Genomic DNA, 71141 nt, shown 5'->3' with positions numbered 1-71141 from the left:
ATCACTAGGCTTTATAATAACTAAGTGCACCTGAAGGTACGAAGGTGCTAAGTTATGGACGCATTTATATATCATCATAACGCGGCTGAAATCAAAACGTTTGTCTAGTGTTATCCATTTAAGACTTTTGAATAAATCAGCCGACGGTGTGTCATATGTTTTGTCCAAAATTATTCTTGCTGCCCTCTTTTGATTTTTTTTCTACACATAGCTTAGTTGTATGGGATTGAAATCTGTTTGACCAAACAACAGAACAGTAATCAAATTGTGGTAAGACTAGACTATTATAAAGTAATTTTAGGGATTGTTTGGGCAAAAAGGCCTTCGCTCTCTTTATCATGCAGACACTTTTTTGGGTACGTTTACATACATTTTCGATTTGTTTAGACCATTTCAGTTCTTCATCTATCAAAACACCTAAACATGTAGTGAACTGAACTCTTTTAATCCGACTACCAACTAATGAAATACTGAAATTTTCAATTTTCCCGAGATTAGCACGGGAGCTGATAATCATGAGAGAAGTTTTGTCAGTGTGAAGGACGAGCCGATTTTTCTTAATCCACCCCATTACTTTATTTAGTGCAACAGTTATCTTTTCTTCTAAAACTGTTGCGTCATTAGCACTGACAGTGAGGGTCGTATCGTCAGCGTACATATCTATAACACCTTCTGAAGTACACTCGGGTAGACTGTTGACATAAATTGAAAATAAAAGGGGACCAAGAATTGACCCCTGAGGTACACCCAATTTAATAGTTGAAGGGTGGGACTTGGCTCCTTTGAATTGCGTCACTTGCTGTCTGTCACTTAAATAGGATTTGAACCAATCTATGTACAGTCGTCTTGCTACACCCTATACACTTTAATTTATGTAAAAGTAGGTCATGATCTACAGTGTCAAATACCTTCCGAAGATCTATGAAGGCAACTCCAGAAATTTGATTATTATCTATATTCAAAGACCACTGATTCACAAGTTTTGCAAGAGCAGTTGATGCGGAATGAAATGGTCTAAAACCAGATTGATTAGGGTGTAGTAAATCATTCGCATTCATGAATTCGCTCAGTTGTTGATGTACGGTCCTTTTGATAATTTGACTCACTGTTGGTAAGATTGAGATGGGGCGGTAGTTATTCAACTGCTTTAAATATTGGTACTACCCGAGCCTTTTTCCATTCACGTGGAACAACTCCCGTAGACAGGGATTTGTTGATAATATCGCAAAGAGATTCTGCAATAACATTCTTTGTCATCTTCACAATGTGTGATGACAGTTTCATATAACTGGCAAAATATTGATATGACAGGCTTGTCAGAAATGTCTTCAATGTTCACTTTCCTCAAACTGGGTTTGCTATAATTGTCTAAGAGTGCAGATACATATATTTGTCGAATTGAGGATTTTTACTTGACTTCTGACCGACCCTGTTATAAGTTTATGCATTGAGTAATTTTCAAGGTATGAAGAAAGAGTGTAATTACAGTACTGAAAATAGATTTTTTTTCATTTAAACCTGACCTTTGATCCTTAACCTTTGACCTTTGACCTTCTGGCTGGAAATTTCCCAGAGAATATACAAAGTTAGGTAATACATGTTTATATTAAGTTTTAAAACTAATAATGCAAGCATTGCATATATATACTAGTATATGAGGGAAACAGTAAAATTTTGAGGAGTTGACCTTGACCTTTGACCCTTTGACCCATGACCCCTAAATTCCTTGGATAATCCCTGCCAGTCAGTACATGCATATGTACCTAGTTCCATGAAGATATATTGAACCATTTGCGAGAAAAGTGAAATTGCAACATATTCACCTAACCTTTGACCTTTTGACCTTTGACCTAATGACATAAAACTCTCTCTGGAGTATCTTTACACAGTAATACATGTCTACATTTAGTTTCAATAAAATACCTTCGGGCATTGCATTGATATGAGGGAAATAGCAACATTTTTAGCATTTGACCTTGACCTTTTGACCTTTGATCTCTTGCCAACGTCACTAAAATCTCCTCAACTAATTGCCCATCATACATCATCCTTGGACCAAGTTTGGTCGTATGGTAGCCCCCTCCCATCCCCGCCTCATCAACTTCAAGAGCAGTGGCCCGTTGCATAAAAGCAATACTATTATGGTAACTTTGCTATTCAATGGTATAACTTCCATGGAATTCTTGATTTTGATTGGCTGTTGAGTATTGTTGCCATGGTAGTTACCATTGGCTATAATAGTAACTTTTATGCAACGGGCTACTGATTCACATTTAGTGAATTTTTTTTTCTATACTTAAAAAAAAAAATTCACCAAAAGTATGCACCAGACCGCTGAATTTCAAGTGTGAAAATTCAAAATCTCCCTCGTGTGGGAGGGGGATAGCCGCTACCACACGATCACCCTTAAAGTCCCCTTCCATGAACCTATACAAAGTGAAGACCCGCACACGGATCAATAGATAACAGATGCTACGTTCAACAACATTTGATCCATGAACATAGTCCATGAGTATTCACTTTTCTTTCTACATATTCTGTTTTGATTGAAGAATTTCAAAATTTACCACATGAAGTATGTTGAATTTCACGAAAAATGCAAAAGTTTCCTTGAGTGGTAGAGGGCTTTCTCATCCTCGTTCAATGCCCCATCCCCTCCCTACACCTCCCCCTGTCCCCCCCCCCCGAAATTGTCGACAGTGCTTGTATGGCCGATGCACCCCCCCAAAAAAAAAAACAACCAAAAAAACCAAAAAAACAAAACCAAAACAAAACAAAACAAAACAAAACAAATAAAAAAAAACAAAAGACAAAAAAAAAAAAAACACTGAAACGCTGCTAATATGGTCCGGCAAGCGAACGGGTGGGTCAGGGGTTCAGCACTCCTGTGAAAAAAAGTTACTCCCAGGGGACAGTACATAAGATGAAAGCATCGGATCTATGGTGGTATGGCAAACCTAATTTCTTTTGGGTCATCATGAATGTCACGAATTCCAAAAACGGCTTGCTCTACCAGTACGCAGCATGATTATGGCACAGTGTGGGAGCCGGGAAATGTGCAAACGTCTTGCCGGGAAATGTGCAAATCTCTAAATTTCATCAACGGGAAATGTGCAAACGTGACGCCGGAAATGTGCAAATGTTCAGTTTTGCCGGGAAATGTGCAAAAGCCTCCGGGAAATGTGCAAACCATTCATTTTACCTATATTATGTATACTCATAGATGGAAGAGAAACTCTCAATCAAAGCTGCGCATGAACCATTATTATCTTTACCGCCTGTCTTAGCGACAATTTTTTTTTCTTTTTTTCACATTTTCGACATTTTCTTGTAAACCCCACAAGGAAATTTCACCAGATTTGGCATATAACATCTTAATGGTGATATGATCGTAATTTGTTAAAATGAGCCCCGTCCCCCCCCCCCCCCACCACCACCACCACCAAGGAGATGGGAGGAAGGAGTTGAAGCCTCAGAGTCCCTAAACGCTTGATGTTTTTTTTTCTTCATATGTCGAACCGAAAAAGATAGAGTTAAGTTAGTGCTATGAAGACATAAATGACTGAAATTTCATGTTTGACGATGGCGGACCCAGGGGTGCCCTGATCGGGGGGTAAGGGGGAGGGGATTTTCCACATTTTCAGCATATTCTCGAAAAATCTAGGAAGGATTTTCACCCAACTTGGCAGATCAGTCACATTTATGGTAATGACATGATCTTGATTTGTTAGAATGAGCCCCCCCCCCCGCCCCATCGCCGAAGGGGGGGGGGTTAAAGCCTCAGCGTTCCTAAAATCCTGATTTTGTCGAGCCCACCGGAGTTGTGGGTAGACACCTGCGGCGTCTGTCCGTCCGTCGTCCGTCCGTCCGTCGTCTGTCCGTAACGCTACAAAAACTTGAATAACTCTCTACTGAGGATTTCAATTTCAATCAAACTTGGAGGAAAGAGTGGTTATACTAATTACACATTTTACCAAACATGAAGGGCACCTCAAGGTCAAAGGTCACAGAGGTCAATGAACTTTAGGGTCCAATGTTAAGTTTTTAGGGCGCGTTTCGTTTATGGCTCGTAACTTTTGATGTATCCGTCTGTTTGTGACCAAACGTAATACACGCAATGTACACATTTCTAATACTGTCTAAACGGTATAATTGTTATTACAATTATATTAAGTCATATTGTATTGCCAGAGACAATGGTTTATCCGCCTACAGCATGTGGCTTTTCCGACCTCTAACCTGCATTAGAGAAGAATTTGCTATATAACTGTATAATTGTACTCTTTTATTTTGTTTTTCTCTTATGTTCCGGTCATTGTTGTACCCGTGCTCCCCTTCTCAATCTTAAACTCGATTTTAACTGGGACCTACGCTCAACAAGGTCGCTTTTAAGTAGGTTCATTCATATTTCTTTAGCATTCATTCACAGATTCCAAACTTAACTGATCGACCACTATTATGTTTTATATATTTGCAATATTCTATGTATGTCATATTCATCATTTAATTTTGTTATATTTGATGTAATTTTTCATCGAGAAATATGAAAATAGATTGAAATTGAAATTGAAATTGAAACATAGATGGTAGATGTCCCTTGGGAACTTGAAGGTGACCACAAGGTCAAAGGTCACAGACAGGGGTCAACGAACTTTTAAGGCCCAATGTTAAGTTTTTATGGCGCGTTTCGATTGTGGCTCATAACATTTGATCCCTAAGTCCGTTTGTGACCTAACTTGGGACGGTAGATGTCCTTTGGGGAATTAAAGGTCATCACAAGGTCAAAGTTCACAGAAATGGGTCAACAAATTTTTAGGGCCCATTATCATGGCGCGTTTCGATTATGGCTCATAACTTTTGATCCCTTTGTCCGTTTGTGACCAAACTTGGATGGTAAATGTCCCTTGGGGAGTTGAAGGTCACCACAAGGTCAAAGGTCATAGGCAGGTCAATGAACTTCTGGGAGTTAGAAAAATATTAATTTCTTGTACGCGAATGGGCGAGACACAATTTGGCACTTGCCTTGTTTTAAAAATCTTCTTTTGTCAAACCGAAAAAGATAGAGCTAAGTTAGTGCAATGAATACATTTATGAATGAGATGCCATGTTTCATTTTGTAAGATTTGTAAGATTTTATTGACTCTATCGACCCCCTCTCGGGCTATGAGAGTACAAACATATTTACAATATATGAATACAAAAATATAAGTGATAATGTACATGTACATGTGAACATAACTGATATAAATCATCACAAAACAAGGCGTAAAGGACTATGCTACCACTACATGTACAAACATTCACATCTACTTTACTTTCTACAAAACTACTGTCTTTCTTCTTTGGCATTGAAGAGAACTGAAACATAGTAATTCTGACAAATTTGGCTAGTTTTTTTCAAATGGCGAGCATTAGTTGAATTGAATAATTTGGCCATGTAATGCACTTGGTCTACTGGCCGTCAAGCTACTTGGTATTTACAATAATCTCTCTTTGTTGAAAAAGGGACAAACAAAAACATAATGAAATTCATCTCCTATATCGTCGGATGAACAATAATTATAGTACAATGCAATTCATCTGTCAGGCTTGCATCAAACCTGCCCTTATTAACAGGTAATCCATTAGATCTATATCTAAATTTACTTAATGTAATATAATCTTTCTTACACAAGACCTCTAAATACTTCTCTAACATCAAATTATCCTTAAACATTCTATAATTAGTACAGATTCTATTTGACCATGTTGCTGCTAATTTGTTCAAATGAGCCCCCCCCCCCCCCCCCACACACACACACACCGCCGAAGGGGGGGGGGGTTGAAGCTTCAGCGTCCATAAACTCTGATATTTCTTTAATCTTCTTCTGTCAAAACGAAAAAGATAGAGCTAAGTTAGTGCTATGAAGACACAGCGTTAATGAATGAAATTTCATGTTTGGTTATGGCGGATCAAGGGGTCTCCAGATCGAGGGGGGGGGGGGGAGGTAAGGGCAAGGAGGGGAATTTTCCACATTTTCAGCATCTTCTTGAAATATCTACGACGGATTTTCACAAAACTTGGCAAATTGCATCTTTATGGTGATATGCTCTTAATTTGTTAAAATGAGCCCCCTCCCATACCAAACACAAACACACACACACACACACACACACACACACACACACACACACATACACACACACACACACACACACCTCCGAAGGGGGGGGGGGGCGGAGAATCCTAAGAGTCCCTAAACTCTGGAATTTTTATTTTCTTCTGTCAAACCGGAAAAGATAGAGGTTAGTTAGTGCAAGGAGGTACTGCCTATAGTACCTCCTTGGTTAGTGCTGTGAAGACATTAATGCCATGAAATTTTATTTCACGTTTGATTGTGGCGAATAGAGGGGTGTTCTATTAAGGGGGGGGGTGAGTGAGGGGGAGGGGGATTTTCACATATTCTGCATCCTCTTGAGAAATCTTTGACGGATTTTCACCAAACGTGGGAGGTAGCATCTCTAGGGTAATAGAATCCCACTTTGTTCGAAGGGGCAACAAGTCCAATTTGTTACCCTTCCCCAAAGCGGGGGATAAGACCAAGGTATCCCCCACGTCATAAGCGGACGTGAAATTTCATCAAAGTATACGTCTACCTTCTAAAAATGTGATAAAATTGTGTTCAATTTACTCTTGTTGTAAAGATAATTTCTTCAAGTATGTATTCCTATTTTCATATATGTAGGATTTTCCAGAAAATTCTGAATTCCACGCGAACGACCCCACTCCCCTCGTCTTGTTCAAGGGGGGGGGGAGATGGTGGGGAGGGGGAGCTCCATCTCCTCCCTTCTTATGGGTTGGGGCAGTGCTCATTTAAACAAACTGAGGTCATATCACCAGATAAATACGCTACGCTTCGTGCCAAGCTTGGCGAATATCTAAGGGTTTTAAGAAGAAGCTGAATATGTGAAAAATCTGCCTCCCCCGCCTTTGAAATTAATTCATGAATTTACTATAACAGCACTCTAATACTCAGTAGCTCCATCACTTTTGTACAGAAGGTTTTTTTTTTTTTTTTAAGCTGAAATGGAATTTATTACCCGAGGGATGCGTCTTGAGTTTTCAAGAAAAAGACGAAAATGTGAAAAATTACTCTCTAACAAAAAATCGACTGAAAATATTCACTCCTGAAAGAGTGAATACAAAAAAGAGTGAATTTTGAGTGAATGTGTTCATTTTCACTCGTTTTAGAGTGACCTCAGGGATCACTCCAAAATCTTCGAGTGATCCCTGCGGTCACTCCAAAATGAGTGAAAATGAACATTTTCACTCAAAATTCACTCCAATTTCACTCTAAATTCACTCTTTTTAGCTCACCTGAGCCAAAGGCTCAAGTGAGCTATTGCGACCGCCCTTCGTCCGGCGTCCGTCGTGCGTCGTGCGTAAACTTTTTACATTTTCATCTTCTTCTTGAAAACCCCAAGACCTATTTCCATCAAACTTGGCAGGTAGCATCCCTAGGGGGTTAGGAACTCAATTTGTTAAAATGGGCACCATGCCCCACCCAGGGGGCCCTCAGGGGGGCCCAAACCCCCCAAAATTAAGGAATCTGTAAAAATCTTCTTCTCTAGAACCAGAAGTGATAGAGGTAAGTTAATACTATGAGTTAGTACATTGATGACTGTAGTTTCAAGTTTGTTCATGGCAGAATCAGGGGTGCCCCCCCCCCCCCCCTTGGGACCCAGGGGAGGGGGTGAGGAGGGGTCCTAATGGGGCCTAAATTGTACATTTTTATCTTCTTCTTGAGAACCCCATAACCCATTTTCACCAAACTTGGCAGGTAGCATCCCTAGGGGGCTAGGAACTCAATTTGTTAAAATGGGCACCATGCCCCACCCAGGGGGCCCCCAGGGGGCCCAAACCCCCCAAAATTAAGGAATCCGCAAAAATCTTCTTCTCTAGAACCAGAAGTGATAGAGCTAAGTTAATACTATGAGTTAGTACATTGATGACTGTAGTTTCAGGTTTGTTCATGGCAGAATCAGGGATGCCCCCCTTGGGACCCAGGGGGGGGGGGGGGGGTGAGGAGGGGTCCTAATGGGGCCTAAATTGTACATTTTTATCTTCTTCTTGAGAACCCCATGACCCATTTTCACCAAACTTGGCAGGTAGCATCCCTAGGGGGTTAGGATCTCAATTTGTTAAAATGGGCACCATGCCCCACCCAGGGGGCCCCCAGGGGGGCCCAAACCCCCAAAATGAAGGAATCTTTAAAGATATTCTCTAGAATCAGAAGTTAGAGCTGAGATAATAGTATGAGTGAGTACATTAATGACTGTAGTTTCAAGTTTGTTCATAGGAGATCCAGGGGTGCCCCTCTTGGGGGCAGGGGGGGGGGGGGTCAAACTTGGCAGGTAGCATCCCTAGGGGGTCAGGATCTCAATTTATCAAAATGGGCACCATGCCCCACCCAGAGGGCCCCAGGGGGCCCCAATCCCCCCAAATTAAGTAATCTTAAAAAAATTGGGCCCTTATTGTACATTTTCATCTTCTACTTGAGAATGCCTGGTCAAATTTTGGTAGAGCTGTAAATAATTTAGATTAGTGACTGCGTGAAAGGTGAACTTGCGATACTCAGGTGAGCGCTAGACCCGCGGGTCTCTTGTTTGTATTCACTCTTTTAGGAGTGAATATTTTCACTCGATCTTTTTTAGAGAGTAAGCCTCCTTAATACCCCCTCTCCTTTTTGGGCATCCCTTAGTGAACCTACTCCATGCATTAACTGTACTTACTAAAAAAAAAAACATAAAAAAAAACGCGGTACTATCTTTATATCTCTCTTACGTATGGTGAGAGAGATATTTATATACTCTCAATCCCTTAGGTTTGAGCCTTCGTCTCACCCCAGTCACGACCGTCCCCCCCCCCCCCCCCCCCGCGGTTTGTTGCCCCTTAGTGAGATTCTATTACACTAGTGATGCTACCTCCCACGTTTGCTGAAAATCTGTCATAGATTTGTTTAAGGAGATGCTGAAAATTCATTCTTCATCAGCCATCCCGCAACACCCCTTATCCCCCCCCCCCCCCCCGCCCCCATCAGGGCACCCTGGATCCGGTATAATTAGGCATGAAAGTCTTCACAACACTAACTTAGCTCTATCTTCTTCTTTTATTTTCGGTTCGACAGATCAGAAAAATCCAGAGTTTAGCAAATGGGAGACTTCAACTCCCCCCCCCCCCCTTATCCCCAACCTCAATCTTCGGCTGAGGGGGGGGGGGGGGAGGACTCTTTTTAACAAATTAAGATCGTATCACCATAAGGATGCTATCTGCCAAGTTTGGTGAAAATTCTTCATAGAGTTTTCAAGAAGATGGAGAACATTTTGAAAATCGCCCTCCTCCCCTTCACCCCCCACCTACCCCTGACCAGAGCACCCCATGACCCGCTATAATCAAACATGATATCTCTGTCATTAATGTCTTTATCGCACGAACTTTTTCGGTTCGACAGAAGTAAAAAAAAAAAAAAAAAAAAAAAAAAAAAAAAAAAAAAAAAAAAAAAAAAAAAAAATCAAGAGTATATGGACTCGGAGGGTTCAATCCCACCCCCCTCCCTTCAGCGGTTTGGGGGGGGGGGGGGGGGGGGGTCATTTTAACAAATTAAGATCGAATAACCATAAATATACTATCTGCCAAGTTTGGTGAAAATCCGTCATAGATTTTACAAGACTATGCAGAAAATGTGGAAAATCCCCCTCCTCCCCCTCACCAGCCTTATCAGGGCACTCCTGGACCATTCATAATCAAACCTGAAATTTTAATAACTTATCTTCATATAACATAGTTCTATATTCTTCGGTTCGACAGAAGATTACAAATTCCAGAGTTTAGGGACCTGAAGCTTCAACTCCTCCCCCCCCCCCCCCCCGGCGGTGGGAGGGGGTGGGGCTCATTTTAACAAAATTTAATAAATATCATAATTATTATCACCGTAAAGATGCTATCTGCCAAGTTTGGTGAAAATCCTTCTTGAGATTTATCAAGAAGATGCAGTAAATGTGGACAATCCCCCTCCTCTCCATCACTCCCCCCCCCCCCTCAAAATCAAGGCACCCCTGGATCCGCCATAATCAAACATAAGATTTCAGTCATTATAATGTCTTCAAGGCACTAACTTTAGGGCACTTTATCTTTTTTGTTCGACAGAAGAAGATTTAAAAATCCAGAGTTTAGGGACTCTGAGGCTTCAACCCCCACCCCCCTTCGACCGGGGGGGGGGGGGTTTACTTGGGGGCTAATTTCAACTTATAAAGATCATATCACCGTAAAGAGGCTATCTGACAAGTTTGGTGAAAATCTGTCGTAGACTTTTCAAGAAGATACTGAAAATGTAGAAAATCCCTCTCCTCCCCATCACCCCAACCCCCCCCCCCCCCCCCCCCCGCGATCCGGGCACCCCTGAATCCGTCGTAATCAAACGTGCAATTTCAGTCATTAATGTCTTCATAGCACTAGTTTAGGGACTCTGAGGCTTCAATTTGAAGCCTCCTCCCTACTTATGGCCGGTACCGGTGCCCATGCATCCCTGGATCTGCCATTAAATTTGAACTACTGTCATCAATGTCTTTATAGAACCAATTAACCTAGCTCATTCATATTTGGTTAGAGAATATAAGAAGAATTTCGATAAAACCGTGGGACTTTGAGGCCCCCCTCCCCTTTTTTCGGGGGGGGGGGGGTGGCTACATAAACAAATCGAGATCCCATTGCCATAATCGTGCTACCTGCCACTTTTGTTGAAAATCTGTCAAGGATTTCATTAAGAAAATATAAATGGTGGAAGTTCATGGGCAGTTTTGATATGGAGTGTATCTACTATCTTTATACACAATATCGCTAAAGTATATGATTTGCACATTTCCCGTTGATGAAATTTGCACATTTCCCGGCGAGACGTTTGCACATCCCGGCGTTTGCACATTTCCCGGCTCCACACACACACCCCTGGATATGGGCCTGCTGTTCTACTCTCCAACGCGCGCACGCTTTATGTAATACAGTCGGTAGCTCAATTCTTTAGCGCTCACGTGCGTGCGTAAACTGTGCGTGTACGTACGTGTACAGCATGCAGGAGAGCTACGTGTATCAGGCATCAGATGAAATTTTAGTCTAATGTTTGTGGAGAGTAGCTCATTTCTTTACAAAACGGATCCTGCTCCAATAGCAATATGGCTGCGCTTATGCTGAAGAGAGTTAGCAGGCAAATTCTACACGTCAGACGTCCACTCTTGGCAAGATTTAGCTCGAGTTTGCTGATTGAAGATCCCAAGTATGGATGGTTGAAGGAGCTAGGTCTGTCATCGGACAACGACGGGGCGTACACGGGAACGCAGTGGGGCGGTAGTGGAGAGGTACGTGATACACTAAAAGGCCTGCCCTGTCACAATTTTTGTGTTTTGCGTAGTCTGCAGAGCTGACGTTAGTCGTAGGCCAGCTGCAGCACAAGCAGGTAGGCCTACTGTCAATCATACCTTGCACCGTATTCAAATTATATTTTCCCTTTTCTCCGCTAAATTTGCCTTCTTAGTTCCGTGTCTATGACTCTGTTGCTACATCAATTTGTATACGCTGGCTCGCTGCCCTAGCTCTCGCTGTAACTACTATACACACAACACAGCCACAGGCGTCAATCTGACCGATTGGGCTAATGAATCTACCCGTATAATAGGGAGCTTTAGATTTTAGACGCGCGGATGTTCAAAGGAAAAGGCAAAAATCATGTTCTGAGCTAGACAGAAAGATCCGTCTGTCCGGAGGACTCTTATATATTTTGTCATTAACGCTGTCCTCCGTAGACAGACGGAAGGTTGCAGTACCCATTGCTGTGTGGATGTTCTTAACCACTGTCTCTATGGAAAATTGGGTGAGGTACCTCACCCTTCTCGATTGCGTCTAATTCACGGCCCTAGGTCGGCAAATTTAAGCTTGCATGGTGAAATTATTTTCTTAAGAATACGTTACACTCACCAGATTAATGAATAATCCAACATTTCAGGAGAATTTTCAACGTAAAACACAGCCTGTCGCGTCGTCACATTCAAACTGCAGAAACATACACTATGAATCTATTAGCCAATCACATGCGAGGTAGTTTCTACGTGTTTGTGTTACTAAAACACGTACCTCGCATGTGATTGGCTTAGCAATTGTTACAGATTCAAAATGGCGACTTACTGCTCGCGAACGGCGATGTTGCGATATCGATAAAATTTCTGCATTATAACCGAGGTTATGTGAGTATTTCGATTGCACAATGTGAGAAATTTATCCCAAATATTGCTGCATAATGTGTCATGTCATACTTGTTTGAATGTAAAAAAGCTGTCTGAAATTTGGTTTATCGTAACGTTTGATCTGTGCGCGACTGCTCCACACAGGAGCCGCAATCATTGACTTCGGTCTGTATACGGAGGGGATCCGTGAAGCCAGACACAGTCTCCGCGGAACATTCCCCGACAGACAGATACAGACCGATCTTTCGGTCAAGTTCTGAGCGTGCGCAGTAGCGCGCGCGTAAAGTCAGTCTATTTTTAGCTTGCGTCGCCTGAGTTTTTCACTACACGTAAAATTTACTGGGCTGTTTTCACGTCCGCACAGTTTGCGAGGTAGAGAGCTTCTTCATGCACTGATCATATGGGGGCGCTGTTATGTTCTACGGATAGTCCAGATTACAAATCAGTCATTTTAGGAGGCAAATCTTGAGAACAATAGGCAGCATGGTTACTGCTATTTATTGTGTTGATGAACTGCAGCATAACTCATGATGCTCATGAGCGCATGAAATATAACACCAATGAACCTAATGGTATCATGCTGCAACCCCCTTTCTTTCTAAAAAAAAAGGAATGTTCATTCTGACAACACTTGCTAAAGTGTGGCTATGCTTTCCAAACAGACATATTGTGACATAAACCTTGATTCAAAATACGTTTGAAATACGTTTCCTGTCATCTTATGTATTGACTACTTTTGTATTCTTATCCGAAATTAATTAACACTGAGCATACCCATACAGTGCATACATCATCTGATACCATCTTATCCTTAAAAGAAAACAACAACCTATATTCATCATACGCTGCACACTTCTTGCTGTTCACTAACTACTTCTTAACACTATTTCATCTACTTTGATGTTAAGGTATTATATACATTTCACGCAGAGTCACGGTATCTTTCTGGTTTGTGAACTTGGCGTCCATACCGTGTAATGTACTGAGTGTTGGTGTCTGTGTTGTCCTCGTGTTTTGGTTTGTCTGCATTTGTGTTTTGCCTATGAGAAGTGCTATACTCATACTTGTCTGCGTCTGAGTATGGTTGGGGTTGTTTGTAGGTCTCTCGAGTTTGACGGATATGTCGTCAGTTTCTGCGGAGGACGTGACCACTATGGGTATCTACATCATATGATCTAGGCTCAGACCGCTTGTGGACGATGCGGCCTTCTTCCCACTTCCCGGTTTCTTGGTTCTGAACACGGACACTTTGTCCCGTGGAAAGTGGAGGGAGTGGTTTGGTATTTTTGTCAAAGTCTGCTTTCTGCCTCTCCTGTCTCTCCATCAAGCGTTGTTTCACTTCATCTCTCCTGGGGTCCTGATTACGAATGTGGACGGGTAAGTTTGTACGAATTTTTCTGCCAAACATCAGCTCAGCAGGTGATGGTAGGTGTGCATCTATTAGGGTTGCTCTAAGGCACTGGAGGGCTATGTTTGGGTCCACATGCCCGTCCTTTGCCTTTTTCATGGCAGCTTTCACAGTCTGTACCTGGCGTTCTATGTACCCGTTGGATTGGGGGTACCTAGGGCTTGACGTCACATGAATAAAGCTCCATTCATGCTTAAACGTCTGGAACTGTGCGCTGCTAAACTGAGGGCCGTTGTCGCTAACGAGCTTTTCAGGGGTTCCTTGTTCCGAGAACACCTCTTTCAGGGCATTGATGACAGCTGTGCTTGTTGGATGGTTTGGCATCTTCCGTACTACAGGGTACTTGGAGTACATGTCTGCTATCAGCAGGTATTCTGTTCCTTCAAGCATGAAGATGTCGGTTGCAACAACTTGCCAAGGCCTTGACGGTATCTCCTGAGGCCTGAGGGGTTCAGCTGGTTGTGCGTTGCCGTATTTCTGGCAGATCGGACACTTGCCAACTAGTTCTTCGATGTCCTTGTTGATTCCATTCCAGAAAATGCAGGATTTTGCCCGCAGCTGACACTTGGTGACTCCTTGATGGGCCTCGTGTATTTTGGTCAGGTATTCTGCTCTCAATCCTGCCGGGATGATCAATCTCGATCCCTTGAGTAGTACACCATTTTCGACGGATAATTCGTCTCTATATGGCCAGTACTTTCGAAGGTTCTGACTCAATTCACGTCTTTCATCAGGCCATCCTTGGATGATTTCGTCTCGGAGAGCACAAAGCTCTGGATCTTGCGATGTGGCTTGACGTATCTCTGTCAACTTCTGGTCTGAGAACATAACAAAGTTGACCTGGAGTGGCTCTTCTGTTCTTTCGTCTGGAAGTGGATGTACTCTGGACATAGCGTCAGAGAGGAGCATGTCCTTGCCTGGCTTGTACCTGACTACCATATCGTATCCTTGCAGTCGGAGGAGTAATCTCTGCAGCCTTGGGGGTGCTGCTCCGAGATTCTTCAGTGTTATCATCTCAAGAGGTTTATGGTCGGAAAGAACGGTGAAACGTCTTCCACATATGTAGCTGTGAAACTTTTCACAAGCGTAGACCACCGCCAACATCTCTCTTTCTATGTTTGCATAGCGTTGTTCTGTGTCTGTCAGTGACTTGGATGCAAATGCTATAGGTCGGCCTTGCTGCGTGAGTGCTGCTCCAAGACCTCTTGAAGAAGCATCGACCTCGAGCACTACTTCCTTCGTTGGGTCGAAGTATGCTAAGGTGACATCTTGGCATATTGCAGCCTTGGTCTTCTCGAATACCATCTGGTGCGAAGGTGACCATGCAAATGTTGTGTCCTTCTTTAGCAGGTCTCGTAGCGGTGCTGTCAAACTTGACAGGTTAGGAATGAAGGGCGACATGTAGGTCACTATTCCTAGGAACTCTTGTAGCTCTCGCTGAGATGTAGGAGCTTGGATAGCTTGAACTGCTTCTACTCTCTGAGGGTCGGGGTGAGCGCCGTGTTTGTCGAACACTAAGCCGTAGAAGCGAATGCTCTCCTGCTTGATCCTACACTTGTTCCAGTTGAACACAAGTCCATGTTTACTGGCGACTCGCATCAAGTTGTGTAGGTTGGCATCATGCTCTTCTACAGTTTTTCCTACCACAGCAATGTCATCTGCCATGCAGATTACTCCTGAGCACCCTTCTAGGATTTGGTTCATCTTCGTCTGGAATACATCCTGGGATGTGCAGAGTCCAAAAGGGAGTCTCTTGAACCGATATCTCCCAAAGGGGCTGTTGAACGTTGTGAGTCGGCTTGATTCTTCGTCAAGTTTGACTGACCAATACCCATGTTTAGCATCCAAGGTGGAGAACACTGTTGCTCCTTCGAACCTATGTCTGGTTTCATCGATGGTTGGCATTGAGGTGTGGCTTCTCTTTATTGCCTTGTTCAAATCTCTTGGATCCAGACAAATCCGCCACTTTCCGTTAGGCTTTTGGACATACACGAGACTTGACACCCAATCGGTCGGTTCCTGTACCTGTGTAATCACGCCTAGCTCAACCATCTGGTCAATCTCAGTCTGGATGTCGTCTTTGATGTTAATGGGGCACCGTCTCGGAGGGTGGATGACTGGGGGTGCCTCCTTATCGATGACTATGTGATGCTCGCCTTTGAAGTTACCGATTCCTTCAAACCGGTCTGGGTACAAACTTCTCAAGTGCTCCTCGTTCTGGATGGGACAACTCAGCTGTTGCTCCATTCCACAGTTTATGATTATAAGTTGGAGCTCAGTACACAAGGGCAAGCCAAGGATTGCAGGGCCGTCAGTGTCGACAACGTAAAAGTCGGAAGCTGCTTCCCGATCTCTGTACCGACAGTTCATCGTGTGTACACCTAGATGAGGGATAACATTCTTGTTATATCCGGTGATAATGGTCTGACACTTTTTCAGTGTGTCCTTGACTGGGTTCCCTTTTGCGTCGATGTTGTTTGGGTGCATCTGTCTGTATATTCGTAGGGGTAAAATGTTGCCTTGGGCTCCGGTGTCTGCCTTAGCCTTCAATGTCCCCCTTTCTGTTTCCGAGATCCACCTTGATCTCAGCAAACATTTCATTGTTCTTGACATAGTCGATAGTGATGGTCTCAAACTTCAGGTTTTCAAAACTCGTCAACAGGTGCTGTTTTCCTCTTGCAGTTCGTGCACTGCATTCTTGTGAGCTTTACTTGTGTAGGAGCCTCCTCTCTTGGCTTTCTGCTTTTGTCCACTTTGCTTCGATCTGCAACAGGCTTCCCAGTGATTGAGTTTGCCGCAGCGTTTGCATTTGGTTTCCATATGCTGGACACTTCCTCGGTGGATGTGACAGTCCACAAAAATGGCACTTCTTTTTTTCTGGTGTCGGTCCATTTTGTCTTTGGAAGTGGCCTTTTTTCCTCACGACATCAAGGTTGAGAGATTTCTCATTCAGTGACTTCATATCCAAACGAGTAGCTTCCTGAGTTTCTTGCAACGTCAAGAGCTGCATCTAGTGTGAGCGTATCATCTTTGCCCCAGTAGTATCTCTTTGTACTTTCCTGTTGCTTGCCCCAATGATGAGTTGCTCAATCAATCTATCGTCAATTTTCCCCTTCCTTGAACTGACATCTCTGTGCCAATGTGCGACATCTAGCCAGAAAATTGTCAATGCTTTCATCTGGCTCCTGTTTCAGCTTCTGCAACTGGAATCTGGCCAACCGGAAGTTGCTCTTTGGTTCGAAATGCTTTGAGAATGCCTCAAAACAGCTCGTTCGGTTTTTTTTCATTTCTTTGCTCCATGACTTGTAGATTCCGATACCTTCTTGTCCAAGCCAGAGAAGGATGTATGTGATTTTCTCTTGGTCTGTCTTTTTGTTCAAGGGTCCTTGAAATATCAGCTCGCAGTAATGTCTGAAAACTGCGAAACGCGTTTGGGAGGATCTTTTTGTCTCCCAATCCATGGAGGGTGGTGTGATACCTGACATTTCTCCCGTACTGAATGTGCGCGTGTGTGTGTGTATACAGTTTTAGCAATCACTGCAATATGTGCATGCAATTCAAGTGTTTACAATTCTTAGCTACACATACATAACAAGCAATTATCACTGTGTAATCTCTGTACACTATCACTGTAACACAAAGGAGTAAGACCACTGTCTTATCCTAATTCAAGTATCGTGTGCGTTTACTACTCATACACAAAGGAGTAAGACTACTGTCTTATCCTTATTCAAATTTCGTGCAAGTCTACTAGTACTACTCATACACAAAGGAGTAAGACTACCGTCTTATCCTTATTCAAATTTCGTGCAAGTCTACTAGTACTACTCATACACAAAGGAGTAAGACTACCGTCTTATCGTGAATTCAAATTTTGTGGAAGTCTACTTTCTTTCATGCTGCAAAGCGTTCATTTAGTTCAAGCATTTATTTCCAGCTTTGTATTTTCTAGCGTCCGACTTGAGTGGCTATCGTTACCACTGCCAATGACTGGCAATGTACCTCAGAGCTTCTATGATCTAGGTCTACAAGGTGTGTCGTAAATCACTCTGGAGAGCGTCCTTTAAAATATTGACAAATTGCTTCCAATCTATCGAGTTATTCAATCACATTCCACGGAAATCTTACATTGAAATCATCAAATGGTCAGCGAGGCCAGCGATGTCGGTGATAACGTCTCTGTGTTTCACCCGTCGTCGCCCAACGGTTGATGGTACCGATCTCGGTCCGTCTCAGGTAGCGATGTAAAACGGCTGCGTGTACGCGTTTTTCCCGTCGTATACTCGCAGGCTCTGCTGGTCTCCGTCCGCTCCACTCAGCGCTGACATCAGGCAATTGCACGATGAGCAATGGCAAACTGGACCGAAGCATTTGTGTTGACCACAGTCAAATTCGCTATTCTGTGTTCCGTGAGCTGCGGAATCGTCGGTCAGCAGCGTGGAGAGCAGTCGGATGTATCGCTGACAGTCACAAGGGTTTGGTCTGGTCCGAGCCGAAAGTCAGTTCGGAGAAATCGTACGTGGAATTTACCCGTCTAAGGTGCTGCCTGTTGACTCGTAATCTTGCATAGGCCTATAGCTAGGCCCGTTGTGTAGCGAGCGGAAACGATGTCACGTATGTACGCCAATGGGCAGTTCGTTTGCGCGTACGTGATCTACTGATGTTCATGTGTGTATCACTGATGTTCATGTGTGTATCAATCCGCGACTGGTCACAGTCAATCCCGTCTATGTCGCGTCGTCAGGCAAAGCTCCGCGTAGCTTTGGCTTCATGAACTCAGTCTTTTGCGTGTGACCAATATAGCACAGTTTTTCCCCGAGCGGCGGTCCGTCCGGTCCAACTAGGCCTGGCGCACAGCATAAAACTTTGTTGAAAATAACTCAGATAGACATGAACTTATCCGATTTCAGTCTTGTGGCGTCCATGCTTCCCGCTTGCCACCATGTTATGTTTCTACGGATAGTCCCAGATTACAAATCAGTCATTTTTAGGAGGCAAATCTTGAGAACAATAGGCAGCATGGTTTACTGCTATTTATTGTGTTGATGAACTGCAACATAACCCATGATGCTCATGAGCGCATGAAAATATAACACCAATGAACCTAATGGTATCATGCTACAGGCGCGATTTTATTTTTTTATACGTTGCGTCCCAGCGTAATCTAAAGCTACTTTTCCACACGAGGCAGGGAGAGGAGAACGTCCAGCGCAAGCGTCGGCTGAAAACGTCCGCGCGTCAAAATCTAAAGCTCCCTAATTATAACCCCGAGGCGTGTGCGCGCCGCTCCGTAACACAGTTTTCGGGCTGGTCGCGGTTAATGAATATACTGATCAGTGTGGCAGAGTAACTAGTATAAGTTAGTACCATTTTGCTAGATATCTAAGTTGTACTAAAATCTTGTTAGACCATTCAAACTAATTAATCAAGTTCCACCAATTCTGCAGAGGCATTGCCATTTATTACAGTCCAGGAAACCTGCTTATAGGGAGCTTCTTGATCCTGCTGCTCATGATCATCCTCATTCGTCATACTGTATACGCTATAATTTTCGCGTACATAAATTTTTCGCGAATTGCCGCTGTCACACATTTTCGCGAGAGGTTAAATTCGTGATTGGGGGACCAGAGAAAATATGAAGTGGCAAAGAAAGTGTGAATTTTCAACTTACTAGCAAATAAGAATGATACTAGTTATACACTGCATGAAAAATACTTTACCAAACTCTGCGAACTAGTAAGTTAGAATTCAATATTTTTGAAGTGGTTAAGTCCATCGCGCTAGATTTCTGACGAGTGGTCCCCTTGCGATAATGGATTGGCTCTCTACAGTATTCGTAAGTAGACGTGGACGTGCTATATGTACGTAAACAAGCTTAGCCAACATGGTCTGTTTTGGTAAGCTATGACATGGTAAACTAGTACTGAAATGTTTCGCATCATCAAGGCAAGGGATTCATTTTGGAAGGTAATATTTTCACGTGTTGTTGATTTCGCGAATAGCTCCCGACTCGCGAAATTCGCGAAAATAAAACCCCCGCGAAATATATAGCGTATACAGTAATATTCATATAATGCAAGTCTGAAGGCCAGAATCCCTCCTCCACATGAGCCATGCTCATGAGGCCCTCGCCCCAAGATGCTCATGATGCCTGCTGTTCACTTTTCATCCATTCACATCTGACATTGTCGCAGTTGGCACAGTAAATTTTTGGTTTCAACACACACACATGTCCACTCTCCATGATGAAAAGAAAAAAAATTTCTCATTGACTCTGTGCTTTTTAACAAAAATCGAGTTTTAATCAGCCGGTGTGCAGTGACTCACCAAAGTACAGGTGCAAGCGGATTTGCTAAATGCAGGGATGCTGCACATGTCAGCCTGATCCAACTTGAAATTTTCTGTGCTTTTTTTCTGTGGCTCTAACCTGTCCATGCAAGAATCGGCCCCATATGAAACTGAAGAGTGAAGGCTAACATCATTTTACAAATATAAATAAAAAAATAAAATCAGAACTAACCATTGTAGTAACCTGATCTTGTGCATGTTCCAAATTGTTATTCCACACTGATAGAGTACACACTAGGTGCGCAATCCCACAGCTTTGCATGGCTTGCGTGCTGTCTGCACTGGATGCCATGGATGCTTGCACAAAAACAGCACCCAAAGAGGCTAGTAGATGGCGGAATTCACAATTGACAAATTGGCGGAATTCACAACTGACAAATTCCAGTACCCACCTACATGTACATGTACTCTCAGTTGTATGCAATACAACATTACAAGTACAAGCACATTTCTTGGCTGAGGAGAAAGATACAGGATACCATTGTCTGCTATGTGTTTGTATGATGGTGATGTATAATGAAGAATCTTTTGAAATGACTATTTTGACTTTAGCATTCTGTGTTTTGAGATGGTGACCTAGTTGTTGTTGTTGTTGGTGCTTAAAGGTGCCTCATTCAATACTGAATATATTTACGCCTTATCTTATGTAAAAAGAAATTCACACTCAAATATTTTTTTTTTTCAAAGATGGAAAAAATAAATATTCCATTGTTTAACATCTAAAATAATGATTGTGATAGTAATTTGGAACGGGGAGCAATCTGCACGCATGTAAAGTTGAGATAGAGAAGAGCACCTCGTACAAGGCTCGCAAAATCTAGTCAGTCCTGCTCGGTAATGTTGAGCAGGCTTCTTGGTCGATCACGCATGGCCTAGACCACTCATTTGCAAAGAGGGCGCTCCACCCAACACATTATTTTGTGAGGCAGTTTCCTGATTGTGTATCGTGATACACCAGAACAAAACTACAGGCTACTATAATTCTAAACACATAATACAAACAGACAAGCCCAATAGTGGGTAAGTGCAGTGCAATGCAGTGCATCACCATACAATTCTTCTATCTTCCCACTAGATAGAAATAAGAGAATAAAGGAGAGGGAGAAGAGGAGGAGATGATGTGAGACTTTACACAGTCCCCGATAAGTATTTTTATATTTCTTTGGTGATAAAATCATATTCTGGCATATATGCCGTGGACTTCAAGAAGAATAAAGCACATTCCTGGCGGAGCTCATCATTTTTAAACAAATTTTGTAATGTGAGAACATTAGATATTATCTTTAAGCGTTTGCATAGAAGGATTTGTTCTTTGGAGTATTTTTTACAAAACAACCAGAACATGAGAGATGGTTTCTTAGGCCGACCTATGGCTCATTTGTTATGCCAGTTGCATTCAAAAAGCCATAGTTGTACTGCAAGTGACATGTTTCTTGTGTTGTTTGTCCTTTTTTTTTTTCCTGCTGCAGGTCATATCATCCATATGTCCAGCAAATGGAAAACCAATTGCCAGAGTCAGGCAGGTAAGAAATGTGGAGGTCTCCATGATGTACATTGTGCACTGAAAAAAAAAATAACTCAACATAAAATAGCTTGCCTACACTGTACAGGAATGTATGAAGTCTCATAGAACAGCAACAGCAAAAGAAGCATGATGTGTATTGAAAGGAACTCAATGTAAGAGAAACACACAAGATACACCACGTACAACAATTGTTAGTAGCCAATGATCCTGATGACTCTGTAGTTGCCACAATTAAAACAAGATAATCATGTAGTTTGTTTTATACATGTACATTCTATAGATTGTCAGTCAGTAAATGCTGGCACAGCACTGATTCTTTCTTCTTCTTTTTTTTTGACACAGCTTTACCATCATCAATGTAAACACCTGTTCTATACTGTCACCGTACTATAGCAACATCTGTCATTTCCATGTTGTAACTTTTATAGTTAAAAAGATAAGTGTGAGTGAAATTAGGCATAATTGGTTAAAGTGATGGAGAAACGAGTCCCTTAGTTCAAAGAGAGTTAAAGATAACTCCCACAAATACTTGGTCTCTTTAGATCAATTACTTGTGTCTTGAAGGGATTATACGAAGTGGCAGAGAGTGATTGGATGAGAAGATGGAGGTATTTGGGTTAACTGTGCACTGCAGTCAGATTGCTCTAATTTTGTTTGGGTTTTGTTTGGCCTTTTATCTCATCTGCCAGGCCTCAATGGAGGATTATGAGGTTGCCATCGCTGCTTCCCAGGAAGCTTACAGTGTGTGGTCTGAGGTGAGTTTTGACTTTTTCTGCATCATTTACAATGACAGATTTTGTTTCAGATTCACATATAGCTTAGAGAAGACAATAAAGAATGGAAAAAATGCAAAATTGACATTTTCACTTTTTGAAGGCATCCACTCGCCATGGCATCTTTTGGCAAATGACTACATGTATAATTCAACTTCAGCATCATACAATGTACATCACACCTGCTCACATACATGTATGCATGTAATTATAAAAATTGTGTAAGTTAATCAGCAATAACACTTTGCTTGCGTCGAAGCACTTTTTTTGTCCCGAGGACTTCAACTCAAGGGAACTTTAGTGTATGACTGTCATACACCAAACACTTATTACTGATCTTTAGATTGCGAATAGCACATAAATACATTACATGATTTGTGATTGATCTTGTACTGGTAATATTTATATCATTGGTAATATTCATTGTTTTTTTCTTAGTGTGCTCACAGTTACCTAGTATAACTGTACCTGGTATAAATGAATTGTCGGAGATGAAATGATTCACTGTTATGTAGTATTGCCAATGCATACTCTGTCATGGACTTTTTAAGACAATATATGCACTTTAAATAACATGTACTGGTATAAAGTAGTTTGTGTGCAACTTCATTTCACCAAGGCGAGAACAACACTACTCTGGAACTGATGAAACATTTTTTTTTTCCACATTATACATCACACACTATATGTGACCGGCGACAACGGTTTCAGGCAAAAGTCGGGAATTTTGAAAATTCATTTTTTCACTGAATCACATTGCCCATTTCCTAAGCTTTTCATTGATATAAAACACTTGTATTCCTTGGCACCATAAGTGGGCATAGAAAGAGAAATAAAATGCACTTTTTAAGTTGTTAGCCTGACAAAATTGCGAGAAAACAGGCTTTGAAGATTCACCTCTTTCTCAAAGACAATGTCCGAGCGGCGATGCGAGGGGGAGAATCACCCATCCGTACGATGGTGCCAATCGATGTTAAGCTCCGCCTCTAGCAACCACGTCACCTTCTGATTGGCTCACTGAGAGAGTCAAATTTCCCGGGCACCTTCCTCGGAGCTCAGCGTATGGAGCCGAAAAACAATGCATTTCCCTCGGGTTTGTTTACCAGTACGTCTTTCAAGATGGCGAATACGATAATTGCACGTATGGTGTACATGTACAATTTGTACATGTGTATGGTGCACGCCGCAATGGCATCCACATGCCATGACCGTGTGCATGTAACAGATTCATGAAGCGGTGGCGAATCCACACATTTACAAATCACGTTTTCATTGTGGTTGATTTGTCTTTATCATTGGCAACCCTTTTGAAGGCAGAAAATTGCTAGTGCTGGCAAGGGTCACGCTTCCTGTTTGTTTTGCTTTTACAAGACATGCATATGCTGCTTTGTTCGGTGGTGCTAATTAAGTTTAAAACAAACAAACATGACTCGTTAGTTTGGTGCGATCTTGACGTGTAGTATTTGAATATAATTGGTCACATGTGACCGCTCCTTTCCTCTCATCTACCTTCCATTGAGTCAGTCTGCTGTCATAATTTTTACTACATGTACAAGTAGACAAATTTGAGAATATTAAGTTTTCTTTTCATACGATTATGTCATGCTACACGATTTTTGTTTCACTTCCGTTGTCGAACATTGAGGTAGAATAGTTTGGATAGAAAGCCAAACGAAGAGCACGCACTACAGAGCGAGCGTATATAAGCCACTATAGCAAGAACAATGGAGCATGTAATCGTGCACGCGTGGACAAAGCATTCCCCAAACGCTGCAACTGGCGTCTCCGAAAGCTGAATTATGTAAATGTATGCGACGCACCAGCCAATCGCATGCGAGACCCTGCGCCGTAGCAACGCTGGGGATATTGGCGCGGCGTTCGAAAGAAGCTCGAAACTGACGAGTGCGATCCTACATAGGGTGCTTAAAATTCCATTTTCGATAGGAAAAACTTAGTCGTATGCTATGAAATTTAGTGCAGATGTAGAAAACATATCAAAGATTCGATTTCTGCAAAAAAAACCTAAATCGACGAAAATAATGTCAAAATCTTTGTAACCCGCCTAGGAGGGAATTTGCTCCTGCGACTTTTGCCTGAAACCGTTGTCGCGGGTCACATATGTGCATTTGAAATCATGAACTACATGTACATTGTATCTGTATTGTATACATGTAGATGTAGACAGTCATCCATGAGACCATGATGACTTGTCATTTACTGCATGGTATGATGCCAGCCTTGGTGAGTGATCCTATTTGATCTCTGCCCAGTGTTTATGATGCAAATGTCAGGCAAGTTCAGATTAAACTACGATATTGATGTACCACAATAAGTGTCGCAGACCCTCTGTCCCAATGCAATGGGCTTAAATTCTTTTATACGTGCATGTTATACCAAGTAGTGATACTCTTATCATATTGATGTTTACCGTGTATAAAGGATGAAATGTATTTATCACTGTTTCCAATTATTATTTCTGAATATTTAGAGTAAATCAATTCACATGGCATGTCGAGGACAATTTACATTGTACTTCAGTATGCCTATCTTCTTGTGTAGTGACAAGGATAGGCATGTTTGCTGAAATGTCTTAGACCATTTCTACCAGTTAACATGGATGTTGAATTACATTAGAAAGGTGGAACATCTTATCTTATTTTGCACATTTGAAACACAGAATTCATCATGTTTGTGTATTAAATTCCATTTATCAAAACATCTGTGGACTACCTTGTGTTGGTAGTGAACACTTGCAAGCATTGCTGCCCCATGATTCTTGTTATTCTGTAATCATCATACACTGACCCCTTGGAGAGAGAGAGAAATAGAAATATGATTTAAGTTTGTATATGGCAGTGTGCATGTGATAAGAATTTTATACTATGTCTCAAGTGTCTTTTACTGAGTAACTTATTTCACAGATAATTACTATTAACATGTTAAGAAAAATAGAAGGGTTACAACAAGGGACTGTTCAAATACACAAGTGCATTTTATCTCAGCCAAATTCGTATTAATGTGTTTGCCCTGTCATCTTTTACACAGACGGCAAAAAGAAACCAAAGTTTACCCCATATTAGCAAATTTACAGTGCTATAAACTTTGGTCAAATTGTCATGTGACAAGACACAAGTTGCTGATACAAGTGCATTTTTGATGAGCAGCAATCTAGTCAATGTCATACATTGTATCTTGCAGCTGAGATGCCAATGAACAGTAAAACAGAAAAGTAACAACCTGTCTTTGCCGTCCTTAGCCTAGTGATTAAAAAAATCTCAACAAAACTATCAGCCTTGATGGAGACTAGTAGTACAAAGTGTAGGTTTCGTATAATACCTTTGCCATCATGATCATGTTGTGATGCCAGAGAAAACGAGATCAGACTCAAAGAGATATTTGATGAAATATTGTTTGAGTACATATTGTAGGCTGCTGGCACAAGCAATATTCAAACATTCTTTTGAGATAGCTGTGCACTGACTACAATTTGTCCATCAAAAGACATGGTCATATTCTTAGGCAGTACTTCACATAAAATAAAAATAGATGCTGCAATGGAAATTTGCTACCAAATAAGAAGGAATCGTAATGAATGTAGGACTTGACACCATTGAAAGTTGGATTGAAATCACCAAATGAATGGATATCATTAACATGGTATCTTCTTAGCATCCGTAAATGGTTGCCATGGTAGCAATGCAGTGGCATCACCTCTTCCATTTTGCATGTGAACTCTCATACCAATGTCAGTTTGCTGACACACATACTCTCTAAACGACTCTGTATGATTTTTTGTTGAGAATGCATTACTTCCACACATTCCACAAGAGTCAGTTGCATGATTTCATTGCCTTTACAGGTATCAGATTTTGACAGTAAAAGCTGCAGAAGTGTTCCACACATTTCATTATGGCTGGCATCTGGTAAAAAGGGACAAAGGACATTAAAAAACCCCAAATAAAACATCACCAGATTAAAAGAAAAAGGGGTTAACTGAGGGAATACAATTTTTGAGAGACAAACAGATAATTGTTTTTGAATGGAATCTGTGTTTTTCTGGTACTGATAATATTTGTACTGTTTAAGTTTTTTTTTTATATACATCACATTTTTTATTGTTTGTTTGCTTGTTTGTTTGTCCTAGATGCCTGCCCCCAACAGAGGAGAGATTGTAAGGCAGATTGGAGAAGCACTCAGAAAGAAGAAGCAGGCTCTTGGCAATCTGGTATGTGTTAAATATATATGAGCACCACCCTACTACAGTGATACATACATTGAAACAATATATGATACCATGTGAATAGTTGGGCTGTCAATAGTTATGATTGCACACACATTGGATAGAGGGTAAAGTTAAGCTGTAAAAGTGTATTATATGTGTCCACTAGTCGGAAGTGATCATGATTTTGTGTTTTGAATTTTTATGTGAATTTAGTGTTTGTTTGTTTGTTTGTTTGTTTGTTTAATTCAAAGGGACTTGTACATCTGTAGCAATGTAGACTTTACGAAATTAAAAAACCCGTCTGTGAATATGTACAAAGTGCTAACTTGCGTGATACCCTTTATGTAAAGTGCTTCAAAAAAATAAACAGCCAAAATGAAATGATAGCAATGATGGCACTATTTTCAACCTTAGAAACTTGTACTTCATCTGTCTTAATCTTGTTCATTCTGTTGACAAACTGCACCCTCTCTTATCCCATCCAGATCAGTCTGGAAGTTGGCAAGATTGCATCAGAAGGTCTGGGTGAGGTGCAAGAGTTCATTGACATGCTCGACTTCTCTACTGGTCTCTCAAGGATGTTTTCTGGCAACGTTTTCCCTTCTGAGCGTCAGTACCTTCTGTTTATTTTTTTACTGTTGGAAAATATCCGTTAACAGATTTCTGCATGTTGTGAAGAATCGTGCAACCTGTCTCCATCTTGCCTTGATCATGATGCAATTATTTGAATATTAATTATTATTATTAATTAGATATTAAATATTAATAATATGTAAATTGTTCAAGTGTATACTTTGATTTTCAAGCTAGATTTGTTGAAATTTCCAGTCAAGTGTGAAGAGTGTTGTGAAATTTGAAGGTTTCCCTATGTATGCAACTACAGTGTTTTGACCTGCAAGTATAATACTTGAATGCTGTATCCCCTGCTTGCTGAACAGCATCTAAATGTAAACGCTGTTTTTCACTGAACTATTCATCTGGATTGTGGCTTTCTTACCATTTCCATAGAATATGTTTCCAAACTATAATGTGTAACAAATCATATGTGACCTGCTACAAGAAAGGGGTCAAAGATTGTGATTGGCCGATTCTCTGATAACTTGACATTATTTCCCTATTTCTCTGCTTTGATTTGATACAACACATGATTCCTAAAAGAAATCTTGTGAAGACATATTGAGGGTCTAGGGAAAGCATGTAGAGTGTTCCTTGAAATTATTGTTTCATTGAACGAGGATAATGTATTCATCTCCATTGACTTGTTTTGCCGCAGCTAAACCCCACTTTCCTATTATACACTATATGTCTTTATCTGCCAATTTCAATTTTCTGATTGAGCTCAGTATGTCCAGTTTTCACTCCCTTTGATATTTTTAGAACATAATAACCAAGAAGGATTAAATAAAGTTACAAGACAGTGTGTTGCTCAAAAACACAAACATAACACTTTGAATGCATCTAATGTCTTTTACTTTCTTCCATTTGTTCCGAAAAAGCTGCATCATTTGACAGCAAAGGAATGAAACTCTTCAGCCGCCCATAGATCTAATGCCACAAAATTTGGTATTCTCCCCTCCAAGCAAAAATCCTGTAATACTTGATTTGAATGGACTATCCAAGCGTGAGTGCATTACAGTATCTGTTGGGTACCATTGACACGAAAATAACTCTTCTCTTTCTCCCCCACACATTGTACACCCCTTCTTGCTAAGCATAATACCTAAACCCAGTTTGAAGGTCTGTGCAATTATGTTTACAACTGCAAAGATCCCTATTATTGGCCAGATGGGTGGACATATAATCTTATTTCAGTTTCCCAATTGTTGCTCTATCCATTGTAGTTTGCTTCACTGAGGGGCTTTACAAATTATAGGAGTCGCTTTGTGTAGTTGTATGACAGTGTAATCAGGATAATAAGGTGTTTGCTTACTACAGGAGACAATCAACAATGTAAGACACAAATATCTTGTTTGAAATGCTTTGGATTTGTTTTCGGTGGAATGTACAGATTGGTTTAAAAGATGCAAAAGGTTGCCTTACATAGCAAATGTTTTATGATGGGTGAAAGATTGATTGCGGTCAGATAATAGAATTTAAAAAATAAGAATGTATGTTTGTAAACCTTTTTGTTGCTCAACAAACCACATGTGTATCTAACTCCTTGCCTTTGTAACCCTCATTGCTAATTGTTTGTTAATCCTAGGCCCGGGTCATGCTCTGCTGGAGCAATGGAATCCACTGGGTCCTGTTGGCATTATCACAGCATTCAACTTTCCCAATGCTGTCTTTGGATGGAATGCATCACTTTCACTTGTCTGTGGAAACTCCATCATGTGGTAAATTTCCCAAATATGTTTTCATTGCTCCCAACATTTCGCTGTGGGAGGCACTATGTTGTTGAGTTGTCTGTCTGTAATCAATTCTGTGGATGACGAAACTTAAAGGCATTACAGTGTATTTACCATTTGCAGATAAAACACAAACCCAGCTTTAGTGCTTCAAAATAAATCTAAAATGTGAGTTGGAGGTAGAAACAACCAATGTAAAAATGGTAATCAATATTATCAGAGTGAAGTACTGTTAACCCGTTCCGTACGGGAACCTGGTGGCATGCGTATTAAGTCTATGGGCATTTCAGAATTCAGTATGGAACGGGTTAAATATACAGATTGTGAACAACAGTTATGCAATGTAATATAATTGTTTCTAGACTAAACTTCTACAGTTATGGTTTATTAAAAAATAAATAGTGATATCTCCTTTTATTTCAGGCTTCATTGCAAATTTTTTATATGGTCGGAAGTTTTGTGGTACAACTGTCCTACACGTGTATATGCATCAAATGTGACAACTCAAACGCTTCTAAAATCACTGCTCCAATGGTAAACAACACCTTGAAGAACTGTTTGAGCTATCTATAATGAATGTGGCATATGTATTGTATGAGTGAACAAAGCTGTGCCTATCAACTTGTGGGCACACATGCTCAAGCTCAAAGAGGACCACTGCATTTAGCTGTCATTAACCTGTAAATCATGGATTTCACTGGTGAGCAGAGAGTTAAGGTAATTAAACAGCTGATGCTGCCATGCTCTGTGATGTGCCAGTGTGGATGTGCAATGCATATTGTGGCACACAGAACACTGTGGAATGTATCACCATGGAGATGGGTGTGGTCTTATGTTCTGCCCAGAGTGAGTCTCCGCCTAGGAGGCTCCCTATAATATCCAGTGTCCCGAAAGATGCAGACAACAGTGACCAGGAGATGCTGGGCTTAAGAGAATGAGTTAATGAGATGTGAGGGTTGGGACATTGACATGACATCTGAACATGACAGTGTGGTGAAATATCAAAATTCGAACGAGATAAATAGTTGCGCAGAGACTATGACTCCGTTTACAGTGAAGGGCTGAGCAAAGCCCGGGCTGAGCCCAGGCTGAGCCCGGCCTCAAGTGCAGTACTCTGCCCCGCAATTCTGTCCGTTTACAGTGGAGGGCTCAGCCCGGGCTTTTAATTTAAACCTTTCAATATTTTGTCGTAGTGGCGCTCTGCTTGTAAACAAACGACTATTATTGGGAGCGCGACAGTCGCTATTTGGTACCACTTTTGGCCCAGTTTGCGTTTACAATGAGAAAAGGCCAGGCTGAGCCCGGGCTGAACCCAGGCCGAGACTACCTCCAGAGCTTGGCCAAATGCGCAGCCGTTTCTGGTACTGTATTTGGCCTTTTGAGCGTTTACAGTGAAAGGAAGGCCAGGCTGAGCCGGCCTTTTCACTCACTGTAAACGGGGTCTTTGACACAAGCGCAATAACTACAGTGTCTTATGCATCATGTTTATATAATATTGGATGGCCTTGTGGTTAATACAAGGAAATATTGGAAGAGCTATGCACAAATATTGGACGAGTCGAAGACGAGTCCAATATTTTGCTTAGCGAGTCCAATATTTCCTTGCATTGGCCAAAATAGGACACCCAATATTATCATTATTATCCTGCAGAGGATTTTAGCAGAGAATATTTCCACTTACCCTTTCTGTCTCTGAGTGCTGTATGGTCTCCTACTGTACTTGATCCTGACATGGGGTATGGTACACTCTTCGGTGCAAGTTAATCCACTTCATTCCCAGATAAAACAGTGATCTATGTATTTTGATGTACATTCCAAAGGAAATGAAAGGGCTTTTTACACTTGTGTTTCTTGACCCCGGACTTTCTCTGACCCAGGACTATCGTTAGTCCCGTACCAATTTTTTCAGCTTTTTACACTCGCCAATTAGTCCCGTTCTATCTCTTGTCCGGGGCTAAGGAGAAAACTGACCTTTTTACACTCGTATTTCTTAGCCCCGGACTTTCCAAACCACATGAATATTCATAATTACGCTGTGTACTGTACACGTACACGCACGCACCGGCAGCACTTGATTACCTCGTTTCTGATTGGTCAGTGAGGGTCGGACTTCGTCTCCGTCGCTTAGCCCAGGATTATTTTTTCGTTCTGTTTACACTCACTTGCTTGGCACCGCAATTGCGGTGCTAACCCCTGCTATTTTGCAGGGCCAGATAGTACCGTACTATCGGTGGGGCTAGCCCACTTTGGCAAAAACGAGTGTAAACAGAAAGTGGGCTAAGGATAGTCCCGTACCAACGGTGGGGCTAAGGCCCCCCCCCCCCCCCCCCCCTTAGCCCCACCGTTGGTCCGGGGCTAAGCAAAAATTTACAAGTGTAAAAAGCCCTTTAGATCAACGTCGAACTAGGCCAAAACAAATCTTCTGTTCTTGAAACAAGTCTAGTAACACCATATCAACACAGAATTAAAAAAAAACCCCGATATTTTAGTTAATTCGTAACTGACTAATCACAGACGTTTTACTTCATATTTCGGGTCGTCTCATATATTTCAACCAATCACGGTGCAGTTTATAAAAACTGTGGGGAATCCCCTTCTTGCCGTCCAATATTTTAAATATTTTGTCGCCTCGGCAAAAAAATATTGGTCGAGTTCAACAAACTTTCTAAGTGGGTCGGAGGTTATGAGGTGCGTCGACAAAATAACACTTGTATTTGGGCTCTAAAAATCCTCTGTATGGATAATAATACAGTACATTGGTAGCTCATACAATGTACCTATCAACTTTGTCCTGACCAATACTGTCATATTATGAGAGGTAAAAATTTTTGCATGGAAGGAATTTCTTGAATCCAGAGCATTACAATGTTAGAGAGAATCTCAGTGGTGGAGAAGCAGGAGAGAAAAAGAGAACCTACATGGAGGGAGTGAGTTTGAAGGAAAATGACAAGAATTGTGCATTCAGTTTGAATCAAATATAATGCAAACTTTTATCTGTTGATGCAATATTCGTGAGTATGATTTTATTATCATTGAATTACAGGAAAGGAGCACCATCTACACCACTCATCAACATTGCTACAACAAAGTAAGTCACATTTGTCTCATAATAGCCTATGATGGTACTAAAGCTGAGGTTGTTTACAAAGGAGCTGTGTCTTTTTGTGTATGTGTGTTTGTGTGTGTGTTTGTGTCTGTGTTTGTATTACTTAATCTTCACAGCTTTCGTATCATTCATGTTGGAATTGTGTGTACTGGTATAAATTTGTGCGCACATGCTATAGTGCACATGTGTAACTGTTCCCACATATTTTAAGCTACCTTGGGTGCAGGGAACATTACATTACCATAGGATGCCCATTTTACCAAGCTTGTGGGAAACAGAAACTAATTTGTAAGGTACACACAGAGCAATAGAAAAGACTACAAAGATGTACCCCACAGATCAATGGGTGTAAAGTTTTATGTGTGTTTGTGGCGCTCGCGTGCATGTACCGTCTGTATCGAAGTGTATGTTCTCTGTTGCTTAACTGCATGGAAGCCATTGTGTACAATGTAGTTTTACAAAAACTACCATGTCTGTATGACTTTTGCAGAGCTGCCAACTAGTACTGATTTTCAGTAATTTCTACTGAAATTGGACAAGAATACTGAAGGTTACAAGCAAATTACTGATTTTAGAAATCATTGCAGGGATCTCGCCAGCGTATATCACCCTTGTCGGCCCCGACAAGCGTGCGGTTTGAAGAAGCAATTGCCGACAAGGGTAAAACTTGCCGACAAGGGTAACACCACGCGTGAACTTGCCGACAAGGGTAACTTGCTTGACGAGCTAAGTTCGGACCAATTTCTCGCCTTTTTCAGTCTTTATTATCTGGCTAGAAAAGAAGCTAGATGTTGAAAGCAGCTGCAGTTTACATACTTATACAAGCGCAAAAATTTACCCACGCAGTCACCGCACCGATCACAACAACGCGGCTCAACAGAGCGACGTACTAGCTGATACCAGGGAGGTCTCACCTCCCTGCTGATACACACCACATCACACACTTGCTCACTCACATGCGCTCTGATTTGGGATCCACACACACATGCACAAGCACCCAGCCGGCCACTTATCCAGCCGCCTGCGTGTACAACGCTACAGTGTATTGTGAGAGGGAGAGAGAGGACGGGAAGAGAGGGTCGGAGGCCGAGCGAGGCTGAGGAAGGCTGACACGTGCTCGCTTGTTGTCACGCTTGTTGTCGGGTTACGCAAAAACAAACGATATGAAATGCATGCCCCCCTCCGCCAAAGGTTGTATTTTCTTCTTTTTTTTTTTGGCTGCTTTGGTTTGTTTGTTAGTTTGTCTGCCTGTCTGTCTCTCTATTCGCAAAATAAGTCAAAATTTGGGAACAGATTAGGATGAAATTTTCAGGAACAGTTGGTTGGTAAAATGGCGCAAGGAACAGATGATTAAATTTTGATAGTGAGCAGGATTTATAATACCACCGAAATTCACCGCCAGGATCCAGGATCTTTAGACTGTTTCGCATATTTGAAAGGATTCGTATCAATTCTTTAGGAAGCTGGCCATCGGCAATGACGCAAAATTAGATGCGTTCAAAGCATTAATTGCCGCAGAGAGAAAATTAACTCCATTTTTCGTTAAAAAAAGAAAAGAAAAAAAGAACGTGCGATGGAGTAAGCAAATGCAAATTGTTATTTAGGTTTTGGTAGTTTCAGTGGGTTATTTTTTTTTTAAATCTAAAAAGCCATGCGTTCCATTTTAGCCTTTTCAATTTCTATGGATTTGTAAACGTCATTCGTGAATATTCCATTTTCCCTCTCCGGGCCGAAATTTATAGTAATTCTGTCATGATGGTCTTTCAAGTTCAACGTATACGTAATGCTCCACGTGCTTCTGGCTTGGTTTGTTAAAAGGTGGGTTAGGGGGCCTTCATGGGCAGAAAATAAATGATGATCATTCATCAATGTTCCCAGTTGGTTTACATGCTATGTACACGCTGTTTACGACCACTGAAGCAAGGTGGCAGTACGCGCGACATTCTTTATCTGACACCTGGCTTTCGTGGAAATATCATGGAAATTTCCACAAGCCATGATATCAAGTTTCCCCACTGCTTGAGGTCGTGCTTTTTTTTTTATTCTTCATTACGAACATCAATTTGTTCAACTTGAAAAGTGTAGATAATTTGCTTTGAGGGAGTGTTTCTTTCTTCTTTTTTTTTCATTGCAGCATCGGTAACATTTTGTTTTGTTCATCGTCCGTGCATGGCAGGGGTTCATGGGAGGAGAACGATAGGAATGACTGGGGAGAAAATAATCTGCAAAGAAGGAAGCATCTTTTGAGCGAGCTGTCTTTGTTTTTCTCTACACCAGCATCAGTTATCGCCACCAGGATTCATTTTTTTTTTTCGTTACTCCGCCAGATTAATGATAAAATGATGCTAGATTCTTTATTCTGAAGGTTCGTTAATCCAAGAATGATTAAGAAAAAATGTCCGTTCATTTCACGACGAAATCAGTTTTGTCATTTCGAACGTTCTGCCAGTGAAATTTCGGAATAAAACGACGGCACAAAACAGCGTGTTTTCGTACTCTAAGGGTCTGTTATTCCGACAGAAGTAGTAATGATGAAATAACAAATTGTAGATTCTTTATTCTGAAAGTTCGTTAACCGAAAATTGAATAAAGAAAAATGTCCGTAAATTTCAAAACAAAATCAGTGCGTCATTTCAAACGTTTTGCCAGTGAAATTTTGGAATAAAACGACTGCCCCAAAACAGTTGCAGTTTTCTTACTCTGAGGGTTCGTTACTCCGACAGATTAATGATAAAATAATGCTAGATTCCCTATTCTGAAGGTTCGTTAATCCAAAAAATGATTAGAAAAAATGTCCGTTCATTTCACAACGAAATCAGTTTTGTTATTTCGAACGTTTCTGTCAGTGAAATTTCGGAATAAAACGACGGCACAAAACAGCGTGTTTTCGTACTCTATAAGGGTCTGTTATTCCGACAGAAGTAGTAATGATGAAATAATAATAGATTCTTTATTCTGAAGGTTCGTTAACCGAAAATTGAATAAAGAAAAATGTCCGTAAATTTCAAAACGAAATCAGTGCGTCATTTCGAACGTTTTGCCAGTGAAATTTGGAATAAAACTGCCCAAAAAACAGTTGCACTTTTCTTACTCTTAGGGTTCGTTACTCCGACAGATTAATGAAAAAATAATACTATATTCCTTATTCTGAAGGTTCGTTAATCCAAAAATGATTTTAAAAAATGTCCGTTCATTTCACAATGAAATCAGTTTTGTTATTTCGAACGTTTCCGTCATTGAAATTTCAGAATAAAACGACGGCCCCAAAACGGTTACAGTTTTCTTTTACTCTGAAGGTTCGTTACTGCGAAAGAATAACGATATAATACTTTAGATTCTTAATTCTGAACGATCGTTAATCGGAAAACGATAAAGAAGAAATGAAAACGGTTACAGTTTTCTTACCCTCAGGGTTCGTTACTCCGAAAGAATAATGGCAAAATAATACTCTACATTCTTAATTCTGAATGATCGTTAATAAAAAAATTATAAAGGAGAAAATATTCGTTTATATCCAAACGAAATCAGTTTTGTTATTTCGAATGTTCTGCCAGTATAATTTCGGAATACAACAACGGCCCCAAAAGGGTGTTTTCTTATTCTGAAGGTTTGTTATTCTGAAACAATAACGATGATAGATGATAGATTCCTTTCTGAAGGTTCGTTGATCGGAAAATAATAAAGAAAAAATGCTTGTTAATCTTCGAACGAAATCAGTTTTATTTTGAACATTCATCTGTAGTACCGACCTTTGGTGTTGTTGTTGTTTTCGATTACAAACCTTCGAAGTACTCAGTAATGAATCGTTTCATTTTATGATTAAACAAACCTTCGGAATAATGACCATCATTACATTTTTGTATGATATCTCTTTGATGTCACGGCCAAACTACCGCAGTATACCCAGAAAGGAAAGTGCAACGATGTCCCGAAAGTTCTCGATCGCTTCTCGCGCATCTGCATGCAATAGGCCTACCACGTGGTCGAGCAGACGGCGAGAAAGCAACACGGCGCGCGTTGTTGCGATGCAGAGGCGGCTAACAGTGAAACAGGAAAGGCCTAAAAGAAATCGGAACCTCCACCATCGGCACCTACTTCTCTTTCATTTATTATTTAGGAACTGCCGCTAACAAAAGGTATGGAGTTTCTGCATTGTTTCTGTGAGAATATGCCCCTCACAACGTTCATTACATCTCCGTGAAAATGTCGCATTTAGTGGCATTTTAGCGGCGATTTATCTGTGTTGTATTGAGCATTAGCGAAGGCTTCCGCGCTTCGCGCGGGAGGGGGAACCCCCCTCCCGTACCCACCCCCAGAACAGCGCGCATAAATGCCGACAAGCGTGAAGAAATTCCTGGCGAGAACCCTGCATTGTCTGTGATAAATTCTATAACACTGTTAAGGATTACTGATTTTCACTCAAAAAAGGTGCAAATTACTGATTTTCAGCCATCATAGTACTGAAAGGCTTTTACAAAAGTTGGCAGCTCTGCTTTTGAATCATTTTGTGAATTATATATTTTGTCTTTGACTTTAATATCATACCCAATATGTATTGCACAGTTCGACAACATACATTTTATCTTCAAGTACATCTGTATTTCTTCAAAAAGGATATAACAATGTTTTTGTTGCACATGTAAATTTATAAATTTTTTTAAGGTGGGGGAGGGGAAAGAGAGGAAGGCTAATCTGTGTACATAGTACATGTACATCCCAGAACAGAATTCACATTGTTTGCAAAATCAATGCAAACAGAGGCTCTTGTATGTGTGTGTGCACATTTGTGCGTGTGTGTCTGAAAAACCTCAAATAAACATCATTAGAGAGATAAAATGGACAATCAGGAAGCTGCGTGTGCTCGTTATGTTGACTGAATTTGATAGTGAGCTCCTTGAGATTTGGTTATGAAAGCAAAATGTCTCTAATTACTGGCTCAACAGACTTCAGGTCATCAACATATTTTCTTTCCGCCTATATTGTCTTACTGCCATGACATAGGCCAGACAGCTCACAAGAAAATTATTTGAACATCGTACACAGCGATGCTGAGTATTCACTGAAAATTTAGATGTGGCAAAAAAAGATATTGTCTTGTGCTCGTAAATTATCCCTCAGCTCAGAAAGCTCAAGGAAGCAAGAGGGATATTTCTTATGCCTGTATTATGCTGTTTGTCTGCAATGGCTTGCTCATTGTCCAGTTTGCACATTAAGTTCTCCTTTGGGAACTCCGGATATTTTAACTTTTCTTGTGAAATACCGCATAGATTTGGTCTGAATTTTACAGAGATTAATTCTAGAAGAATGATATCCCAATACATACGTAGAAGCAGGGAGTGCATCATCTTTTAACTTAATTCTTTTGATGCTACCTTGTACTTCCACGTATTACTATACACTTGCCTGAGACAGTGTACCATGTTCAAAAGCATGTCATATGTGGAGGCTTATTTATGTTTAACATAAGCAGTCATTTTGTGAGCCCTCATATCAAGGCAAATTATTTTGTGAGCATTACTCATTCCATTGTTAAATGGAATTCCCCAGCCTGCTATACTTGTAGGTTCACTTGTTTACCTTTTTAACATGTATTCTGCGAAAATCAATGTCTGAAAGTCAAATCATAAAAACATGTCTTTTAGAGATTAGCATCTTGTAGCTCATTGTAACAATGAGCTCACTAGGGGCTAGGTATGATACACAAAACCATGCACAGTGAACCTTTCTTTTTATGACTCCCCTCTTTTTCCAAAAGAGTCGTGAAGTCTGTGATGGATGCGAACGGGGTACCACCAGGCATCATCACTTTGCTGTGTGGAGGAGCTGACATAGGGTAAGTCATTGCTTCAGCTGTCTGCATCGTATTTAGATTCCAAGAACATCCAGTTTCATTATTTTCTCCAAGCTTGGGGGGGGGGGGGGGGGCCTCTTAGCTCATAGGCACATACATGTATATGCATGCAGAAAGAGCGAGAGAGAAAAAAAAAATACGGTCATCTGTAATGTCATGCAGGTCATGTTCATTGTCAATGATTGTAAGCCATCCTACTCAGAAAAATAATCTTTAAAATTTGTTGGTTTCATTTAGTGTTTTTTCATCTTCTGAAATGCAATATTTAGATCTATGGTTGTACTGCAATGTAGGACTTCAAGATATGATTCAATCCACCATCATCCCCCAACAAAAAATGAATAAATGACTTAACATATATGTGAATAGAGGGTGTAGGAAATTACAATCCACCTCTGTAGTAAAATGTATGTCATTGAACGAGATACTGTGCATGCCATATATTTTTTTTGTGTGTTTATTGTGGTAAACTGCACAAGTTGACTGATGTTCATGAAAAGAAAACAATCCTCAAAAAGATCTGAGGTGGAAAGTCTCTCCAGCAGGAATGATGTGTATTTTTGTCATGTAATGACTGTCATTCTACCCCATGAATTCAGCCACTTTTTTGAAATTACAGAATCTTTACAAGTCCAGATTTGCTAGATATTATGCTGACAAGATAGCATCTATGGCATATACAATACACCTTCTCACACTTGTCGCCCAGCAGTAATGTATCATTTCATATTTTGTATGTGACAGACAAGCCATGGCCAAAGACACAAGGATACCACTCTTGTCGTTCACTGGGAGTACTGCTGTAAGTGCCTTGGGAGTTACATTTTTTGCCAACTTGAATATGCGTCATGCCCTGTGTACATGCTGTGTGCAGAGTGATGCCAAACATCATTTTTATCTTATTATTACCTCCGCCAAGGGGGGAGGTTATGTTTTCGTTACCGTTAGTTACCGTTAGTTAGATAGTTAGTTTGTTAGTTTGTCCGTGTGCAAAATAACTCAAAAAATTGTGCACGGATTTGGATGAAACTTGCAGGAAACATTGAGAATGACGCAAGTTACAAATGATTAAATTTGGGTAGTGATCATGAAATTTTTATGGATTTTATGAAGGATTTTCGGTATTTTGCCAGGTAGGGTCAATGAACTTGGGAGTTCAAGCTGCACATTTTTGAAGTTTTCATGCATGCACTAAAGTGCGTGTTCTAGTTTCTGCTGGGGAGAGGCGCGCCGTGCATGTGAGGGTTTATAACGTAACAAAGGTTTATATAGGGAAATCGGGCGATTTTTTTTAGTGGGTGGAAATCACTGATCTCTATGGAAGAGCAAGATCACGGTGGAAAGTAGCTGCTTGGCGGAGGTCTGCGCTCTCAGAGTGCTTTTCTAGTTAAGGAATGTATTAGCCCCAATTGGTGCTGGTTTGTTGTGTTCCAGTTAAAAGAAAAGAAAAGAACAGAAAACAAAACAAAACAAAACGTGAGCTGCAATGGATGCTGCTCTCTACTAAGTGTGTATGATGATGTATAGAAATGAAGCCATGAAAACATGCAGTTTAAAGTGAATGGTAAATGTCTATTGAAAAAGATTTGAAAACTCTGTCAATGACCAAATTTACCATACTCAATATTCCCCTTGGACAAAAAAAAAAAAAAAATGATGATTGTAACAAGTGAATGGTTTATGAGGTGGCTTATATATGTTTGTAGGTATATTCTTTTTCGTCTTCTTCTGGTCAATAGGCTGAAGATTCTTGAAGTATACAGCTGTAGCTTTCAAAATGGACAATGATGAAGGGTTCTTTCATCCATCTGAAAGTCAACATACAGCTCAGTTCACAAGTTCTAGAACTTCTTGGATTGCATCATCAACAATGTTGAACAGTGTCATTAATTTTTTTTTTCAGTCCCATTGGCAACATGTGTTTAATGTCATAAACAAGGACAAGAACATGTAATATGATGTCATCTTATCACTTCATCTAGTTTGAACTTGTCATTTTGACTATATTGATTGTTTTATGAATGCATTTGTGCATTTTGCTATTCCATAACTATCTGAAATAAAGGATAAAAAAATTAACAAATTTTCATAACTTTCAAAAAAAGAGGAATGGTGTTTGTGTGCTTCTAAAGTATAATTGTAATGTTGAAATCTCTTCCAAGATTCTGGTGGTATAATGAGGATGATTTTTTTTTTTTTACAGGTTGGTAACAAGGTTGGTGTCATGGTGCAGGAGAGGTTTGGACGGTCCCTCCTAGAGCTCGGTGGCAACAATGCCATCATTGGTGAGTGTGACACTCCATTGCAACACTAGATAACACCCTCCTTGGGACAGTATTTAAAAGATATTAAAAGAATGTACTGGGAATTCCTCATATTTTCATTTTGTCGCAAAATAAAAGAGCACTTGACTTCCAGTGCCTCCTTCAGAGGGCAGGATGGATGATATATACCCTCACATTGTATGCCAGTAATAAGTTCGGGAACTGTGTACTGTTCATTTTTATGAGAAATAATATTTTGTAGAATTTCCGAGTGTTCAGTGTTGTCTTTATATTGTTCTACTACTGTGACATCACCAATTGTAGCTTTCATTGCCAGCAAAGAAAGCACATGGATCTAATCAAAACTTTAACAAATTCATAGGTTTGAATGGATAGTTTGATCTCCCTCAAACTTCACTGATACAGTGTATGTGCTACTTAAAGATCTGCATTCACTGATTCCACCTATTTCTTCCAAGGTAAATTTCCCTTTTACTTTAACAGTGGCAAAAAGGTGAGAGCCAAATTTGGCATCAAGACCAAGTTACGGCTCTAGAAGTAATGTTGATTTCAGATATACACTGGACGTCATAGCAATGCTTCTTTTTACGAATTTCATTATTATATTTGATCAACATCATCATAACGTCATACACTTTGTAAATTGTTATGCAAAGGAACAATGTAACAAAGTGAATAGAGTGTAGTTAACCATGTTTGAGAACAGGATGAAACTGTTCCTAGTTTGTTATATGCCTTCACCTTCAGCATTATTCTTTCCTTCATCTTTTGTTATTTCCTATGTTAATCTTTTAAATCTTCCTCTTTGCTTCCATTTCATATAATTTGGTTCTTGTTTTCTTTAATGTGGTCTTGCTCTCATTGTGATTGTTAGTACTGGAGGATGCAAACCTTGACATGGTAGTACCAGCAGTCCTGTTTGCCAGCGTTGGTACAGCCGGCCAGAGGTGCACCACCACCCGAAGATTGGTATGCCACCTCTCTCATACACACCTAACTTGAAAATAATCTTGCAAATCCTCCATGTTATAAGGTGTATTCATTTAACGTATGTTTCTTGTGCTCAGCTGGCTGTGACCTTTACCTGGCGTATCAATTCTTAATGAGCGACTTTCCATCTCTCCAGAGATAACAGATCACACTGACATACCAATTGTATGATGTAAAACTGATACAGATTTGGGATGGTATCACACAGCTGTAAGCTTGTCAGGTGGACTGATAGTGTTCATGCAAATTACTGTGCAGTTTTATGACTATTGGAGTTGCTTTTCCAGCTCAACTGGCTAGTGGGGAGGAGAGGGGTTCAGGGGCTGTACTTAATGCTACAGAAGAATCCCTGCTCATTCAAAGAGGGTCTAGTACACAGTCTGTCATGAGCAACAGACTCAAATGAGTTATGTGTTGAAGGAGTGATTGGCATGGAAGTGCAGTGTTTAATAGCACTACCAGTTTTTGATTTGTAACAGAAAGGTAACATTCATTAAGTCTGTAAAGGCTTTCCATAGTGTTTGGCACAAGTGGTCCCTTGCCTCAAAATTCAATCATGCAGCAAAGAAGTAAAGGTAAAAGCAACTGGCAAATCAGTGTATGGGAGCTATATAGCAATACATGTGTGTATTGGATGACAGGTTGATATCAAACTTAGTGGTATCTTGATAAGCTTAAGAGTAGGTTTCTGGCTGACCATATGTTTTGCTTTCTTCCATCACTGGTCATCTCTGCTGGAATTGATCAGGAAACAGAGCCATTTGCTTGAAATAATGTAGGCATCACGAAATTTATCAAGCATTAGCCATGTTCAGATATATTTCTAGTCGGAGTAAAATTTTTATGGCACAGCAATTAGAATTCAAATTTATGCTTATATAACCACTACCCTTGTGTCTACACGACGGTCGTGGGAAGAAACTCTGACCAATTTACCACGGCGTTCTTGGGGATCACTGTGGAGGGTCGGTATAACTTCCGGAAGTGGTAGCGCCGCGCAGTCCACCATACCATTGTTTTTCACCAGCGGCATTTGTTAGCTTCTCTGTTGCGATGGACTAGATTAGAATTGTACTGCACGTGCACGTGTACTGTACTTGCATTTGACTCCGGAAGTTTTACCTAGGTCGTATAAGGTTTGTAAGGTCATAGATACTCCGAGGACTTGTCTGCACGGGCAATTTACTCCGACCGGCTAGTGGTGGTAGCGAATTACTCCTGAAAAATCTTAGGAGTATCTTGGTCGGAGGAAGAGGTCGTGGTAAGTTCCTCCGACCGGAGGAAGTTACCATGACCTTGTTCAGACGGGCTCTACTCTGACCTTTGCTCCGACTTTCCTCAGTCCAAGCTTCCTCCGACCCTTCCTCCGAAGTTACTCCGACCAAAACTGCCTCCATCTGAACGCAGCTATTGTGAAATATTGAGAACAGTAGCCTTCGAGTATTTGTATTATGCTGTGGTGAATACCATCCCAGATCTGCATAAATCTCAAGACTAATGACCTTGTCCTGTCAGGAGCAGTATTTGCTACCTGCAATGACTGATGGCTTGATGATGGAGGAAAGCTTGCTTTTTTTTGATAATTTGCCTCTTCAATAGGTTGATATTCAAATGAGCTTTGTAAGTATGACAATATCAATCCCTTTCATAAGACTATTATTTGCAGTAGGTTTTGAAACCCTTCCTCTGCATTTTGTTTTGGTGATGTGGACTTTTATTTATTCATTTTATCTTTTTGTTTTGTAGTGTATATAAATTGTGAATCATTCATTATGCTTATACTATCCCTGATATAATGCAGTGTTTGAAGCAAACTTCTGAGAAAACATTTGCCATGACAAAAGTAACCATCTTGCCACTTTCTGATTGTTGTTGTTTTGTTTTTTCTAGATCCTTCATGAAAGTGTGCATGATGTTGTGGTGGAAAGGTTAAAGAAGGCATATGGAACAATCAGAATTGGAGACCCCCTGGATGGTAAGGAATGGGGAAAGGAATAGGTTAAATCCTTGCTTTACACAGAGATGGCAACTGTTGCTTTTCAGGAGTATTTTGTACTATTTATTAGCCAAAATTACTTCAGGTTTCATGGAAAATACTGTTTTCAAAAATCATGTAACTGCACATGTCTATAATTGCAAAATGGTAAAAATATGTTGTTGTTGTTTATTCACCAGAACTGTGCCTTTTTAGCTCACAGAATACTTTAATGCTGTTATACAAGGTTGACACCCCTGTATATATATCACTTTTAGTTTTAGCACTGATACAATTGCAGTATAACAATGATTTGAATATGTGATTTGATAAAGACCTACGTATCATGAGAGTATGGCATCCTCACTTGTCAGCAAGAAAGATGCTCAGAGTATTACTGGTATGGGGGAGGGGGGGGGGGGGACTAGGACTCAGGACTCTTGTGCTGCAATACTGCATCAGGGTATAATGTTATACCATACAGTTCTTCACACTTTTAAACTGCAACCTAATATACAGACATCTAGGCACCTTTCTAAGTCATGAATTTCACCAGTTACTGGAAAATGCTATACTCAATCATAAGTCTAAACCATGTGGCTCCTTCTAAGCCTTTATATTAGAGAGAGTTTCATACGTGTGTCATATTTGATTGTAGCAACTGGTGAAATGCTTTAAAAAATTGATTATTTGATATTTAGCACGCAGCTCTCATGCAGATGGTGTTTCAGTTTGTTGTCCTGAAAATGTTGGCAGTCTGCTATAAATTTCCATGTGCTAAGTTCAATCAACTCTTATGCATCATTTTTCCACTAACCTGCCCTCCAATGTTATGGAAGTTTTATCGTCCAATTGCTAGTCTTCTGGTATTTAATTTATGTACCTTCAAAGCTACATTCAAACATTACTAACTTAGTAGGGCTGGGCTGTACCTCTCTTGGGATATATTGTGTTGCTGGTGCCTCAATTTAGCTTTGAATTCATTTTTTGTATCGTAATGTTGTTTTAACTTTGCTCCTATTTGTACATTACCAACAATCAGTCATTCAAAGCAGACTATTACAATTGTAGATTGAAAAGATGAATGAAAATGAGCAGAGAAAATGAGATTCCATAGCTCAGATGGTATTTAAAGAGTATGGGTCAAGCACTTCAAGGGCCTCATGTATGAATCCCAAAGGATTCCCTTTTTTTTCTTTTTTTTTTCTCATTTTCATTTTATGCTATATATTTCTGGTCATTTTCCCTATTCGTTTACATTTGACATAAAAACATGTTAGATACAAATGTATGTACAGTATCTCCATGCACAACCTCACAAAATTATGATGTATTCTGTTGCAACTGGTTACTAAATTTACAAGCAGTATGATTGCACTTGCACTTTCCAGGAATATGAAGCCAGAATCGTGCAAATTGCCAATGTGTGATATGTTTCACATCTTCCTTCTTATTCGTGCACAGAAAACACACTGTATGGTCCTGTGCATTCACAGCAAGGTGTAGATGTCTTCAAGACGGCTGTAGGGGACGCTGTGGCTCAGGGGGGTACTGTGGAGTATGGTGGCAAGGTACTGTGGGTCACATGACCAGTCACATGACCTTGATATTGATGAAGTGTGCTTGTGTACTATGCATTAGACAAAGCCATTTGCATATTTCTTGTTGACAAGATAAATGTTAGTACTGCCCCTGCTGGTTCACAGTTTTGGGATTCACAATCAACTTTCTGGGTGTCATCACACAGGGCACTTAAGATATTTTGTTGTAATAATAATCGATGACACTCAATTCCCAATAAATGGTATGCCACACTCTGAAAAATGAAACTGTGAAGCTGGCAAATGGTCATAATGTTTATTAAAGTCATTGAGACCTAGTGCCTAGTACTAGATAATTCTTTTTTTTCTGCCTTCTTTGTTTTATATTATTTTTCTCTTTTTTTTGGGGGGGGGGTGGTGGTGGCTTGAGAAATGATAGAAACTGACATTTTGAACTTGTTTCAAGATTGTTTTAATATTAGCTTCTTTTACTGGCAGTAGTGTTTACTTATTCCAGATGCTTTAGGAAATGAAATTGTCACAACTGTGGACAATTCCTTTAAATTTGACAGTCATTGCATTCAACCAAGCACAGAATGAGGTTTCTTAGTGCCCCTTCTGATCCAGGAATTCTGCACACTGGTGATTTTTATTGCATTGCTATGTCTGGCATTTAGCATAGAAACAAAGAAGAACTGCTGCATTTTAATGTGTTTGATTTGCTACCCTTTGAATCCATGTGAAATTTCTTGGGAGTCTTCATTTACAATTGTAAGTTGTACGGTAGTATAATGAAATAATTTGCTGCCATAGTGCAGATGGCAGTCTGAAACTGATTCCTTCTTGCTGTATCAAAAATTGTATTTTCATTGGCCCATTACTACACAGACACTTTTTCTATGTAATGCTGAAATACATGTATATGCATAACAAGTGGTCATGTTGGATGCAAGGTAGCAGAGCAAAAATAATCATGGGCAGATGACGAAGTGTCATTGTGCAGCCCTACTAAAGTTTTAGAGAAGGCCATTATTGGACAAGGCATGGTCAGTGAAGGTAAAATTTTGTGATCATTTACATTTTGCTCCTAAAGGTATCTTCAAATGTTTACATTTTTGTTGCAAATTCTGCGTTTTTACTGCAAGTACCAGTATTTTGCCCTAGATGAAATCTGTGCCCTGTTTCATAAAACTTATTATCAATGACAACTGCTCCATTTCTATGACAAATTTGCTCTCAGCCAATCAGATGCAAGGGTTTCAGTGGCTTATGACAACTATGACAACTTGTCACTGATAACAAGTTTTATGAAACGGGGCCCTGTTCTTAAAGGAGACTGTCTCACAGTAGCCATTTTTGGGATATCAGACTGTTACATTCACATGATTCACACTTTGTCAGTTTTTGTAGTTCATCTTTGGTGGTCAGAATGAAAGACAAACTCTTGTTTGTCCATTTTTTTTTTTCTCACAGAAGCACAATCAAACACAGCTATCAGCCAAGCATTATTCCTCAGCTGGTAGGCTAGATTGATTTAAACATCTCTCACAAATATCCAAAAATACTGAACATTGTTCCAAAAGCTTTTTTTCCCTACAAAACACATTCTATGGCATGCAAAAAACTCTTATTTTGGAGGTTGCAGAAGTAATGACAAGTGCATTAATTTGCAAATTATGTGGTACAGAAGAGGGAACTACATGTATATTATTACGAAAGCATTTTGAGGATCAACTTCATTTATTTGAGATGCATAATAGTTTGAAACTTGGTAGATTCCCATTGAGCATGACCTTTGACCTTCTGATTCCTCATGCTACCTCCCTGATACCTACATAGGTCCTAGACCGTGAGGGTTTCTATGTGGAGCCAACTATTGTGACAGGTCTACCCCATGATGCAGAGATTGTCCACCGAGAATCTTTTGCTCCAGTTCTCTACATCCTCAAGACAAAGGTTTGCTTTAGACCTTCTTGCTAACTCTTTCATTCTATTACCCCATTCATCCTTGGCAGAAGTCTCTTTCCTAAGCCATTTTGAACCAATAAAAATTATATTGCTTTCATTATATGCAAGCTTGTTTCACCAAAGGTTTGCATAGATGTTGCGATCTTTTAGAACCACCTATTCAAGGTGGCTTCACATGTGCTTTGAGCCATTTCAGACCTAGCATCAAATGTGCTGCATGTTTGAATCTGTTTGAGGAGCTGCTGTGACGTGCTGCAAAGCAGATATTGGGATCAGGCTGTGCAACATAGGAGTAATGCCTAAATGTATATCATGGGTACATGGAACACACAGGTAAATTTTATTTGAAATGGTATATGACTGGTGCACAGGATTGATCTTTGCTGCAGTCACTTATCATGGCAGTGGAAATGGGTATAGAGTATCTTTAAACAAACTACAATTCACTGTGTAGCTGCCCCCTTTTTTTTAGGCTTATGTAAATTAGGCTTAGCAGCTCAAATTCTTGGCTGCAATATGAATGGGTTTATGAGACTCATTTCCAGTAATCAACAGAGTATACACGTATGTGACAAGTGAATATCTCCCGATAATACGAGCAGTGTTGAAAATAACTTTGAGTCAGGGTCATTTTACATGTTAGAGTGGTGATTGTACAGTTGCAAGTGGAGGTTTGTTTAAAGAATATGAGTATGTCAATCTATGTTGAACAAAAATGATGCACTGCTTCCACTTTTTTTTTTTTTTGTCTACAAGTGGCAACACAAATGTTAGTACACTGTACATGTGTCAAGTAGTGACTTGCACTTTATAGCAAACATTTGCATGTGTATAGCAAGAGTTTGTGGACTTGAATAGCAAATATTTGGGCAACAGATGAGATGAAATATAGTGTCTTAGTGCACAGCCATTTACTGCAGTACCCTATAAGGAATTAATACACTAGCCTATAGTTCTACTGAATATACTCTGATACTGCACATGAAAGTGAAGTGTGCAAAATTGAGCATTTTTAATTCAATGGTAAAATGCCTTACATAGATGATAATTTTTCTTCTTGCATTGTCTTGTCTGTATAGAACTTTGAAGAAGCTGTGTCTTGGAACAACGAGGTGGACCAGGGTTTGTCCAGCAGTTTGTTTACCGGTGACTTGGGGAAGATCTTTCACTGGCTTGGGTAGGCCATGGTCCTTTCTACAACTCTTTGTTCTTTTTTTCATCTGAACGTGTTAGATTGATCATCACTTTGGTTTCATCTGCTCTTTCTCTAGTCATGTCTGATTATACTTTTTCCTCACAACCCACTTCGCTTCTTGCTGCCACGTCTCTGTGAGATTATAAGCTAACTTGTGTATTCTGTTGGCTAAAAAGGTGAAAAGTGTACTTTGCACTTATGTGATTCACCTGTTGCAATGGCTTGAAATAGATATGATTTCTTTGTCGTGTGGAAGTTTGTTTGTTTTTTAGCTCACCTGAGCCAAAGGCTCAAGTGAGCTATTGCGATCGCCCTTCGTCCGGCGTCCGTCGTGCGTCGTGCGTCGTGCGTCGTCCGTCGTCCGTCGTCCGTCGTCCGTCGTGCGTCGTCCGTCGTGCGTCGTGCGTAAACTTTTTACATTTTCATCTTCTTCTTGAAAACCCCAAGACCGATTTTCATCAAACTTGGCAGGTAGCATCCCTAGGGGGTTAGGAACTCAATTTGTTAAAATGGGCACCATGCCCCACCCAGGGGGCCCCCAGGGGGGCCCAAACCCCCCAAAATTAAGGAATCTGTAAAAATCTTCTTCTCTAGAACCAGAAGTGATAGAGCTAAGTTAATAATATGAGTTAGTACATTGATGACTGTAGTTTCAAGTTTGTTCATGGCAGAATCAGGGGTGCCCCCCTTGGGACCCAGGGGAGGGGGGTGGGGAAGGGTTCTAATGGGGCCTAAATTGTACATTTTCATCTTCTTCTTGAGAACTCCATGACCCATTTTCACCAAACTTGGCAGGTAGCATCCCTAGGGGGTTAGGAACTCCATTTGTTAAAATGGGCACCATGACCCACCCAGGGGGCCCCCAGGGGGCCCAAACCCCCCAAAATTTAGGAATCCGCAAAAATCTTCTTCTCTAGAACCAGAAGTGATAGAGCTAGGTTAATACTATGAGTTAGCACATTGATGACTGTAGTTTCAAGTTTGTTCATGGCAGAATCAGGGGTGCCCCCCTTTGGACCCAGGGGGGGGGGGGGGTGGGGGTGAGGAGGGGTCCTAATGGGGCCTAAATTGTACATTTTTATCTTCTTCTTGAGAACCCCATGACCCATTTTCACCAAACTTGGCAGGTAGCATCCCTAGGGGGTTAGGATCTCAATTTGTTAAAATGGGCACCATGCCCCGCCCAGGGGGCCCCCAGGGGGCCCAAACCCCCCAAATGAAGGAATCTTTAAAAATCTTCTCTTATTGTACATTTTCATCTTCCACTTGAGAATGCCTCGTCAAATTTTGGTAGAGCTGTGAATAATTTAGATTAGTGACTGCGTGAAAGGTGAACTTGCGATACTCAGGTGAGCGCTAGACCCGCGGGTCTCTTGTTTAAATAATATGATGACTGCGCAATTAGTGAGTCTATCAAGCTGAATTACCGTGGTAGAAGATTTTGAACTTTTTCACAATAGAATTACAGCCCAAAAGTTTCCAGTTACAAACACTGTATTTCCCATGCACATCACATGTTATCCCCAGTTTGAAAGTGTAGAGCTGTCTATGTTCACGTGGATGTGCTTACAGAAGACATGTTTATATTCATTCTCCCCCCCCCATACATTGGATCACATTCTGTATTTATTAATAAAAAGAGAGCTTCATGAACCATATGTACTCACATGTCTGTAGAAACTCTAGATGAATGAAGCAGACCATGAAGTGAATATGCTCCATAATATGAAGAGATTTGATTCTTTTTTGCCCTGATTGTGCAAATACAGTGTATTATCATCTGTATAGGACGTTTTAGCGGCGCATTAAATGCGCGTATAGTTGTCCGCTCAATTTTTACCGTTCAATATCAGAGCATATTGAACGAAACGCATAGGCCAACGTATTAATTCCCCATAGGCTACTGTTGTTACTTGCCGTTTAAGATCACACCATATTCAATTCTGTCTTGTTTATTGCGCAAGCGCTTGCTGAATGCGCAAACGCTTGCTACTAGTGCGCGTCATTTCTTTACAATTCACAAGCGCGCAAACATCTTGCTACACGTAATTGATTGTTTCATACGCAGTTTTAGGGGCTTCCCCTTTTCAGCGCTGGGATGTGACTGCCGAGACGAGTAGAAGCCTGGTAATTTTGAGCAGTTTATGCTTGCTCTACTTGATTGTATGGATGATAATAATTATATTGGATGGCCTTGATTCGTGGAATACCAGGGAATATTGCACTTGTTAGGGTCAATATTGCATTCATCTTCGATTCATGCAATATTGGCCATAACTCGTGCAATATTCCCTGGTATCCCATTCATAGCCATCCAATATAATATAAATATTTTATGATTGTGTTCTCATCTTCAAGTCTGATAGAAGATTGCCTTTTCTCCCCTCAGTCCCAAGGGCTCTGACTGTGGTGTTGTGAATGTCAACATTCCTACAAGTGGAGCTGAAATTGGAGGGGCTTTCGGTGAGTTTGCTTTCCTTTGCACCCTAGAATTAACTGCATTCCAATACAGATTTACAAGTGTGTTGATAATTGACGTACATGAAGTTGTGTGCATACATTATATTTGCAGGAATCATGTGCTATCTAACCTGTGTAGCAAGGACTTGTTGTTTGAAGTGCTACTTACACAGTAGTGATTGGTACAATGTGAGTATTCTGATCGCAACAGTTCACCTTTTCACCAAGATATTCCATGCTTTGTCATTGTTTATTGCATCCCATTGTACAATATATGTTGTACTCTAGGACACTTTAGATTCAGCGGTAGTACGCTGCCACCCCACCCGCTGCTGACACCTTATCACATTTTGTGTATTTTGCAATGTATTCAAATCTGCACTAATCTTCTCAATCGTTTTTGTTGATGCTTTCCCTAGTGGTCCATCTGCCTCCCTCTGATATATTTTTCTTTATTGCCTCTCAGAACTGTATTTCTTGACATATTTGTATAAAGATTTGTATGAAGGCATGCCATAAAGGCAAATCTACGCACATTATGGCCCGTGACATGAGAAAAGGGCCCTTAGGGCATAAAATAGTAAATATTTAACAAATTATAAAATAAATATAAATATTTCACCATCACATTGTAGAATGAACGCTGATGTATTTAAATTTGCAAAGTCGTTTTCTGAAATTCCACACGTAAATGGCCCAAATATGACATTTACAGCAGTATTTATTGCCCAAATCCTGCCACTTTTTGATGCATTTTAACATGCATGTGCGTGCAGTTTAATAGCTAGCTGATCTTTTTTTTAATGCGTATTGGTTCAAATGTCAAACTTCAGCGGCATTTTATGGCATTTGTGTGTAACACTGCAAAGAACCCTTTTCTCTCGTTGTGACTCATCCATTTTTGTCGAGCCCAGCAGAGGTGAGGGGAAACTAAGGGATCGCCTGTGGCGTCTGTCCGTCCGTCGTCTTTCCGTAATGCCATAAAAACTTGAATAAGTCTGTACTCTGGGTTTCAATTTGAATCAAACTTGGAGGGAAGAGTGGTCATACAAAGTTTTACCTTTTATAAAGTATGAAGGTCACCTCAAGGTTAAAGGTCACAGGCAGGGGTCAATGAACTTTTAGGGCCCAATGTTAAGTTTTTAGGGCGCGTTTCGATTATAGCCCATAACTTTTGATCCGTAAGAGTATTTGTGACCAAACTTAGAAAGTAGATGTACCTTGGGGAGTTGATGGTCACCACAAGGTCAAAGGTCACAGGCAGGGGTCAATGAACTTTTAGGGCCCAATGTTAAGTTTTTAGGGCGCGTTTCAATTATGGGTCATAACTTTTGATCCAAAAGTCCGTGTGTGACTAAACTTGGGTGGTAGATGTCCCTCGGGGAGTTGATGGTCACCACAAGGTCAAAGGTCACAGGCAGGGGTCAATGAACTTTAAGGGCCCAATGTTAAGTTTTTAGGGCGCGTTTCGATTATGGACCATAACTTTTGATCCGTAAGTGTATTTGTGACCAAACTTGGATGGTAGATGTACCTTGGGGAGTTGATGGTCACCACAAGGTCAAAGGTCACAGGCAGGGGTCAATGAACTTTTAGGGCCCAATGTACTGTGCATTTAATTATGACTCCTAACTTTTGATCCTTAGGTCCATTTGTGAACAAGATAAAAAAAAGGTGTTGTACGTTTGTGGGCGAGACACATTACGGTACTTGCCTTGTTTGTTTATGTGCTTGTTTGTAATGCTGCCCTTAGTACCTGCCTGTTACATGGTCAAACATGATATAGTATGCAGTATAATAGTATGCAAATATACCAGGCCTGAGAGGCTCTGATTGGAACTATGTGCATTAGGTGACTTCAGTAGCACTCATTTTCTAAGGGGCACAGCCTCAAAGAAAATGATGCTACTGAAATCACCGAAGGCACATGGTTTTACCAGAACCTCTCAAAATGGCCTGATTTATTTGCCTTATCCCTCCCAATGGATTTCAAGAGTAGCAGCAAAGTAAAGTGGGTGGTTTACTGATCTAAAGTCATCTTTTTTTCCCTTTTTTTTCACGCTCAAAATTACAATGTGAAAGTGTATGCATCGACTGTGTGGTGCCCTTTATCTTGCATAGCGTAGATGTTACACGTTTGGTGGGAAACCGGACTGTGACGTGATGTCTCATGCGCATTATTCGCTTGTGACAAGAGTGTTGTGCGTGTGTTTAGCAAGTATTTCCATGGCTGTGTGATATAGTTTTTTACTATTTCCCTAGGGAGAATAGTAAAAACGCTGACGGGACAAGGATTTTCATGGTAGTAATATGTTTTGTCTTTTTCGGTGCTCTCGACCAATTAGAGGACTAGAAATGATTTGTGAGGGATGTAATGTTGACTATGCTGTTTATTTTTCAGGTTGTTTATTTAAAGGAAATTTATTAGTGTGTCCAGCTCTTTGCCGATTCAACAACATGCAAAAATATCATGATCCCCACATGACTGCAGATGTGCACATGTACATTACTCTGTTGATTATTGTATTCCACAATTGCAAAGTCAAAGTGAATATTTAAAGAAAGTTACATTTGGCAAAAATTCATATATGCTGTGTGTATGCCAGAATCTTGGAAATAACAAAATATAAGACTTTTGCTCATTCCTCAGCAGGGAATGCAACAAGAGAAAAGAGAAAATTCTTACGATGTCTGCAGTACCGCGGATGAATTTGAGAAAATTATACATAGTTTTGATACTGACGTCATAAAATGGACCAATTTAACAGCAGCAGATGACATGTCACAGCTAAAACACTAATCATAAGTGCATTCATTGTTACTGAAGAAAAGGTTGAATTACTTCGAATTATGCTAAATGTGATATTCTCTGAAAGAAGGGGTGGCACAGAACGATACTATGCCAGTGCCCAGCTTAGAAACCATCACTGGAAAGACTTATTCTAAGATTTTTGAAATGCAAGGGCCATCATATTTTTTGCATTTGAAAAGTATGTGTATATATGTGTAACAAGGAATGGAGTGAATGTGAATGAACAGCAAACCACCCAGCATGGCAGTGTGGCTGATTGCAATTGTAGCAAGGCCGAGTGAATGCTGACAATGACTTTTGCTGAAGTGTTCGGGGCTGGCAAGTGCCTGAGAGACAGGAATATCACCTATTATTTAAAAGATTGTTGTTACTGTTGATTTTTTAAAAGCAGATTATTCAAGTGACACAGAAAAGTGCTTTATTCACTTTGCATTGGTATGGCATTTGTTGCGGCTAGATATCAATAAAATGCTCACCAAGGAAAACAGTTCCACCTTTGAACCTGTGCATTGTCTATAGGATGTAGTCTTCTTTTGCTTGCTGATTCCATTCAGTGACATCACAAATATCAGACATGTTCGGTGAGTTTCGATAGGTTTTTCAAAATAGAAAGGAGAACGGTATTCTCCTCACTTTATGTTGCACACATCTTTTCTGTGAGGTCAGGAATTGTAATAACTCGGGCTGGCTTAAACTATATTTGCATTTTCATTACATATCTTTGACTAGACAAACCACTCATGAAACTTTTGGGGAAGTTCTGATTTGGAAAAAAAAAATAAACCTGCTAAATATTTCGCATACTTTATACTCTTGAATAGCCCTTTTGTTTCATGGGAGATTATATGGTACTGCAGAGATTATGTAGTGACCTTGGGGAGTCACTACTGTTGCATGGCAATGCATAGCGTATTTCTAGTTGTTATTGTTATTTGTTTTGTATGCGGTATTATTCTGTGATAAGCATGCAAAGGTCATTCTCTTCTCTCTTGATCAAATCACTACTGCATGATGGCAGATGTTGTAATTTTGCCGCTAATATACTCAACCATTAGGCCTGACACAGTCCCGTTGCACAGGGGCCTGGGAATTGGGTGAAAAACTAATATTTGCCCATAACGTAATAAGTCACTTTGAGATGTGTATGTACCTGAAACTACTGCTAACGAAACAAACCAGTGAACTTAGCTCCCTGCTCTTATCTTAGGCAAAGAGGATGGAAGATAATTTTTCCCAAAATATTTGTTGCAGTGGCATTTAGCATGAAAAATGACACACATTTGCAGGGGCGGATCCAGGAATTCTGTAAAGGGGGGGCGTGACTAATATTTCTGGTGCCACTTCCGGGTTTCATTTCATTGTTTTTCTTTTTATTTCTTTTGTTTTTTACGAAAAATAAAGGGGGGGGGGTGTGCGCCAGTTGCGCCCCCCTCTGGATCCGCCACTGCATTTGTCTGTTTGCTTAGTGCAACTATTAACAAACAAATCTTTGACCGAGAGTGATCAAGCAAGCTAATCAGGGGCACAGTTTGATCTGGCTTTGGTCAGAGCTTGCATGCAGATATTATTGGAGCAGTTGCATTTAGTAGATATGGGGCTTTTACACCCGGGTTTGTTTTGGTTTCTACATGCGCCTTGAGCAAAGTAATGGAAATGCAGTCAAGAAATTGCCAATTGCACTGAGCTGCCTTATGATGTGAGTAGTAAATGATGAAAAAATGTTTATCTTTTAATTTATCACTGCATTTATCCAAGATAGCTTCCTTCTTAGTTCACAGTTTCCCCTTATGTCACTTTAAATCAAATTCTTTGACCAACAACTGATAACATGAAGGTTCACCATTTTGAGCAATGTTTGAAAAAATGTTTGAGATATCACATTTGGTACATATGTGTAGGTCAGATGTATCACAAAACATCCTGCCATGTAAACATTTTGCAATAAAACCTAAAATGTAAGTAGATACCACTATTTTTGTCAATAAACCTTAACTATATGGTTTAGTGTAGAAACAGTTTTATTATATTACATTTTGTATATTTTAAGTACTTAAAATAAATACCGATTCAAATTTTTAAAGTGGTTGTTTCTGTCTCAAACTTACATTTTAGAACTATTTTGAAGGACTATAGCTGTTTTTGTTTCATCTGTAAATGGTAAATTATGCCTTTAATGTGATGACTTTTACGTCAGAGTTGTGTATCAACTTCCATCCAGTTTGAATGATATGACAGCAGTATATATGGTGTGCATGTGATGGCTCTCACATATAGCATTGAGCAAGCGTACAAGAAGAATCTACTTAACTTAAAATAGAAAAAAGAAATAAATTTCTTTTGACTTAAAACACTTTCCATGACAGAAGTGTCACTTGAGTACAATATTATCTTCCATCCTTTGAAAAATCTTCGATAGAATTCGTACAGATTAGTCGAAGTTAACTCTGTCAAAATGATTTGTCTTAGGCTAAAACTTCAAATGGACAGTTTGTTGTTATTTGTTTTGGTAGTTTACTTGCTTTTGCTTATCTGTTTATATGATATATTGTATTGTATGTATGTTGGATATACATATACAGTATACATTTTTATGCTTTTTGTTGATTTAATTTGGCTTTAATGGCTGACCTAAGTAAGGCTTTTGTTTGTCCCAGGGAGGTGGTCAAGTGTTTACATGATTCCCAATTTTAAGTTGTGGTTTGTTTCACTGTCTCTTTATTGGACATTAAAGCCAAATCAGTGATGACCTCCACGATAAAGTGGGGCACATTGTAAGTCTGTGCTCAGTGATATAAAAGAAATAAAGATAAGACCATAATTGACATATTATCAGTTTAAAGGCTCAAGGTTTACAATCGTTCCAAATTTATATCATTACTGGCCAACTATCTCTGTTTGTCTCTCTCTCTCCTCTTTATCTCTTCTCTCTTTTTCTTTTCTCTCTTTCTCTCTATTATATATCTCTCTATATATATATATATCTGTCTCTATCTCTCTCTCTCCCTCTCAATCTCTCTATATGTTCTTATGTATTGACTCCCTGAAGTTTTATTGCTCTCTCTTCCATATCTTCCACCAAGTCTTGTTCATTTTGGCAATTCCTTCAGCTTTATCTCCCTGTGTTTATTTCACAGTCCCACCCCCCCCCATGAGGTAATGTGTTTGGCATGATATTTCTCTCTTCTCTTTTTTTTTCTCGCACTCCTGTCTTATAAAAAAAGTGCAGTCTCACCTGTCTAGAGTGGCCAACCGAGGGAGACGATAAAAACGGATGTTGTAGACAGGCTTTTTAACATGGCTTTTATCTTGGGGGGTGGGGGGATTTTTCTTTTCAATTTTTTTTTTTATTCCAGTATATGGCAGGTGGCCATTGTAGGCAGGTGGTCACTAAGGCAGTATTACTGTATTGACTATAACTTTGCTGACTAAAGCTGCTTTCCAATCACAGACTGTCAAAAATTAAATCTGAATGCTTTCTTTCTTTTGATCTTGAATACCACAACAGAGTCAATAATCCAGGGCCCTGTTTTATCGAAAGATAAAATCAATTTTAACCCATTGAGGACGAGTCCCGAGTATAATCGGACAAGCATGCGGGAAATGCGTTTTGTAGCAAAAGCAAACCGTCCTCAACGGGTTAAATGTCCTTACCTCACTGGCTGCCATAGACTTACAGTTGAAATCAACCATGTGATAAATTCTAACTCTTCATAAAATAGGGCCCAGAACATTTCCTGTATCAAGCCTATACAATGCTTTACCCTCATCACAGTTTGAAATTAATGTACTAGTGGTCTGAATGTGAGCAAATTCTTGAGATGTTTGCATGTAATGTAGAGTTTTGTTGTGTCAGTTGTCTTCAAGATATCATCATGAGTTTTATACCACCTTGTGGACTGAATGTTGATATTTCATCAGGTGGTGAGAAACACACAGGAGGTGGGCGTGAGTCTGGCAGTGATGCATGGAAACAGTACATGAGGCGGTCAACATGGTGAGTTCAACAAACTTTTACACACTGAGCACACATACTGTTGTCTACAGTGTGATGCTTACAAGGGTGTTGTGCTAACTGGCACACTGCCCTCTGAAATGGGATTTATCTCTCATGCAAAGTCTGTGTGTTGATCTAGAGTCTCTCTCCCTTCCTATCATTCTCTCTTCCTTCTTTCTTTCTCTCTCTCTCCTGAAGGTGACCTATCTCAGTGTGTCGGCAGTCTAAATATGGAAACATGTAGCTTACAAGTTACACAATCTTCATCTAACGGACTGACCTTATGCAATTCATTTTTAGTGCAAAGAAGTTGATGTCATCATACATTGTAGAGTAGACATCATCAGTTCCTTGGCTTAGTCAATGGACTTTGGAAAACCTTTCAAACTTTTAATAAGCAGTGACACTTCGTGGGTATCCAGCCACTTTAGATTTAAGGGCTTGCCAGTGAAAATCTTCAACTATATGGATATCTGATCACTGAAATTGGTATCATTTTCCTATTCTTGTCATATAAAAGCATTACCTATCCAATCAGTGCATGTCCTCTGAAAAATCAATGTGAACACTTCATGCATCGATTGAATTTATTTCTATGAAGATTGTTTTGTAAACATCAAAGAAACATTTAAAAAAAAAAATCTATGTAAGCTCAATTTTTTTCCTGTCTTTAGTTTTAGTAAATACAAAAAAATAAAGAAGTTGTACAAAAACAATGTAAGTTATTTAAAGGGATGGTATTACATTATTGATGGAGATGAGAATTGGGCTTTTAACTTTTTGTGAGATACCAAGAAATCACTTATGATATAGTACAGAACATACCATTTGAAGAGGAATTCAAAGTTTATTTGATGAAAATCGGGTTTGGAATTACTGAAACATCCAAAAACAAAGTAAAACAAAGCGATCATAAGAAAGTGTGGGTTCCACACTTCATTAGAATCACTCTTTTTTTTGATATCTCAGCCATTTCAAAACCAATTTTCATCAAATAAACGTTGAATTCCTCATAGAATTACATGCTATCTCATATTTCATAAGAGGTTTCTCATTATCTCACCAAAAGATGTTAGAAACCTGAAATTAGGTCTCAAGCAAAACAATACGATCCCTTTAAAGAGTGAGGATAACACAAGTTCAGGAGAATTTATGATAATTATAATGCAAAATAAAGGTAATATGTTTTTACCTACAGTCTAGTTACCACACCATTATTATTGAGATTCATATACCACATACCAGGAAGAAAACCCCCACTCAATTCTATATCTCAGTTGAATCATAGTGTAGAAAGGAAATTATTGTTGTAATTCCAGTAAAATTATACCTGTTTCTTTTATACAGTTATCAATGCAATACAAGTTTGCTGGCAATACACTGGGGAGTACTTATTTTGTACTATATTGTGCAATAGTGTATATTGCAGGATGGTTCACGAGGGGTTTCAGCATGTCGCTTCAACGTGTTCAAATTCTTTTGCAGCTTTCTCAAAAGCCAGCAACATGCTATGCAACAACCTCAAGAATTTGCAATAAAATTAATCTCAAATTAGAATGTATTCAAACATGTGAGAAACTTGTGCATATTGCATACTACATGCTTGTGATGTGCGCTCTGCGCACATACAATTTCTGCAATATTCTCAGATTCTGAGCTGGCAACATGCGCAAATTTCAAGTTGTGGACCACCCTAAATTGTGCTTGTTGTACATACAGTACTCTGTATGTTACCATGCCAAAAGAGCTCCTCGTGCCATTGCCAGGGTACATGTGTAACTTGAAAATAGATGAAGCCACAGAATATTTCATGAATGTGATGCTGCATCACAAAACCACCAAAACGTTGCTTGACACAATTTATTGTTAAGGGAAGATTTGGAAAGAGAAGACTCTATTAAAGATTAAAGTAACATATGACTCAATGCAAACAGACTTTCCTAGTCCAGTATTCTAAAATGATCAAAAGAAAGTACATCCTCTGGAAAAGTGTTCACCAAGAAACAAGGCTTTGACATTTAAACACTACATCTCATCTAGTGGTGCTCTGTGCAATGAATGGAACAAAACACAGGATTCTAAACTCATCAGCAACTATTTCAAAGGGACTGTCAGATTAAGCTGATATTTTGCACACTCATTAAAGTGCATTCTATTCATGGCATAAATACCAACTTTGAAAGAAAAAACATTATCTTCTTCCTTTTTTTTAAGAATTGAAAAAGGAACACTTGGGCATACCTAATCATGCCAAAAAACAAACAAACAACAAAAACATAAAACTGAATTGTTTTGGAAAAATGCAAAAAAAGAAAACATTTCCATTTATTGTGGAGTCCCAAAATTTGGATCATATTGAGAAAAAAAAATGTGTCTTTCAGAAAATTAAAAGAGACCAGGTTTGCTCACTTCACCTATGAGGCCTCTTGTAAAATTGGTATATATTTATATGCTATTTTCTGCTGGTTTTGTGATACATGGTAACATGTAATAAGTCTGGAGAAGATAATTGAAAATATATCTCTAATCTCAGTTGTATAAGGATTTGTGCCTCAGTACACATTGTGGGTAAGGCCGTAATGCCGTAGGCATGGTTCCAACTTTGATGACATCATACAGGATTTGTAGTGAGTTGATACGATCTTTTCTGGGGGCAGTATGTGGCATGTGTCTACACAGTGGTTGTCAGGACTGCCTCTATGGAGTCTAAAGACAAGTCAAAAGACAAGTCAAACATTGGCAGCTCACTTGTTTGATTTAGTCACTCCTCATATGGGCTTGGTTGGGAGAATAAATCACATGGCAAACAGCTGATGCAGAGTTGAATGAACTTTCCCATTCCTTGCAGTGTGTGTATGTGTGTGTGTGTGTGTGTGTGTGTGTGTGTGTGTGTGTGTGTGTGTGTGTGTGTGTGCATGCATGTGTGAAAATGAGAGGGAGGGAGAGAGAGATTGCAAATATCCCAGGAAGGAAAAATAGGTTAAATACTGTAAAAGTGGTTTCTTTCGTGGTGGTTTTATTTTCGCGCTTTTCGCGCTTTGAGGTTGAACAGCAAATTTGATATCCTGTGAAAATGTTTTTAAACTTGCCACTTGTTACAATACTATTGCGCACATGCACACACGAAGACTCCGCACATTGAGTGTATTGATGGTCAACACACACACAGTGATACCGCGCAATGTAGGTACAAGCATGTTATAAAGTACTCGAGAGACGGGATTTTAGGTAAGCCTGCATTTGATTTTGATTTCTACTTAAAAAGTAAAAGAATAATTGGATTATACATTGTACTTTGGGTTTTCATGTACAAGATAGAACAGTTTTTGCCAACTGTGAATTCACAGATTTTGCAGACCGCGAATTTAAACACACCCGAAAACGTTGGCACCAATGGAAACCGCGAAAGTATCTGTATGCGAAAGAAACCACTTTTACAGTACTGTAGTGTGTTGTACAAATGCTGATCAGTGAACAGTGTTCAAGGTGAATGATCTGAGAGGCATGTTTTCAGAGAAAAAGAGAGGCAATATGTGCAAGCAGCTGGCCTGCGCTGTATAAAAAAAGTGATGCTTTAATAGGGCTCATTCACTGCTGTTTCAAAGAAATCAACTTCAGCTGGCTGTCAGGCTGTGCATTTTATTTCTAAATGTGTAACTTAAACCGTTGAGGATGGGCTAATTTTGCTACAACACGCATTTTGCTACAACACGCATTTCTCATAGACCCCTGCCCGAGTGTACTCGGGACTCCTCCTCAACGGGTTAATGTAACATGGTACTTTTTTACTTTTATATCTAGACTTATGTTATTAGTGAGTCACTGGCAGGACTTTGTACTTGTGATTTTTGACTGTTAAAAACCTCTGTAAGACCATGGCACTATGTTTGTAGCTCCATGGTAAAATATTTCCTTCTTGAACATACAGTACATACATACAATGTACTTTATAAAGTGATTTCAACTTACCTTTCCTTCAATTTTGTATTACCAGGCAGAGTGGCATGCTAATGTGTTATATGTGTTATGTCTATCATTTCCCCTGCAGCACTGTCAACTACAGCAAGGAGCTCCCTCTTGCCCAGGGGGTGAAGTTCGAGTAGACGTGGACACACAGCCCCTATTCATCTGACACACATAATGCAATTATGCTGCAGAGAGAACGGCAAACACTCTGCTCAGTTCATTGTGCAGGAGTTTAAGGAATAACACAGAAGGAGAATGTGTGAGCTAGGGAGAGAAGGATGAGAAGAAATATCTGGAGGAGGAGAAAAAAAAAGGAATGTGAACATAGACTGATTAAGAAATATTGGTACAGTAAATGCAGACAAGGCTGATAGTTTAAGAAAGTGAAAACCATTGAAATCTAGAACTGGAGTGAAAAGAGACTGAAACTTGGCTGAAGATGTGATATATGGAATGAGGCCAATCATTAATCTTCTATCATGAAGTTTTATAGTTCTGCTCACCTGGACATTGTACATTAATCATTCAAGTTCTTTATTTCTAAGAGGAGTCTGCAGAGTGCAGATAAGCCTCTTATTTCTTTTTCGTAGTGGTGGTTGTCAAACAGCCGTTTATCTTTGTTTTAGATGCTTTTCCACAATACTTTCTTCTTGTTTTGTTTCGAGTGTGTGGTAGGGAGGCTTGGCGTATTATGGTCTTCAACTTGGTTGATAGGTGTATGTAATATTTTCTGTCAGAAAAGAAAAAAGCTTTTGGCATACCCACTCTTGAGTCACAGATCTGGATGTTTTATCATTACGGCAGGGTGGCCCTGTACTTATGAACATTTTTAGGATCTTTATGGCTTGCAACGAGGCACAAAAGAACTTCTGTAAGAAATAACTGTAAGCAGCATCATATTTCTGTTACATTTACCACCATGTCAGACAGAATTTTCTCTCGATTAATCATGCCAAAAACTTGTTTTAGATAGTCTATCTATTTGTTTGCCTTTTAGTGGAATACATGCCAATTTTGACTTTGCCGACAAGACATTTTTTTTTTAAATCCTTATGCTTTCATGTGTGAAAAGAGCAATTCTGCCAATAGTAAAGACGTAAGGCATATTACAATGGAAAGTATTCACGTATCTTCAGAATTTTAAAGTTAACTTTTTAAAGAGATACTGTAAGTTGACAGAATGCTATTTACTTTCTGGTTTTTATGGTTTTATTGCTGTGGGTGCAAAATCTTCTGTTCTCATCATTATCACTGTCAAAAAAGAGAAAGGAATCCGTGATTAGAATTATTTTCTCTTTCCCCCACAACTGTGCTTTGCTGTTAGGCACAGCTACTGGAAGGCCTTCTTCACTGGCACAAATGCATGTACTGTATGTGGAAACTAACAGCCACCATGAAGAGATAACCTAATCCTCTTACTCCTGACTATGTCACCATGATGAACTGAGCCACATTGTTATGCTTGAGAGGCCTGGCTAGCTTTGAATACAGTCAGATCAAGTTTTGAGGAATTACAAAATATGAATGCAGACAAAAAGCTTGGCAAGTTGCACCTAAATGCCTGAGCACATAAAGGGTTGAGTACTTGTATTTGACTTTCACCGACACGCAGTAAAAGAACTCACAATGGAAATATTTACCACAAATGCGTAAGAAGGTATGTCTTTATTTTGATAAAGTATGTCTTTATTTGGTGAATGAACAACATGTCATTTAAGAACCCATGATGAAAATATTTACCACAAATGGGTAAAAAAGTATGTCTTTATTTTGATGAATATGAAAGAACCACACACAGTACACATGTATAAGAACCCATAATGAACATTTTGATTACATTTGGGCCCAAAAGATATCCCATTATTTTGATGAATGTGAAAGAAAAAGCATGCAAATGTCCAAATGAAGTGACATCTGTAAAAGGCTTTGAATGATTTTGGTTCTAGAGTTTCTTCTAAAATAGCCTTGTAAAGGTATTGATCAGGTATTTGTTGTGAATTTTAATTACTTTCATGTCAAAAGTGGGCATAAACTGAAAAAAAAATTGCTGCCAGTAACTCAGAGTGCCATGCTTTTTTAGAGATGCATCATAATTTGCATGATCATGAATTTTTGTCAAATTGAATGTCTTAAAGGCATATTATCATGTTTGTGAATAAACATTTATTTTCTTCCTACCAAGATGTTGATTCTGTATTCTTGATTAAAGTTGATCATCACATGAGTACACGTATTGAAATGCCAATGTGTCAGAGTGCATAATCAGACACTGCACAGTAAACTTTACTTATTTCATCTTCTTGGAGTCAGCTTGTATTGTGGCATATGTACATGCCATCAAAGTGCAAAGAAATTTTGCTTGTGAGAAAATGTTATGCTGAGCATGTTGTAGATGTTCCCTTTTTTTTTTTCAATTCAGTTCAATTGAATTGAATTGAAAAAAAAGGGAACATTTTGTTCCCTTCAAGCGTGCATGAAACTTTTTCTTGCCAATTCAAGGGACGGCAGTATTGATAATCTTGGATTTTACTGTCCTCATGATTACAACATGATCACAGAGGTTACTATTCTCACCCATAACCATACTACTGTACACACATACACTCACACTCCTCGATACACACATGACAAAATAGGTGTATGTATGAGTATGATCTGCCTGCCTGGATGTAAAAATAATAGATATTGAACAAGAAGGTAATTTCCTTCAATGTATACACCTTATAGACACAAGTTCCTTGATTCACAACCATAATTCTTCTCTTTACATGATCTGATTAAATTATTTAGAAACTTTTGTAATTCATCATAATTTGGGGTGGGATGGGTGCTAGACACACAGTCACGCAACAATGAAATCTTGTTTTGTTTTGGTTTTGGTTTTTTGCAATTTACATAATCAACGTATAATATATATTGTGTACTGTTCTGATTGAAAATTTGTCAAATAGTCCACTTGAAGTGTACACCAAATCACTGAAATTCAATAAAAGAAAAAAAAAACACCAAACAAACAAGAAACAAAATTTCCCTTTTACTTCTGTTGGAAGGGGATACCCCTTCCACATGTTTCCCCACCCGAATGCTGCGCGGTGATATTAGATTTTGAGCGTTAAATGAGAAAGTCACACAAGAATTAGAAAAAAAAAAGTCATTTGTTTTTGTTTTCGTTTGTTGTTGTTGTTTGTTTGTGTTTTGTTTTTGTTTTTTGTTTTTTTTTTGTTTTTGTTTTTTTTTTTTGGGGGGGGGGGCAATTTTACAAAATAGCCAATGTATAATCTTACTTCCTTGAAAAATTTCCAGGTATCTCATTCAATGTGTGAACCACATATTCGTTGAATATTAACTCTACAATAATGCAAAAGCTCCCTCGTGTGAGAAGAGGGAGATACCACTTCCCATACCCTCCCTCTGCTCGGTCGCTACGCTTAGCTGTTAATTTGAAGTATTTTGAGTAGTTTAGTAAATCGCGCAGCAATTTAAGATTTTTTTTTCTTTGCTAATTAGATGAAATAACTAATTTATTGTCCTACTTAATTGATAGAAGATATTCCAAGTACCAGGGCCAAGTACATAATTATGTATGTCACCCAAAACGTGAGCCTAGTTGAATTTCAATTTTTAAAATGCCAAAGCTTCCTCGTAGGGATGGGAAATACCCCCTCCTACCCCCCCCCCCCCCCATATATACAATGTATATTAAAAAGAAAATGGAGCATTTTCTTGCCCCTCCCCCTGAGACGTCAGGTTCTATTTTTGTCACTTCTTTTCGCATTTAGGATCTGTAACACCTACAGACTATTGGCTACGCACTCTACTTTATTTTGCACTCGCTCAAAAGTCGACATTGTTCTTTCATTAGCTCTTGTCCACACCCCACCCCAACCTCGACAATAGCCGTACTCGGTTATGAAACCAATTAGCCCGGACTTCGACCCCAAGGTATCAAGTACCGATTGCATTGGCTCATGGCATGTGATTAAGTGTTGAAATAACAGGGTTGAGGAGATATGTAAGTTTGGCATAAAATGCAATTCAATACACTGTATTTCCAGTAAATACCGTGTTGCAATTATCATGGTAACGTTCATGAACTGGGTTCTTACACGTCTGGTTGCTGCATGGAGCAGTGTTTATCTAAAAATAGCGAATTACCAGAACAGCAACAACAACAACAAAACAAAGAACAAAGGTATAATAATACTAATGAAAATTTTCGCAGTTTATGCAATGAATTAAAGTCTTCCTCTTGACCTTTGTCATAAAGATAATTCTGCATGCATGTGCCACCATATTTCGTGTAGTATGAAGCACTTCTTATAGATTCTGTCAAATTTCAAAATTCTATTAGTAGGGCGTACTTGCCTGCGCAAAGTTGTGTTCATCAAGTTGAATATAAGAGGGGCGCACCGGGCGCGCGCCCCTCTTTAATTTTCTGAAAGATTTGATTTTTCAGAAAATTCTGAAATTCGCCTTTCAACCGATGAAACCCGGAAGGGGCACCAGAAATATACAGGTGTATATATATATTTTTTCGTCGCCCTTTACGAAAATCCTGGATCCGCCCCTGATGATTATTACATGTACTGTATTATCATTACTACAACATAATTCCACCATCAATGTTATCGTCATTCTTGCACGCCAATCCGAATATAAAACACTAGAAACCGTACAGCGTTACATCAGACGAGGAAATTGAGTCTGGTTTTCACTATAGGCACACTCTAAATACTTAATAATTATTAAGCAAATCAGACCTAACTAATAATGATGACTAATCTTGAAACCATACCTGCGACTCTGCACGGAATGACACAGTTCAATTCTTCATTTTCCTCCATTATTCTTAGCCTTTATTGATCTTTTGGGCTTAAAAAATGTTATAGAGATCATAGGTATATTTTTGTAACTGCATTCATGTTTTTTTTAATGTGTATTATTTGTGTTTTGTTTTTATTGTTACATGGAAGAGCATTTTACGCATGAATGACAACTTGTTCATTTCTGCAATTTTTACTTTTGTGCCTTGGAAGAGAATAACAAAGGCATTCACTCATGCGTAAATTTTCCCTTTTTATGGACTTACCAAGTTGATAGCCAATTAAATTACCTTTCACATGATACATAATACATTAATATTTTGCCAAAAATTCTATGAAAAATATAAACTCAAAAAAGTGTTTACCTTCTTTTTTTGCTGAGTGTATTTCAATATACATGAATACGAACACGTTGGATGTTAAACATGGATCTATCATTCGTGATGACTGCCGTGCATGTGCATGATATGTGTATGATACTCGTTCTCATTCACGTGTAATCTATTCACATGTTCATTCTATTAATTCCGCCGATCACTACCACGTCAACTGCCGTTTATATTTATCTATTTATGAAGCTAGCTATTAATCTATTATCTGTCCGTCATGTTTCTGTTTAATTATAGCCAGTAGCTCAACCTGTGAGATTAAAAACAAGTTCAGAAATATTTCGGTATCGACTTGTCTTATAGGATTTGAGTCAAACTGAAACGAACGCTTCGTCGTAACAATTTGCCCACGAGCCAATGAGAAGAGAACATAAAGTGAAACAGATCTAAAATATGATTTATCTCTCATGATCTCCCATCTCTGACTCTCATCCGGTCATGTGTCGACATATCCCGTGTGGAATGTCATTTACAGAATATCGTCATTTGACACTGCACACATCTACAGTATAGCGACTGGACAGGCATGTTTATTTCATGGAGTAATTACAAGCTTTTATTTCTGTCAACAAGCTATTGTCGATTGCAAATCATATATTGTAAAACTCGGTAAACACAAAATGATGAAAATAAAAAGGACCCAAAATGAATAAGAAAATAAAAATAGACAAAGGGAAGCATTGACTACAGTCGCAGGTCTGCTTATCATTATAAGGTCGTTCATTATTTGGATAAGTGTGGTCAAGTGCAATCAGAAATGCGTCCTTGCGACAATCTAGATGAGTGATAGAAGAATATTTTATATTTGTTATATTCTCTTCATATTTAGTACTGTTTTGATAGTACTGTTGAGAGTCTATTTGACGTGCAATGGGAAACTGTTATTTCGCGATCAATTTGGTAAAATATTGAACTTGGAAATGTTTTCCTTTCGATATGGGAGTCGTGCCAATTGATGTTGACCTGTCTTGAACAATGTCAAGAGGAAGGGCTCAGGATTATCTAAGCTGGTAATTAAAAATGATGCTCCAGGGGAACAATACAATTATTACAAAAGCATGTGACATAGATTATACGTATACAGGGCCTACTACAGTATTATAATTATATTTATATATCAAACAGTAACCATTTCTTTATTTCCTTTTTTCCCTTTTATTCAGTTCGTTCAATGCTGTCTATGTCGATATCATGTTAACCCGCAATGACCGGTAAGAGGGTTTCTGTGCACATTCTAGATACCGGTAATGAAGAACGTTGATCCGCCCTCTGAATAAACAAAGCACTGAACGCCTTTTTCGCGGTCACACATTACACACACACACACACACTCAATCACACATACAAATACCGTCCTTGTGAAGCTCAGAGCCTAATAGCCGTTCGCATACATGCAGATCTACCTTGTTAATAAATAACTTAGCATATCTAAGTTCAGATAGGAAGATGTAAGTCGTCAATTGTCCAATATATTCTTATTAACTGAGTGGTCTCGCGTCATTGTTCCTTGTAGGCCTGTGCAAGTCAGTTCAATCAAATCTAGTCTCATCTTCTGTACGTGTCGAGCAGCCTACATCGTAATTATTTGATGTACAGCTTTAATTTGAACGCTCAGCTGTTTGAGGAAAGACGTGATCAATTGACTTTCTCTACATTATTGTTATCACATTTCCACAGGGCGCGCAACTTGCCTATCACTTTCGTCCTTAAGTTTTTCGTATCGCATATAGATTTCATCTGAGGATTAGGACGGCCTGAGACTCCTTGCGCATAATATGATTAGTTTCCAAAAGAGATTTTCTTAACGTGCTCGCTTGATCCCTCATCTGAAGTTATTTCACAGCAATGACGAACGCGAACGCCAAGATTGACTCAGCTGCTAATAACGTCAACAGTACTGACAAGTCCGTCAAGGAAGCATGGCCTACGGAAGACACGACGCACAGTGAAGAATGTCAAGCGATGGAAAAGATTCCTTTAACCTCCGAGGAGAAAGTAAAAGAGCCTCTCCGTGTCATTTTGTGGACTGCCCCTAGATCCCTCTCCACAGCTTTTGAGCGATGCATGACGATGGTGCCGAATTCGAAGATCTTCAACGAAATGTATGCCGCAGCGTACCTTCTGGGACCTAATCGTCAAAAACAGTGGTGGCCAAAGTTGACTCCAAAGCATTCGTTCAAATACTGCAAGACGCGGCTCGAGAGGGATCTTTCCGAATATGATTTTGTCTTTGCCAAGGATTTCGCCCTCGGCATGCATGAACATACCGACATGCTACCGAAGGGTTACCAGCATACATTCCTCATTAGGCATCCGCAAAAGATGTTCACATCTCTTCGGAAAACGCTCTGCGCATCGAAGCTTATCAAATATCTTAGTTTGGGTGGAAAGATTCAGAGATGTTTTCCGGGCAAGGGGTACTTCTATCAGGACATGTGGGAGCTGTACCAATATCTGACAAAGCAAGAAGATCAGCCTGTTCCAATCATCCTTGACGCAGATGATATCATCAGAGACCCTGAAACCATGATTAGAAAGTATTGTGAAAGCATCGGTCTCACTTTCCAGCCAGAAATTTTGAAGTGGAACAAAGCGGAGCTGTCCGAGCTTCCGTGGGAAGGTGCAAAGATCTTCAGGGCGGCAAACTGGTTGATCGGCTACTACAACAACGCGCTCAGGAGTACGGGCTTTGTAAGGAAAGATCGAAGCAGTTCGGCGGGAGCGAGAACCACTTCGCCAACAGACGCACGAGATGCTGCCGACAGGACGGGCCAAGTACCAGCTGCTGAGGGAAACAAAGACGATATCAAGGTCTCGGACATGACATCGACTGACCAGGCACCTGGGGAGCAGAACGGGAACAATAGTGATAGACAAAATAGTCCTGCTGTCAGGGATACACATACTACTTCCCTTGATCCACCCGATATTGATTACACGGTGTCCATGCATCCTGATGTCTTGTATGCAGTCGAGTATAGCATGCCGTTCTACAAAGAGTTGTATTCTAGAAGAATTGTACTCGACAAGGTGGCTCGTATACCCACCTGCTGATGAACAGTTAGTCTTTGCAATAATGCCATGGACAATTATCCCTGATTTCGTGCAATTATGGTCTCACAGACTCAGTACATATTGACTGATATATTTTCATGGATATATAGGATGACGCTGTGTATAATCAGAGATAGAAGATGGTTTGATTATGAATATACTTTACCTTCATTCAAAACTTAACTTTCGAGTAAAACCTAAACGCCTGAGAGATTAGCTTAGCAAAGGACTTTGTAAGCCTTTGCGAAACGGGATATGATTGTAGGCCTGTGCGAAACGAGGTATGATTCTATTCTTTATTGAAGCGAGGATGAGAACACCGTGAGGTCTTCCTATATCTTTGCAGAAGAATCATATACCTTGTGGCTTCTCATGTTAATTTATTCACGACTACAGCTGTATACGACGCTACTCCTGGTAGACTGTAAATTATTTTATAAAGTATTTATGACGGACGAAATATTTAGACAAGAAGTAGCGTTTCATGTTATTGCACTGGGCATTGTCGCTTGTTGTGTTAAGACATAGCAGAGCTGTCAAAATGAAATGGCGATGATACACGAGGCTTTTGTCGCTTTTGTGATGTTTCTTTGACTCGCACCATTCAGAGTGATAATTTATTTTAATCTCTGAAATATTTGAAACCACAACAATGCCGCTTAGATGATATTAGTTCGCCTACCGACGTAATTTTAGGATCCTTCGTTTACCCCGTTTTAAGAGTGTGTGCAAAGTATTTTACGGGTAGAAAGTTTTGATTGATGATGTATTCCACGTGAAATGTATCATCTAAACCGTATCATTCTAACATTATTTTAACTCTCAATGTGAATATGGCCATATAGATTTAATGCAGCAAAAGTTTCTCGTCAGCATTCAATTGACATATCACTCAAAGATACCTTATTCATGAATTTCAGGAAATTCAATATCTAGCTTTGTTCAACCACATCTGTACTAGAAATTATATTGCGCACTGATTAATGTAATAGAACTACAAGCGCATATGAAGTTTGCAACACCCACAGGGATCTTGAACAAGCAGTCACTTGATGTGACTGTGAAATGTCTCCTATTAATTCGAAAATCTTGTTAAATCTGTAATTCGGGGTCATGAAATGTCAGTTATGCCTTCATAATTACGATACACTTGCTCTGAGCGAACATGTAAGGAAGTCGCAGTAGTGTATGTGCATGTAAATCTCGAACTTGTTTTTGCTGGTCTTTATCTCTAGGTTTATTAGATATCTGCGTTGGATTGTACAATGTCCCTCCGCTTTATATGAAATTCTTAAGAAGTGATGTAAGCATACTTCTTAAACAAAATTGTCAGGGAATGACATCTGTTCGGCTTCACGAAATGGCAAGAGTATAACATCACTTTACTTCGGTTTTATTGGTTGATAGAATGAGCACCCCTTAAGTTAATTCTTGGAAAGATCTCTTACAACCAAGGGTTCTTAGTGCTCGTCTAACCTTAATCAATGAAATATGTTTCTTCGATATTCTCGTAAAATTTTAATCATAGGTGAAGAAAGACATCATGTACTATTTCATCCGGGTTTGAATAGCTGTGAATGAACGTGATAAGGACGGTAAACATTCACACTAAAGAGGGCTGTTTCACCTTTTATAGAACAAAACAGAACTTGTCTAATAACCTATTACGCCCGCACCCCACCTCTCCAATATTATTCGTAATGTAAGCCGAGAATGTTCTAGTTTACGGTTATGTCCCGTAGGGAGACAAGAGTCTTTTCAGTCCCTGCTTGTTTCCTGAAGAGTTATGAATGCTTTTAAGCTTTACCTTGCCATATGATAATTTCTCTCTTTTT

At 39.7% G+C, this 71141-nt stretch overlaps 1 protein-coding gene across 1 annotated transcript; it reads left to right on the top strand.

Annotated features, from left to right (window-relative positions):
• Nucleotides 1-11125: 11125 nt before the first annotated feature.
• LOC139729225 (alpha-aminoadipic semialdehyde dehydrogenase-like) lies at nt 11126-63209 on the top strand. The gene is made up of 18 exons (XM_071640158.1): nt 11126-11391; nt 21499-21552; nt 22244-22309; nt 26472-26552; nt 27035-27158; nt 28753-28885; nt 31941-31985; nt 37759-37836; nt 38599-38656; nt 40058-40139; nt 41014-41108; nt 43020-43104; nt 44569-44675; nt 46485-46601; nt 47693-47790; nt 50198-50271; nt 56999-57074; nt 61123-63209. Exons 1-18 carry the CDS (start codon nt 11209-11211, stop codon nt 61175-61177), a joined length of 1611 nt encoding a protein of 536 aa, XP_071496259.1. The 5' UTR covers nt 11126-11208; the 3' UTR covers nt 61178-63209.
• Nucleotides 63210-71141: the final 7932 nt, after the last annotated feature.

This window comes from Diadema antillarum, unplaced genomic scaffold (genome assembly GCF_040938485.1).
Source record: "Diadema antillarum isolate AM-2024a unplaced genomic scaffold, OU_Dant_1.0 seq00000226_RagTag, whole genome shotgun sequence".
NCBI classification, from domain to species: Eukaryota; Metazoa; Echinodermata; class Echinoidea; order Diadematoida; family Diadematidae; genus Diadema; species Diadema antillarum.
Note: the sequence above shows the minus strand (reverse complement) of the source record. Positions and strands in the feature narration are given on the sequence as shown.

Coding starts and splice junctions, on each gene's coding strand:
- LOC139729225 (XM_071640158.1), top strand. CDS start 11,209: ATGGCTGCGCTTATGCTGAAGAGAGTTAGCAGGCAAATTCTACACGTC. Junction 41,109..43,019: donor GCACCACCACCCGAAGATTG/GTATGCCACCTC, acceptor TGTTTTTTCTAG/ATCCTTCATGAAAGTGTGCA. Junction 57,075..61,122: donor TACATGAGGCGGTCAACATG/GTGAGTTCAACA, acceptor TTTCCCCTGCAG/CACTGTCAACTACAGCAAGG.